We start from the raw sequence: 50,998 nt of genomic DNA on the forward strand, positions 1-50,998 counted from the left end.
GTAGAGGACACAGAGAGGGTGCAAAGAGATTTGGACAGGTTAAGCGAATGGGCGAAGGTTTGGCAGATGGAACACAATGTCGGAAAGTGTGAGGTCATCCACCTTGGGGAAAAAAAAACAGTAAAAGGGAATATTATTTGAATGGGGAGAAATTACAACATGCTGAGATGCAGAGGGACCTGGGGTTCCTTGTGCGTGAATCCTAAAAAGTTAGTTTGCAGGTGCAGCAGGTAATCAGGAAGGCGAATGGAATGTTGGTCTTCATTGCGAGAGGGATGGAGTACAAAAGCAGGGAGGTCCTGCTGCAACTGTACAGGGTATTGGTAAGGCCGCACCTGGAGTACTGCGTGCAGTTTTGGTCACCTTACTTAAGGAAGGATATACTGGCTTTGGAGGGGGTACAGAGACGATTCACTAGGCTGATTCCGGAGATGAGGGGGTTACCTTATGATGATAGATTGAGTAGACTGGGTCTTTACTCGTTGGAGTTCAGAAGGATGAGGGGTGATCTTATAGAAACATTTAAAATAATGAAAGGGATAGACAAGATAGAGGCAGAGAGGTTGTTTCCACTGGTAGGGGAGGCTAGAACTCGGGGGCACAGCCTCAAAATACGGGGGAGCCAATTTAAAACCGAGTTGAGAAGGAATTTCTTCTCCCAGAGGGTTGTGAATCTGTGGAATTCTCTGCCCAAGGAAGCAGTTGAGGTAAGCTCATTGAATGTATTCAAGTCACAGATAGATTTTTAACCAATAAGGGAATTAAGGGTTACGGGGAGCGGGCGGGTAAGTGGAGCTGAGTCCACGGCCAGATCAGCCATGATCTTATTGAATGGCGGAGCAGGCTCGAGGGGTGAGATGGCCTACTCCTGTCCCTAATTCTGATGTTCTTATGACCCAGGAGGTAGTGATGGAGGAGCCTCAGCCCTTGCAATTGTCCAACAGGTACGAGATTCTTGTTCCTTGTTTGGACGAGGGCAGGGGCTGCAGGGAGGATGAGCAAACTGACCACAGTGCCGTGGTACAGGAGGCCATTCAAGTGGGGGGACTAAAAATAAATGTTGTAGTGGTAGGAAAGAGTATAGTTAGGGGGATAGATACTGTTCTCTGCAGCCGAGAGCGTGAGTCCTGAAGGCTGTGTTGCCTGTGTGGCTCAAAGACTGGTGTGGGAGAAATGGGTTTCGGTTCATGGGGCACTGGCACCAGTACTGGGGGTGGAGGGGGGGGTTCAGGTGAGCAGAAATGTAAAAAAGGCAAAGAGCATGGAGAAGGCAATAGAGCAGGGTAGCGGTGGGGGAAATGATAACCAGATTGTGACTGGAAGGGACAGAATGTATAAAATAAGAGTGCATCAGAAAGTAGGGTCAAAGCAGGGAAAAATGGTAAAAAGACAAAATTAAAAGCTCTTTATCTGTATGCACATAATATTCGTAACAAGATAGATGAGTTGACGGCACAAATAGATACAAATGGGTATGATCTGATAGCCATTACAGAAACGTGGTTGCAAGGTGACCAAGGCTGGGAACTGAATATTCAGGGGTATTAAACAATTCAGAAGGATAGACAGAAAGGAAAAGGTGAGGTAGCTCTGTTAATAAAGGATGAGATCAGTGCAGTAGTGAGAAATGATATTGGCTCAGAAGATCAAGATGTAGAATCAGTTTGAGTGGAGATAAGAAATAATAAGGGGAAGAAGTCACTGGTGGGCGTAGTCCATAGGCCCCCTAACAGTAACTACACTGTTGGACGGTGTATAAATCAAGAAATAATGGAGGCTTGTAAGAAAGGTACGGCAATAATCATGAGCGACTTTAATCTTCATGTTGATTAGACAAATCAAATTGGCCAAGGTAGACTTGAGGAAGAGTTTATAAGAGTGTATCCGGGATGGTTTCCTTGAACAGTAAGTTGAAGAAACCAATCAGGGAGCAGGCTATCTTAGATCTGGTACTGTGTAATGAGACAAGATTAATAAATTATCTCATAGTAAAGGATCCTCTCAGAAAAAGTGATCATAACATGGTTGAATTTCAAATTCAGTTGGAGGGCGAGAAAGTCAGACCTCAAACCAGTGCCCTGATTCTAAATAAAGGCGACTACAAAGGTATGAAAGCAGAACTGGGGATGTTCGCTGATGACTGCACAGTATTCAGTTCCATTCGAAACTCCTCAGATAATGGAGCAGTCCATGCCCGCTTGCAGCAAGACCTGGACAACATTCAGACTTGGGCTGATAAGTGGCAAGTAACATTCGTGCCACACGAGTGCCTGACAATGACTATATCCAACAAGTGAGAGTCTAACCACCGTCCCTTAACATTCAATGGCATTACCATCGCCGAATCCCCTACCATCAACATCCTGGGGGTCACCATTGACCAGAAACTTAACTGGACCAGCCACATAAATACTGTGGCAACAAGAGCAGGTCAGAGGCTGGGTATTCTGCGGCAAGTGTGTCATCTCCTGACTCCCCAAAGCCTTTCCACCATCTACAAGACACAAGCCAGGAGTGTGATGGAATACTCTCCACTTGCCTGGATGAGTGCAGCTCCAACACTCAAGAAGCTTGACACAATCCAGGACAAAGCAGCCCACTTGATTGGCACCCCATCCACCACCTTAAACACCCACTCCCTCCACCACTGGCGTACCGTGGCTGCAGTGTGTACCATCTACAAGATGCACTGCAGCAACTCGCCAAGGCTTCTTCGGCAGCACCTCCCAAACCCGCGACCTCTAACATCGAGAAGGACAAGGGCAGCAAGCGCATGGGAACACCATTACCTCCATGTTCCCCTCCAAGTCATACACCATCCTGACTTGAAAGCATATCGCCATTCCTTCATCGTCGAGAGGTCAAATTCCTGGAACTCCCTCCCTAACAGCACTGTGGCACTACCATCACCACACGGACTGCAGCAGTTCAAAAAGGTGGCTTACCACTATCTTCTCAAGGGCAATTAGGGATGGGCAATAAATGCTGGCCTTGCCAGCAACGCCTACACCCTGTGAACATATTAAAAAAAAAGTTGGCTTAAGTCAACTGGGAAAATACACTGTCCCATCAAACACTCACAGGGCAGGCATAGCATAGGATAGATAAGAGCAAGGCTCCTTTTACACACCCTGATCAAACACTCTCAGGGCAGGTATAGCACGGGTCAGATATAGAGTAAAGCCCTGTCTACACTCTCCCACCAGGGCAGGTACAACACGGATTTGATAGAGTAAACCTCCCTCGACACTGTCCCATCAGACACTTCCAGGACAGGTACAGTACTGGTTAGATACAGAGTAAATCTCCTTCTACACAGTTCCATCAAACACTCTCAGGGCAGGTACAGCCTGGATTAGATATAGAGGAAAGCTCCCTTTGCACTGTTCCATCAAACACTCCCAAGTCAGGTATAGAACATAATAAATAGGAGCAGGAGTAAGCCATTTGGCCCCTCGAGCCTGCTCTGCCATTCAATAAGATCATGGCTGATCTGATCCTGGCCTCAACTCCACTTCCCCGCCCGCTCCCCATAACCCTTGACTCCCTAATCATTTAAAAATCTCTCTATCCCCACCTTAAATACATTCAATGATCCAGCCTCCACAGCTCTCGGAGGTAGAGAATCCCAAAGATTCACGTCCCTCAGTTAAGAAGTTCCTCCTCATTTCAGTTTTAAATGAGTGACCCCTTATTCTGAAACTATGCCCCCTAGTTCGAGATTACCCCACGAGGGGAAACATCCTCTCTGTATCTACCCTGTCAAACCCCCTCAGTATCTTATACGTTTCAATAAGATCACCTCTAAGTCTTCTAAACTCCAATGAGTATAGGCCCCACCTGCTTTACCTTTCTTCTTATGACAACCCCTTTATCTCAGTAATCAACCTCGGGAACCTTCTCTGAACTGTTTCCAGTGCAAGTTTACCCTCCTTAAATAAGGAGACCAAAACTATACGCAGTACTCCAGGTGTGGTCTCACCAACGCCCTGTACAATTGCAGAAGGACTTTCTCACTTTTATACTCCATCCCCCTTGCAATAAAGGATAACATTCCATTTGCGTTCCTAATTAATTGCAGTAACTGCATGCTAACTTTTTGTGTTTAATGTACAAGGACCCCCAGATCCCTCTGTACGATCGCATTTTGTAATCTCTCCCCATTTAAATAATAATTTGCTGTTTTATTTTTCCTACCAAAGTGGATAACCACACATTTTCCCACATTATACTCCATCTGCCAAAGTTTTGCCCACTCACTGAGCCTCTCTATATCTCTTTGTAGATTCTTTGCGTCCTCCTCACAACTTGCTAAGTTAGCACAGGTTAGATACAAAGTAAATCTCCGTCTACATTATCCATCAAACACTCGCAGAGCAGGCACAACATGGGTTAGGTACCGATTAAAGCTCCCTCTAACTGTCTCCTCAAACACTGCTCGAGCAGGTACAGCAAAGGTTAGACACAGAGTACAGCTCCGTCTGCACTGTCCCATCCAAAACTCCCAGGGCAGGTATAGCACGGGCCAGATACAAAGTAAAGCTCCCTCTACACTGCCGCATCAAACACTCTCAGGGCACGTACAGCAAAATAAGATACAGAATAAATCTCCCTCCAGACAGAATAAATCAAAAACTCTAAGGGCCAATATAGCACGGGTCAAATACAGAGTTTAGTTCCCTCTGCACTACCCCATCAAACACTCCCAGAGCAGTTACAGCACGGGTCAGAAACAGATTAAAGCTCCGTCTACACTGTCCCATCAAACACTCCCAGGACAGGTACAGCATGGATTAGATACAGGGTAAACCGCCCTCTACACTGTCCCATCAGACACAACTAAGGCAGGTAGAGTATGGGTTAGATATAGAGGAAAGCTTCCCCTACACCAACCCATCAAAGCTCACAGGGCAGGTAGAGCATGGGTTAGATACATAGCAAAGCTCCCTCTGAAGTATCCCATCAATCACTCACAAGACAGGTACAGCACGGGTTATGTGGAGAGTAAAGCTCTCTCTACATTCTGGGAAATAACAACAGGGAAGTCTTGCTACAGCTATACAAGGTTTTGGTAAGGACACACCTGGAATACTGTGTGCAGTTTTGGTTTCTATATTTATGAAAGGATATACTTGCTTTGGAGGCAATTCAGAGAAGGTTCACAAGGTTGATTCCGGGGCTGAGGGGGTTGAGGGGGTTGACTTATGAGGAAAGGTTGAGTAGGTTGGGCCTCTACTCACTGGAATTCAGAAGAATGAGGAGTGATCTTATCGAAACGCATAACATTATGAGGAGGCTCGACAAGGTGAATGCAGAGAGGATGTTTCCACTGATGGGGGAGACTAGAACTAGAGGGCATGATTTTAGAATAAGGGGCCGCCCATTTAAAACAGAGATGAGGAGACATTTCTTCTCTCGCAGGGTTGTAAATCTGTGGAATTCTCTGCCTCTGAGAGCTGTAGAAGCTGGGTCATTGAATAAATTCAAGACAGAAATAGACAGTTTCTTAAACGATAAGGGGATAAGGGGTTATGGGGAGCGGGCGGGAAAGTGGAGCTGAGTCCATGATCTTATTGTGTGGCGGAGCAGGCTCGAGGGGCCGTATGGCCTACTCCTGTTTCTTATGTTCTTCTGTAAACTGTCTAACGAAACACTCTCAGGGCAGGTGCAGCACAGGTTAGATACAGAGTAAACCTCCACCTACACTGTCCTGTCAAAAACTCCTGGGGCAGGTACAGCGCGGGTTAGATACAGGGCAAATCTCCTGCTACACTGTCCCATCAAACACTCCAAGGGCAGGTATGGAACATAAGAAATAGAAGCAGGAGTAGACCATTTGGCTCCTCGAGGCTGCTCCGCCATTCAACAAGATCATGCCTGATCAGATCCAGGCCTCAACTCCAGTTCACTGCCCATTCCCCATAATCACTGACTCCCTTATCGTTCAAACATTTGTCTATCTCCACCTTAAATACATTCAATGACCCAGCCCCCACAACTCTCTGAGGGAGAGAATTCCAGAGATTCACAACCCTCAGAGAAGAAATTCCTCCTCATTTCCGTTTTAAATGGGCGACCCCTTATTCTGAAACTATGCCCTCTAGTTCTAGATTCCCCCATGAAGGGAAACATCCTCTTTGTATCTACCCTGTCAAGCCCCCTCAGAATCTTATACGTTTCAATAAGTCTTCTAAACTCCAATGAGTTCAGGCCCAATCTGCTCAACCTTTCTCATTATGAAAATCCCTTCATCTCAGTAATCAACCTCGGGAACCTTTTCTGAACTGCCTCCAGTGCAAGTATATCCTTCCTGTAATAAGGAGACCAAAACTGTACGCAGTACTCCAGGTGTGGTCTTACCAACAACCTGTACTGTTGCAGCAGGACTTCCCCACTTTTATACTCCATCCCCCCTGCAATAAAGCCAGCATTCCATTGCCTTCCAGATTAATTGCAGTAACTGCATGCTAACTTTTTGTGTTTAATGTACAAGGTCTCCCAGATCCCACTGTACCACCGCATTTTGTAATCTCACAATTTAAATAATAATTTGCTTTATTATTCTCTGACCAAAGTGGATAACCTCACATTTTCCCGCATTATACTCCATCTGCCAAAGTTTTGCCCACTCACTTAGACTCTCTATATCCCTTTGTAGATTCCTTGCGTCTCCCTCACAAGTTGCTAGGTTAGCACAATTTGCTAGGTTAGCACAGGTTAGATACACAGTAAATCTCCATCTACATTATCCCATCAAACACTCCCAGGGCAGGTACAGTACAGGTCAGATACAGAGTAAAGCTTCCTCTGCACTGTCCCATCAGACAGTCCCAGGGCAGGTACAGCAAAATTGGATACAGAGTGAAGCTCCTTCTACACTGCCCATCAAACATTCCCAGAACAGGTACAGCACGGGTCAGAAACAGAGTAAACCTCCCTCTATATTGTCCCATCAGACACTCCCAGGGCAGGTACAGCACGGGTTAGGCAGAGAGTAAAGCTCTCTTTACACTGTCTGATCAAAAGCTCCAAGGGCAGGTATAGAACACAAGAAATAGGAGCAGGAGTAGGCCATTTGGCCCCCCGAGGCTGCTCCGCCATTCAATAAGATCATGGCTGATCGGATCCAGGCCTCAACTCCACTTCCCTGCCGGTTCCCCATTAACCTTGACTCCCTTATCTTTCAAAAATCTGTCCATCCCCACTTTAAATACATTCAATGACCCAGCCCCCACAGCTCTCGGAGGTACAAAATTTCAAATATTCACGTCCCTCCTGGAGAAATTCCTCCTCATTTCCATTTTAAATGAGCGACCCCTTATCCTGAAACTATGCCACCTAGTTCTAGATTCCCCCACGAAGGGAAACATGCTCTGTGCATTTATCCTGTCAAGCCCCCTCAAAATTGTATACGTTTCAATGAGATCACCTCTAAGTCTTCTAAACTCCAAGGAGTATAGGCCCAACCTGCTCAACCTTTCATCTTAGTAATCAACCTCGTGTACCTTCTCTGAACTGCCTCCAGTGCAAGTATATCCTTCCTTAAATAAGCAGACCAAAACTGTACATAGTACTCTAGGTGTGGTCTTACCAATGCTATATACAGTTGCAGCAGGACTTCCCTACTTTTATACTCCATCCCTCTTGCAATAAAGGCCAGCATTCCATTTGCCTTCCTAATTAATTGCAGTAACTGCATGCTAAATTTTTGTGTTTCATGTACAAGGACCCCCAGATCCATCTGTACACAACATTTTGTATTCGCTCCCCATTTAAATAATAATTTGCTTTTTTATTTCTCCTACCAAAGTGGACAAGCTCACATTTTCCCACACTATACTCCATCTGCCAAAGTTTTGCCCACTCACTTAGCCTATCTATATACCTTTGTAGATTATTGGCGTCCTCTTCACAACTTGCTAGGTTAGCACAGATTTGGTACACAGTAAATCTCCGTCTACATTATCCCATCAAACACTCCCAGGGCAGGTACAGTATGGGTTAGATTCAGAGAAAAGCTCCCACCACACTGTCCCATCAAATACTCCCAAGACAGTTACAGTATGGGTTAGATAGAGAGAAAAGCTTCCTCTAAACTGTCCCATCAAACTCTGCCAGATCAGGTACAACATGGGTTAGATACAGCGCAAAGCTCCCTTTACATTATCCCGTTAAAAACTCCCAGGGCAGATACAGCACAGGGTTAGATACAGAGTAAAACCCTCTCTATACTATCCCATCAAACAGTCCCGGGACATGTACAACACGGGTTAGATACAGAGTAAAGCTCCCTCTAAACTGTCCCATCAAACACTCCCAGGGCAGGTACAGCACAGGTTAGATACAGAGTAAACCTCCCTCTACGCTGTCCCATCAAACACTCCCAGGGCAGGTACTGCACGGGTTAGATACAGAGTAAAGCTCCGTATGCACTGTCCCATCAAACACTCCCAGGGCAGGTACAGCACAGGTTAGATACAGAGTAAACCTCCCTCTACGCTGTCCCATCAAACACTCCCAGGGCAGGTACAGCACGGGTTAGATACAGAGTAAAGCACCCTCTACCTTGTCCCAGCAAACAAACCCAGGGCAGGTACAGCACGGGTTAGATACAGGGTAACTCTCCCTTACTACAACAGTGACTACAATCCAAAAGTACCTTATTGGCTGTAAAGCACTTTGAGAGGTCCGGTGGTCATGAAAGGCGCCAAATAAATTCAAGTCTTTCTCCCACTTCACTGTCCCATCAGACACTGCCAGCCCATAATGAGCAGGGCTCAGGGAGGTTGGTTGCTAGGCACTGCAGTGATGTCATAAAGCAAGGCCATTCAGCCCAGTGGGCCCTCTCCATGTCCCTTTAAAGGTGGAGAGCTGGGACATCCTGTCTCAACACACATCCCCCTGTTCATACTGAGAATCCCCGGGGGAGGCCCAAGGCCCAGAGTGTGGAACACAACCAAGGGGGAAAGAGGAGGAGAGCTGGTGCAGTGTGGGAGATGAGGGAGGAATCTGCTCATTCCCAGAGGCAGATCAGACAAAGTGCTTTAAGTGGTGGGTCCAGCAGTGAAACTGAAAACAAACCAAAGGGAATAAATAATGATCCAATCCAAGGGAACAAGCAACAGTCATTGGGCAGACATCACAACTGGCCCATAATTATTCAATGGGCGAGCATCGATTGCTTATTGTGGGGTTCCACACTTCAAACATCCATTGAGTGAAGAAGTGTTTCCTAACATCGCTCCTGAATGGCCTGGCTCGGATTTTAAGGTGATGTCCCCTCGTTCTAGACACCCCAAGCAGCAGAATAAATTTCTCTTGATGTACCCGAGCAATTGCTTTCAAAATGCCACTAAATTCCCACAGACAAGGTGGTGTATGGGTTAGATACAGAGTAAAGTTCCCTCTACTCTGCCGCAGAGCAAACTTCGGTGTCCGTCCCGATCGTGCTGAGCAGCTTATCAATTAAAATTCAGCAGCAGTACGATCTGCCACTGCAATGAAAACTTTCCACCCGCAGCTCCTGATCAGTTTCAGGTTAAACTGTCCCATCATGCACTCTCAGGGCAGGGACAGCACAAATTAGGTACACAGTAAATCTGTGTCAGAGAAAACTGTATCCCAGTGAGAGTCAGTGCCAGAGGAAACTGTACCCCAGTGAGAGTCAGTGCCAGAGGAAACTGTACCCCAGTGAGTCAGTGCCAGAGGAAACTGTACCCCAGTGAGTCAGTGCCAGAGGAAACTGTACCCCAGTGAGTCAGTGCCAGAGGAAACATGCAGCAGAGCCTGGTCTCCAGTCATCTTGAATCCCCTTGCCATTGGACCAAGATTGTGCTCTGCCAAGCCCATGTGGTAGCTAATGTCAAGGGCCACCTCACGTTAAAAGAATTCACGCTATTAGCAATACATAACAAACCTCTTCCTCTGCAGTTATCAATCTATTTCAATTCCCCATGCCTGCAGTCTCATTATATTACAATTCAAAATATCTTCAGTTATCAGCAACAAATTGCATTTATATCACGCCTTAAACGTAGTAAAATGTCCCAAGACACTTCACAGGGCTGTTAGCAAACAAAATTTGACACCCAGTCACGTAAGGAAATATGAGCACAGGTGACTGAAAGCTTGTTCAAAGGGTAGGTATTAAGGAGCATTTTAAAGGTGGAGAGGTTTTGGAAGGAATTCCAGAGCTTATGGACTTGGCAGCTGAAGGTACGGCCACCAATATTGGTGGGATGAAAATTGGGGCTGCTCAAGAGGCCAGAATTGGAGGAATGCAAAGATCTGAGGGTTGTCGCACTGGAGGAGGTTACAGCAATAGGGAGGGGCAAGGTCCTGGACGGATTTCAAAACAAGGATGACAATTTTGAAAGCGAGGCATTGATGGACCAGGAGCCAATGTAGTTCAACGAGCACAGGGGTGATGGATGAACGGAAATTGGTACAAGTTGGGATGAGAGGGCTGAGAAAGATTGAGTAGAATAGGCCTATATTCTCTGGAGTTTAGAAGAACGGAAGGTGATATCATTTAAACATATAAAATTCTTAGAGGAATTGACAAGGGCTGGATAATCATGAGTTAGGGGTCCTAGTATTAGGATAAGAGATCGGTCATTTAAGACTATGAGGAGGAGCTATTTCTTCACTCAGAGTTGTGAATTTTTAAAATCTATCGAAGAAAGATCTTACTGAATGGCGAAGCAGATGGGAGGGGCCGTATGGCCAACTCCTGCTGCTACGTCTTGTGTTCTTGAGTAAGGATACGGGCAGGAGTGTTGAAGAAACATAGAAATTTACAGCGCAGAAGAGGCCATTTCAGACCATCGTGTCCGAGCCGGCCAACAAAGAGCTGCACGGCCCTCGGTCAGCAGCCCTGAAGGTTACATAAAAATATGCATATAGATTGGCCGAACCAAACTGGAAGCAATATGGTGGAGGAGGATTTCCTGGAGTGCATAAGGGATGGTTTTCTCGACCAATACTTCGAGGAACCAAGAGGCCATCTTAGACTGGGTGTTGTGTAATGAGTGAGGATTAATTAGCAATCTCGTTGTGCAAGGCCCCTTGGGGAAGAGTGACCATAATATGGTAGAATTCTACATTAGGAGGGAGAATGAAACAGTTAATTCAGAGACCATGGTCCAGAACTTAAAGAGGGGTAACTTTGAAGGTATGAGGCGTGAATTGGCTAGGATAGATTGGTGAATGATACTTAAGGGGTTGACAGTGGATGGGCAATGGCAGACACTTAGAGACCGCATGGATGAACTACAACAATTGTACATCCCTGTCTGGCGTAAAAATAAAAAAGGGAAGGTGGCTCAACCGTGGCTATCAAGGGAAATCAGGGATAATATTAAAGCCAAGGAAGTGGCATACAAATTGGCCAGAAATAGCAGCGAACCCGGGGACTGGGAGAAATTTAGAACTCAGCAGAGGAGGACAAAGGGTTTGATTAGGGCAGGGAAAATAGAGTACGAGAGGAAGCTTGCAGGGAACATTAAGACGGACTGCAAAAGCTTCTATAGATATGTAAAGAGAAAAAGGTTAGCAAACCAAACGTAGGTCCCCTGCAGTCAGAATCAGGGGAAGTCATAACGGGGAACAAAGAAATGGCAGACCAATTGAACAAGTACTTTGGTTCGGTATTCACTAAGGAGGACACAAACAACCATCCGGATATAAAAGGGGTCAGAGGGTCTAGTAAGAAGGAGGAACTGAGGGACATCCTTCTTAGTCAGGAAATTGTGTTGGGGAAATTGATGGGATTGAAAGCCGATAAATCCCCAGGGCTTGATGGACTGCATCCCAGAGTACTTAAGGAGGTGGCCTTGGAATTAGCGGATGCATTGACAGTCATTTTCCAATATTCCATAGATTCTGGATCAGTTCCTATGGAGCGGCGGGTAGCCAATGTAACCCCACTTTTTAAAAAAGGAGGGAAAGAGAAAACAGGGAATTATAGACCGGTCAGCCTAACACCAGTAGTGGGTAAAATGATGGAATCAATTGTTAAGGATGTCATAGCAGTGCATTTGGAAAGAGGTGACATGATAGGTCCAAGTCAGCATGGATTTGTGAAAGGGAAATCATGCTTGACAAATCTTCTGGAATTTTTTGAGGATGTTTCCAGTCGAGTGGGCAAGGGAGAATCAGTTGATGTGGTGTATTTGGACTTTCAGAAGGCTTTCGACAAGGTCCCACACAAGAGATTAATGTGCAAAGTTAAAGCACATGGGATTGGGAGTAGTGTACTGACGTTGATTGAGAACTGGTTGGCAGACAGGAAGCAAAGAGTAGGAGTAAATGGGTACTTTTCAGAATGGCAGGCAGTGACTAGTGGGGTACCGCAAGGTTCTGTGCTGGGGCCCCAGCTGTTTACATTGTACATTAATGATTTAGACAAGGGGATTAAATGTAGTATCTCCAAATTTGCGGATGACACTAAGTTGGGTGGCAGTGTGAGCTGCGAGGAGGATGCTATGAGGCTGCAGAGTGACTTGGATAGGTTAGGTGAGTGGGCAAATGCGTGGCAGATGAAGTATAATGTGGATAAATGTGAGGTTATCCACTTTGGTGGTAAAAACAGACAGACAGATTATTATCTGAATGGTGACAGATGAGAAAAAGGTGAGGTGCAACGAGACCTGGGTGTCATGGTACATCAGTCATTGAAGGTTGGCATGCAGGTACAGCAGGCGGTGAAGAAAGCAAATGGCATGTTGGCCTTCATAGCGAGGGATTTGAGTACAGGGGCAGGGAGGTGTTACTACAGTTGTACAGGGCCTGGGTGAGGCCACACCTGGTGTATTGTGTACAGTTTTGGTCTCCTAACTGGAGGAAGAACATTCTTGCTATTGAGGGAGTGCAGCGAAGGTTCACTCGACTGATTCCTGGGATGGCGGGACTGACATATCAAGAAAGACTGGATGAACTGGGCTTGTATTCACTGAGTTCAGAAGAATGAGAGGGGATCTCATAGAAACGTATAAAATTCTGACGGGTTTCGACAGGTTAGATGCAGGAAGAATGTTCCCAATGTTGGGGAAGTCCAGAACCAGGGGTCACAGTCTAAGGTTAAGGGGTAAGCCATTTAGGACCGAGATGAGGAGAAACTTCTTCACCCAGAGAGTTGTGAACCTGTGGAATTCTCTACCACAGAAAGTTGTTGAGGCCAAGTCACTAAATATATTCAAAAAGGAGTTAGATGTAGTCCTTACTACTAGGGGGATCAAGGGGTATGGTGAGAACGCAGGAATGGGGTACTGAAGTTGCATGTTCAGCCATGAACTCATTCAATAGCGGTGCAGGCTCGAAGGGCCGAATGGCCTACTCTTGCACCTATTTTCTATGTTTCTATGTAAACCTATGAACAATAGCGGAAAGGTAAATAGCACCCAGCCCAACCAGTCCGCCTCACACAACTGCGACACCCCTTGCACCGAAAAATTCCACACTCCACCCCAACCAGAGCCATGTGAAGTCATGGGAGAGGCAAAAACCCAGGCCAATTTAGGGAAAAAGAAATCTGGGAAAATTTCTCTCCTACCCATCCAGTCGATCGAAACTAGTCCAGATCACCCTCGCCATATTCAATTCCCTGCAGCACTTACCATTATATCTGCGCCGGCCAACAAGAGGTGATCTGGTCTATTCCCAATTACCAGCTCTCGGTCCGTAACCCTGCAGGTTACGGCACATTGTGCCCATCCAACCATCACTTAAAAGTGGTGAGGGTTTCTGTGTCCACCACTCTTCCAGGCAATGAGTTCCAGATGCCCACAACTCTCTGGGTAAAAAAGCCCCCCCCTCAAATCCCCATCAACTACCTTAAAACTAAGCCCCCTCAGTTTAAGCTTAAGTTTACGGAGAGTGTGAGTTGTGAGGACGATCAGAGACATGGATGTGGGTTTGAGCAGATGAGCTGAGGAAGGGGCAAAGACCAGCGATGTTATGGAGGTGGAAGTAAGCGGACTTGGTGACTGCGGGAATATGGGTTCGGAAGCTCATCTCGGGGTCAAGTACGACGCCAATCAATAAATTGCAACTCTCCATATCTGTGTTTCAGTACATTAGAATACTACACATCTCTAGTGATCAATGCTTCAATATTAGTAGTTATCAATATAAGTAGTTATCAATATATTTTCTTATAATTCTAAATGTTCATGAATGAATAATTGATTCTGTGGGGATAGGCCGTGCTGGTCTTTCAGATGGGTCTTGCACCGTGACCAGTGAATTGACGATGTGCTTCCGGTTCAATCTTTCCATTGGCTTTCTCACCAGATGGGAAATATTTGAACATTAAGATCTGATAGTGTCGGTGTGAGTTCAGCCCCACCTAATGTACAGAGACCGGTCCATCTGCTGGGCTGTGCCTCAAACTGGAGTCACCTCTTAGATCAAAGCCCTTTACTCTAAAACACACACAAGATTCACTGTGACTGTGTTTAGAGACAGAAACTGATCTCACTTCACATCCCATTGCACGGCCTCATGCTGGATAATTGTGCTCGGTGGTTAGTCTCTCCCGGTCTCATTTCCTGTCTTACCTTGTAACCTGTGTGTACTGTCTACAGGACCGGTGTGTATCTGAGTAAATGGCACTTTCTCTTACCTTTCTCCCCAGTCGATCTATTGAAGCGCTTTCAATCGGAAGAGCTCACTGGTTGGTACTCTCACAATCCTGTGCTGGTTCACCTGCTGTTGTTCCTCAGTCCACAATCCCTGTTTCCTTCCAGCTGTGGAACTTTCTCAATCACTCCGCCATTCACCGGGATCTAATTATCACAGGGCAGAAAATTAGAAGATTAATGTTGTGAAGTGGAATCTAGTGTAAAGTGTTTTTCCAAAAGTTTGAGAAAAGTATATGTCCAGTATTTCTGTTTGATTTTATCCTCTTCCTCAGATCTCTCCCGCCCGTCTGGACTTAGAGAAAATCACCAGAATTCTCCCCGGGTTACACACTGTCTGATCTCACTGGGTCCCCGGGTTACACACTGTCTGATCTCACTGGGCCCCCGGGTTACACACTGTCTGATCTCACTGGGCCCCGGGTTATACACTGTCTGATCTCACTGGGCCCCCGGGTTACACACTGTCTGATCTCACTGGGTCCCCGGGTTACACACTGTCTGATCTCACTGGGCCCCCGGGTTACACACTGTCTGATCTCACTGGGCCCCGGGTTACACACTGTCTGATCTCACTGGGCCCCCGGGTTACACACTGTCTGATCTCACTGGGCCCCCGGGTTACACACTGTCTGATCTCACTGGGCCCCCAGGTTACACACTGTCTGATCTCACTGGGCCCCCGGGTTACACACTGTCTGATCTCACTGGGCCCCCGGGTTACACACTGTCTGATCTCACTGGGCTGTCGGGTTACACACTGTCTGATCTCACTGGGCCCCCGGGTTACACACTGTCTGATCTCACTGGGCCCCCGGTTACACACTGTCTGATCTCACTGGGCCCCCGGGTTACACACTGTCTGATCTCACTGGGCCCCCGGGTTACACAGTCTGATCTCACTGGGCCCCCGGGTTACACACTGTTTGATCTCACTGGGTCCCCGGGTTACACATTGTCTGATCTCACTGGGCCCCCGGGTTACACACTGTTTGATCTCACTGGGCCCCCGGGTTACACACTGTCTGATCTCACTGGGCCCCCGGGTTACATACTGTCTGATCTCACTGGGCCCACCCCCGGGTTACACACTGTCTGATCTCACTGGGCCGTCGGGTTACACACTGTCTGATCTCACTGGGCCCCCAGTTACACACTGTCTGATCTCACTGGGCCCCCGGGTTACACACTGTCTGATCTCACTGGGCCCTCGGGTTACACACTGTCTGATCTCACTGGGTCCCTGGGACCGTGATGAGGAGCCGAGGGGAGGGGGCGAGGAGGAGGAGGAGGAGGAGGACGACGATTTCAGAGTCCCTCAGCTTTCCCCCCACCCCCACACCTGTCTCCTCCCTCCCCAGTCATTCTGGGGGTGTGCCTGTGTCAGTCTGTGTGCGCGTGTCCTTTCCTTCCCGGGACACTCTCCCTCAGCCCCCTCTCCCCGCCGGGACACTCTCCCTCAGCCCCATCTTCCCCCCGGGACACTCTCTCTCGGCCCCCCTCTGCCCCCTTGTCCGCTCAGCTCCGCTCACTTTCCGCCATCTTGTTTACCTTCACCAACGGCCGACCTCCAGGGATCCTGGACATGCGCAGTGCCGCCTCACAGCGTTGTCCGCCCCTGCAATTGGTTGATTTACCTGATTGACAGGCGGCCCACCAATCGCGGCTCAGTATCTGCCATTTACCCCGCCCACTCCCACAGTCGGAGGCGGGCTCGCTCCTGGTCACGTGTCTGCGATTGGAACCCGCGCCGCCGCTCGCTCTGCGCCAGTGACGTCACCAATCCGGAGCGCGAGCTGTGTGACATCAGTAATCTAGCAAGGGGTGTGTGGCGTCAGAACCCCAGCAACGCAAGCTGTGTGACATCAGTAACCTGGCAACGCAGTCTCTGTGACGTCATGTAGCCTGGTGGGGAGGGCACCGACTCCACAGGATGGCCGAATACCGAGCCTGGCACCAGGGGCGGGGAGAGCACCAGGAAAACCATTGGCCCATTGGTTGTCACGTGTGTGTCCAGCGGGGCGGGAGCTGCGGGTTTTACCATCAGTGACAGGCCCAGATTACCCAGGTGTATCGGCGCTGCATGGCCCATGGGACAAGAAGGAGAGAATGTTTTGAAGTTCTATCCTGTACTTACAGTGATGACTTTTGTAAACTCCTTTTACAGGGTATTAGAAGGAGAAGATTAGCACACGGGAAGCTCAAACCCAAAGATCACATCCCTATCTGCCACAGTTAGTCGATTCATCAAGGGCTGATTATCATCGGCCTTTTACATAAGAACACAAGAAATAGGAGCAGGAGTAGGCCGTACGGCCCCTGGAGCCTGCTCTGCCATTTAATGCAATCATGGCTGATCTGATTATAGACTCAGGTCCACTTTCCTGCACGCTCCCCATAACCCCTTAATCCCTTATCGGTTAAGAAACTGTCTACCGCTGTCTTAAATTTATTCAATGTCCCAGCTTCCACAGTTCTCTGAGGCAGCGAATTCCACAGATTTACAATCCTGCAAGAAGAAAGTTCTCCTCATCTCAGTTTTAAATGGGCGGCCCCTTATTTTAAGATTATGCCCCCAAGTTCTAGTCTCCCCTATCAGTGGAAACATCCTCTCTGCATCGACCTTGTCAAGCCTCCTCATAATCTTATACGTTTTGATAAGATCACCTCTCATTCTTCTGAATTCCAATGAGGATAGGCCCATTCTACTCAACCTTTCCTCGGAAGTCAACAACCCCATCTCCAGAATCAATCTAGTGAACCTTCTCTGAACTGTCTCCAAAGCAATTATATCCTTTTGTAAATATGGAAACCAAGGCAATATCCCAGGTGTGGCCTCACCAATACCCAGTAAAACTGTAGCAAGACTTCCCTGCTTTAAAACTCCATCCCCTTTGCAATAATGACCAAGATACCATTGGCCTTCCTGATCACTTGCTGTACCTGAATACTAACCTTTTGTGTTTCATGCACAACTACCCCCAGGTCCCGCTGTACTGCAGCACTTATTCTTCATTTAAATAATAACTTGTTCTTTGATTTTTTTTTGCCAAAGTGCATGACCTCACACTTTCCAACATTATACTGCATCAGCCAAATTTTTGCCCACTCACTTAGCCTGTCTATGTCGTTTTGCAGGTATTTTGTGTCCTCCTCACATATTGCTTTTTATCCCATCTTTGCATTGTCAGCAAACTTGGCTACGTTACACTCGGTCCTTTCTTCCAAGTTGTTAATATAGATTGTAAATAGTTGGGGTCCCAGCGGCACCCCACTAGTTACTGATTGCCAACCCGAGAATGAACCATTTATCCCGACTCTCTGTTAGCCAATCCTCTATCCATGCTAATATATTACCCCCAACCCCGTGAACTTTTATCTTGCGCAGTAACCTTTTCTCACTTTGTCAAATGCCTTCTGGAAGTCCAAATACACCACAGCCACTGGTTCCCCTTTATCCACCATGTTCGTTACATCCTCAAAGAATTCCAGCAAATTTGTCAAACATGACTTCCCCTTCATAAATCCATGCTGACTCTGCCTGACCAAATTATGCTTTTACAAATGTCCTGCTACTGCTTCTTTAATAATGGACTCCAACATTTTCCCAACCACAGATGTTAGGCTAACTGGTCTAGTTTCCTGCTTTTTGTCTGCCTCCTTTTTTAAATAGTGGTGTTACATTTGCGGTTTTCCAATCTGCTGGGGCCTACCAGAATCCAGGGAATTTTGATAAATTATAACCAATGCATCCACTATCCTTGCTGTTACTTCTCTTAAGACGCTAGGAGGCAAGTCATCAGGTTCAGGGGATCTATCTGCCTTTAGACCCATTACCTTACTTCTTAGTGATTGTGATCAGTTCCTCCCCCCCCCGCCTATAGCCCCTTGACTATCCACTGTTGGAATATTGTTTGTGTCCTCTACCGTAAAGACTGATACAAAATATTTGTTCACAGTTTCTGCCATCTCCATGTACCCCATCACTAATTCCCGTTCTCGTCCTCTGAGGGACCAACATTTACTTTAGCCACTCTTTTCCTTTTTATATACCGAGAGAAACTCTTGCTATCTGTTTTTCTATTTTGTGCTAGTTTACTTTCATAGTCTATCTTCCCTTTCTTAATGATTTTTTTAGTCATTCTTTGCTGGCTTTTAAAAGCTTCCCAATCTTCTGTCCTTCCACTAGTTTGGGCAACTTTGTATGCCTTTGTTTTTAATTGGATACCGTCCTTTATTTCTTTAGTTAGCCATGGATGGCTATCTTTTCTTTTGCACCCTCAATGGAACTGGATTGCAGTGGGACTTTCAGGAGAATATTAAAGTTGGGCACCACAGAAATAATTACAATCTGAGCGTCAACATCAGGGCAACTTATTCCCGGGGCATTCATTCATCGTGGGCCACCCCGACCTGTGAGAGGACACCACCGCAGGTCGGGAGGATAAAAGAGCAGCGTGGGTCCTGGAATATCGTGGGCCACCCCAACCTGTGAGAGGGCACCACCGCAGGTCTGGAGGATAAAAGAGCAGCGTGGGTCCTGGGACATCGTGGCCCACCCTGACCTGTGAGAGGACACCACCGCAGGTCGGGAGGATAAAAGAGCAGCGTGAATCCTGGAATATCGTGGGTCACCCCGACCTGTGAGAGGACATATTCTCATCCGTTCCGTGTACTGCATTCATCTGCATAGTGCTACATGTAACGTGATTCGTGATCGGTATTGAAATGTATCCTGGAATGTAATGTAAACCTGTTATTATCTGCTCCATGTAATACCCTTATTTGCACAGTACTACATGTAACGTGATTTATGGATTATACTAAACTGTACCTTGAAATGAATTGCTGACCGCAAGGTACTGAACTATTTTCCAATGTATTGTGAAAATTTTATATGAATAAAGTATATTTTTGAAGGAAAAAAAGACCACCGCGGGTCGGGAGGATAAAAGAGCATACCACTGCAGCTTCCAGAGTGAGCTGCTACAAGTGTGCGACGGCTTCAAGGTGGGCGACTGGATGACATCATCAAAACCCAGGTCACAGTTTGGAGCGTGGGTAGGAACATCGGCGGGGTCCAGATACAGCGGATGAGCGGTGAGAGATCGTGGCGGAGGAACGGTGAGAGATCGTGGCGGATGTGTGGCGAATGTTTTTGTGGTGGAGGAACGGTGAGAGATCGTGGTGGAGGAACGGTGAGAGATCATGGCGGAGGTACGGTGAGAGATCGTGGCGGAGGAACGGTGAGAGATCGTGGCGGAGGTACGGTGAGAGATCGTGGCGGAGGAACGGTGAGAGATCGTGGCGGAGGTGCGATGAATGAGGGTACGGGGCCCAGAAGAGCCGAGAGCCCAGGGCAGCACGGGCCTGCCCACACTGCGATATGTGTGCGCACTAGGTCTTTGCAGCAGAGCAGGTCTCCAGCCGTCCTGGTTAACTCAGGCCGAGCTCTGTCAATCCCGTGTGGTGGCTGGTGTGAGATGGTCACTACACGTTAAAACAATCCAGGCACAGGCATCTTCCACCCTTCAATTGGAGTTCAGGACTGGAATATCGGCTCCTTCATTGAAACATCTGTGAACCCATGTGGAAGCAAGTCATCCTGGTTCCAGGGAGCGCTGATGATGATGAAGACCATTCTCGGGGAGGTTGCGGGTATTCCTGGGATTCTGTAGATATTGTGGGAGGCAGATTAGTTCGGTGACAATCACAGATCCACCTCGGAATAGATAAAACAATCTGTGACCCTCCTGTGAAGCGCCTGGGGACCTTTTACTGCATTAAAGGCGCTATATAAACACAAGTTGTTGTTGTTGTCCTGGCAATCCCACTTTTTTCATAGGCAGTCCCTCTGAATCGAGGAAGACTTGCTTCCACTCCTAAAATATGAGTTCTTTAGTGGTTGAACAGTCCAATACGAGAGCCACAGACCCTGTCACAGGTGGGACAGATATTCGTCGGAGGAAGGGGTGGGTGGCACTGATTTATCACACGCTCCTTCCGCTGCCTGCGTCTGACCTCTTCACGCTCGTGGCGCTGAGATTCAAAGAGCTCAACAACCTCCCGATCCACTTCCTCCACTTAGGGCGGTCTTTGGCCAGGGACTCCCAGGTGTCAGTGGGGATGTTGCACTTTATCAGGGGAGGTTCCTTGTAACGTTTCCTCTGCCCACCTTTGGCTCGTTTGCCGTGACGGAGCTCTGCGTAGAGCGCTTGCTTTCGGAGTCTCGTGTCTGGCATGCGGACAATATGGCCTGCCCAGCGGAGCTGGTCGAGTGTGGTCAGTGCTTCAATGCTGGGGATGTTGGCCTGGTCGAGGACGCTAACGTTGGTGCGTCTGTCCTCCCAGGGGATTTGCAGGATCTTGCGGAGACATCGTTGGTGGTATTTCTCCAGCGACTTGAGCTGTCTGTTGTACATGGTCCAAGTCTCTGAGCCATACAGGAGGGTGGCTATTACTACAGCCCTGTAGACCATGAGCTCGGTGGTAGGTTTGAGGGCCTGGTCTTCAAACACTCTTTTCCTCAGGCGGCCGAAGGCTGCACTGACGCACTGGAGGCGGTGTTGGATCTGGTGGTCAATGCCTGCCCTTGTTGATAAGAGACTCCCGAGGTTTGGGGAATGGTCCCCGGTGTCCAGGGCCGCGCCGTGGACCTTGCTGACTGGGGGGCAGTGCTGTGCGGCGGGGACAGGCTGCTGGAGGACCTTTGTCTTACGGATGCTTAGTGTAAGGCCCGAGCTCTCGGCCGCCTCAGTAAATACATCACAATGTCCTGGAGTGGAACACAGGGGCAAAGGTCACCGCCCGTTAAACATTCAAATATTTCAACCCAACCGCCAAGCTCTGAGCGCGAGCCTCGCTCAACCCAAATCATGGCCGGAAACCCCGCCTCCCGGCGGCACTGATTGGCCAGGGGCGGCCGGGTGAGGAACTCTCGGGGGAAGGGGATTGGCCGGAGCGCCTGTCACTCAGAGTGAGGGAGGCGGGTCCGGACCCAGGCCTCAGTGGGACTCGGAGCTCGGGCAGTGTGTTTGGGCCGGGCACCAGTGACGCGGCGCTGGGCCCTTGTGTCGGTGAGTTGGAGCCGGTGGGAGCGGCCGCCTGGTTTTATACCCGGCGGGTGAGGGCTGGGATGAGGGGAGGGGGGATTGAGGAGGAGGATGTGTTTGCTCCAGTCTGTACTATATATAATGTGTTGAATGTTGTTGTGGATTGTTACACAGGGGAAACACATTGAAATAGTGTTTGCAATGACAGGGTCTGCTGCCCAGTGAGTGAGCCACAGGCCTGGCTGCTGGGTCCAGGATGTGCTGCAGAGGGCACAGATCAAATGTTTCATCTATTGGAAGGTAATGCACCTAATTCCGGACCTGCCAAGTCTGTTATTTGGAGTGGGCACCATATAGCGGATCATTTTTAAATTCACAAACCGCAGCCGTGCCTTCAGCTGCCTGGGCCCTGAGCTCTGGATTCTCTCCCTAAACCTCTCCGCCTCTCTACCCCTCTCCTTTAAAGCGCTCCTTAAAACCTGCCTCTTTTACCAGCTTTTGGTCACCTGTCTTAATATCTCCTCACGTGGCTCAGTGTTGACACCGATTTAAGAAGCGGGGTGAAATGCAACTTTTTTTTTTATAAACACAGCGAGTTGTTGTGATCTGGAACTACTTTTGAAGTGTACTTGTGGTTGTAATGTAGGAAACGTGGCCGTCAATCTGCACACGGCAAGCTCCCACAAGCAGCAATGTGTTAGCGACCAAATAATATGTTTTTGTTGATGTTGGTTGAGGAATAAATATTGGCCAGGGTATTGTGGATAACTTCCCCTGCTCTTCAAAATAGTGCCGTGAGATCTTTTACATCCACCTGAGGGGGTAGATGGGGGGCTCGGTTTAAGATTTCATCCGAAAGACGGCACCTCCGACAGTGCAGCGCTCCCTCAGCACTGCATTGGTGTGTCAGCCTAGATTTTGTGCTCCAGGTTGTGGAGCAGGACTTAAACCTATAACCTTCTGAATCGTAAAACCAAATTGGTAATACAGAAAAATAGACAGGAGGAGTTGGGGGCAGGTCTTGGTGCAATTATCTCCCTCCTGTCACTATATGAAGGCACAGTTTTAAGAGAATGACTTCTTTACCCAGAGAGTGTTGAGAATGTGAGATTCGCTGCCGCATGGAGTTGTTGAGGCGAATAGCATAGATGGAATTGAGGGGAAACTAGGTTCTTTATTATCATCCTTTATTATCAGGGTTCCCCTCCCCTTTACCATTCGAGCCTGCTCCCCCGTTCAATAAGATCATGGTTAATCTTCGACCTTAACTCTACTTTCCCGCCCAATCCCCATATCCCTTGATTCCCCCAGAGTCCAAAAATCTATCGATCTCAGCCTGAAATATACTCAGAGGCTCAGCATCCATAACCCTTTGGGTTAGAGCATTCCAAAGATTCACATCCCTCTCAGCGAAGAAATTCCTCCTCATCTCGGTCTTAAATGGCCGACCGCTTATCCTGAGACTATGTCCCCTAGTTTTGGACTCTCCAGAAAGGGGAAACAACCTCTCAGCATCTACCCTGTCAGTCCCCCTCAGAATCTTGTGTTTCAATGAGATCACCTCTCTTTCTTCTTAACTCCAGAGAGTATGGGCCCAATGTGCATTGAGGAGGGGGATGGGATGGGAAGGGGGGAGAGTAAGGGGGATGGGATGAGGATGGGGAGAGGAAGGGGGGTGGGATGAGGAGGGGGAATGGTGAGGCAGAGGAAGGATGCAAATAATCCCCATAATAAAATGGTGGGTAATCTTAGTCATGGGTTAAAGACGATCTGTGCATGGGATCTTCTGTTTTTTTGAGGGGGCTGTCCTCTATTGTAAGGTGTGTATGTATGTGCTTAAATTAGACTTGTAGTGTGAAGAATCTGCTCATAGCTGGAGTATGGGTAAGAAATGATTGAATCAGCAACGACAGGAAATGATGCTGTATCAGGACTATCTCAGTCACACACTGTTGCTGACTTTGTCTGACAGTTTCTAGCAGAGGACATGTCATGCTGCAATAACGGCGTGTGTTAATCCCGTAGAAAGAAAGAAAGACTTGCATTTATATAGCGCCTTTCACGAGCTCAGGGCGTCCCAAAGTGCGTTACAGCCAATGAAGTACTTTTGAAGCGTAGTCAGTGTTATAAAGTAGGAAACGCAGCAGCCAATTTGCGCACAGCAAGCTCCCGCAAACAGCAATGTGACAATAACCAGCTTGTCTGTTTTAGTGATGTTGGTTGAAGGATAAATATTGACCCAGGACACTGAGGTGAACTCCCCTGCTCTCCTTCCCAATAGGAAACATGGTGTTGCCTGACTTTGCATCTTATTTAAACTTCAGGATATCTTGTGAGCTGGAGGAGGGCAGGAATCTTACTGTGAATCTAATGCTGTTGAAGTATAGAAAGCTCAGTACTTCTGTGCATAGTTCAGCTGATTCTGCCTGTCTTAACTCAGTATGTCCCGGCTCAGTGTGATTGGGACAGTCATGTCACATACTCTGTGTTGATGCAAAGCAGTTTGAGATTGATGGCGAGGGGAGATGTGCAGAGTAACTCTGAAGACCAATAGTTTCCATTGACCGTGGGCCAGGAGAGAGTTTGACTCCACTTCAGCTTTGCATCAGCTGCAACCATTATGAAGTGAAGTTAAAACAGTTGGTCCAGCTAAGAATTTATTTTAAAATTCACATTTAATCCTAATTGTAGAAGAGCCCTGACTCTGCTGTCAGCACCTAGAATCATAGAAACACACAGCACTGGAGGCCATTCGGCCCATCGTGCCTGTGCTGGCTCTTTGAAAGAGCTGTCCCATTAGTCTCACTCCTCTGCTCTTTCCCCAGAGCCCTGTGAATGTCTCCTAGTCAACTATTTATCCAATTCCCATTTGAAAGTTACTACTGAATCTGCTTCCACCGCCCTTTCAGGCAGTGTACTCCAGATCACCATAACTCGCTGTGTAAAAATGTTTCTCCTCATTTCCTCCCTGGATTTTTTGTCAACTAACTTCAGACCTGAACCCTGCGGCACCACACGAGTCACTGCCTGCCATTCTGAAAAGGACCTGTTTATCCCGACTCTGCTTCCTGTCTGCCAACCAGTTCCCTATCCACGTCAGTACATTACCTCCAAGACCATGTGCTTTAATTTTGCACACCAATCTCTTGTGTGGGACCTTGTAAAAAGCCTTTTGAAAGTCCAAATACACCACATCCACTGGTTCTCCCTTGTCCACTCTACCAGTTACATCCTCAAAAAAATTCTAGAAGATTTGTCAAGCATGATTTCCCTTTCATAAATCCATGTTGACTTGGACCGATCCTGTCAGTGTTTTCCAAATGCGCTGTTATTTCATCTTTAATAATTGATTCCAACATTTTTCCCACTACTGATGTCAGGCTAACCGGTCTATAATTACCTGTTTTCTCTCCCTCCTTTTTTTAAAAGTGGTGTTACATTAGCTACCCTCCAGTCCATAGGAACTGATCCAGAGTCGATAGACTGTTGGAAAATGATCACCAATGCATCCACTATTTCTAGGACCACTTCCTTAAGTACTCTTGGATGCAGACTATCAGGCCCCGGGGATTTATCGGCCTTCAATCCCATCAATTTCCCTCACACAATTTCCCATCTAATAAGGATATCTATCGGTTCCTCCTTCTCACTAGACCGTCGGTCCCCTAGTACTTCCGGAAGGTTATTTGTGTCTTCCTTTGTGAAGACAGAACCAAAATATTTGTTCAACTGGTCTGCCATTTCTTTGTTCCCCATTATAGATTTGCCTGAATCTGACTGCAAGGGACCTACATTTGTCTTCACTAACCTTTTCCTCTTCACAAATCTATGGAAGCTTTTGCAGTCAGTTTTTATGTTCCCGGCAAGCTTCCTCTCATACTCTATTTTCCCCCTCCGAATTAAACCCTTTGTCTTCCTCTGCTGAATTCTAAATTTCTCCCAGTCCTCAGCCTTACTGCTTTTTCTGGCCAATTTATATGCCTCTTCCTTGGATTTAACACTATCCTTAATTTCCCTTGCTGAGCCACCTTCCTCATTTTATTTTTACTCCAGATAGGGATGTACAATTGTTGAAGTTCAGTCATGTGATCTTTAAATGTTTTCCATTGCCTATCCACTGTCAACCCTTTAAGTATCATTTGCCAGTCTATTGTAGCCAATTAACGTCTCATACCATCGAAGTTCCCTATCCTTACGTTCAGGACCCTAGTCTCTGAATTAACTGTGTAACTCTCCATCTTAATAAAGAATTCTACCATATTATGGTCACTCTTCCCCAAGGGGCCTCGCACAACAAGATTGCTAATTAGTCCTTTCTCATTACACATCACCCAGTCTAGGATGGCCAACCCTCTAGTTGGTTCCTCGACATATTGGTCCAGAAAACCATCCCTAATACACTCCAGGAAATCCTCCTCCACTGTATTGCTACCAGTTTGGTTAGCCCAATCTATATGCAGATTAAAGTCGCCCATGATGACTGCTGTACCTTTATTGCATGCATCCCTAATTTCTTGTTTGATGCTGTCCCCACCCTCACTACTACTGTTTGGTGGTCTGTACACAACTCCCACTAGTGTTTTCTGCCCTTTGGTATTCCGCAACTCCACCCATACCGATTCCACATCATCCAAGCTAATGTCCTTCCTTACTATTGCGTTAATTTCCTCTTTAACCAGCAACGCTACCCCACTTCCTTTTCCTTTCTGTTTATCCTTCCTGAATGTTGAATACCCCTGGATGTTGAGTTCCCAGTCTTGGTCACCCTGGAGCCATGTATCTGTGGTGCCAATTATATCATATTCATTAATTGCTGCCTGTGCAGTTAATTCGTCCACCTTATTACGAATACTCCTCGCATTGAGGCGCAGAGCCTTCAGGTTTGTCTTTTTAACACACTTTGCCCTTTTAGAATTTTGCTGCAATGTGGCCCTTTTTGATTTTTACCTTGGGTTTCTCTGCCCTCCACTTTTACTTTTCTTCATTCTATCTTTTGCTTCTGCCCCCATTTTACTCCCCTCTGTCTCCCTGCATAGGTTCCCATCCTCCTGCCATATTAGTTTAACCCTTCCCCAACAGCAGTAGCAAACACTCCCCTAGTACATTGGTTTCGGTCCTGCCCAGGTGCAGACCGTCCGGTTTGTACTGGTCCCACCTCTCCTAAAACCGGTTCCAATGTCCCAGGAATTTGAATCCCTCCCTTCTGCATGACTGCTCAAGCCACATATTCATCTGAGCTATCCTGCGATTCCTACTCTGACTAGCGCATGGCACTGGGAGCAATCCTGAGATTAATACCTTTTGAGGTCCTACTTTTTAATTGAACTCCTAGCTCCCTAAATTCAGCTTGTAGGACCTCATCCCGTTTTTTACCTATATCGTTGGTACCTATATGCACCACGACAGCTGGTGCAAAATGTCCTGCAACTGCTCTGAGACATCCTTGAACCTTGCACCAGGGAGGCAACATACCATCCTGGAGTCTCGATTGCGGCTGCAGAAACGTCTATCTATTGCCCTTACAATAGAATCCCCTATCACTATACCTCTCCCACACTTTTTCCTGCCCTCCTGTGCAGCAGAGCCACCCATGGTGCCATGGACTTGGCTGCTGCTGCCCTGCCCTGATGAGTCATTCCCCCCCCCCCCCCCCCCCCAACAATATCCAAAGCGTTGTATCTGTTTTGGAGGGGGATGACCGCAGGGGACCTCTGCACTACCTTCCTTCCACTGTTCTTCCTGTTGGTCATCCATTCACTATCTGTCTGTGTAAGACCAACTCATTAAACGTGCTATTCACAACATCCTCAGCATCGCGCATGCTCCAGAGTGAATCCACCCGCAGCTCCAGTGATGCAATGCAGTCTATCATGAGCTGCAGCAGGACGCACTTCCCGCACATGTAGTCATCAGGGACACTGGAAGCGTCCCTGAGTTCCCACACAGCACAGGAGGAGCATGACACGTGTCCGAGCTCTCCTGCCATGACTTAACCCTTGGATTATCTTAATTTGGCAACAACAATGATAAAGGTTACCTACTGGGGGTCCTGGTGCATGAAACACAAAAGGTTATTATGCAGGTACAGCAAGTGATCAGGAAGGCCAATGGAATATTGGCCTTTATTGCAAAGGGATGGAGTATAAAAGCAGGGAAGTCTTGCTACAGTTATACAGGGTATTGGTGAGGCCACACCTAGAATACTGCACACAGTTTTGGTTTCCATATTTATGAAAGGATATACTTGCTTTGGAGGCAGTTCAGAGAAGGTTCACTAGGTTGATTCCAGAGATGAGGGGGGTGACTTATGAGGAAAGGTTGAGTAGGTTGGGCCTCTACTCATTGGAATTCAGAAGAATAAGAGGTGATTTTATCAAAACATATGATTATGAGGGGGCTTGACAAAGTGGATGCAGAGAGGCTGCTTCCACTGATGGGGGAGAGTAGAACAAGGGGGCATAATCTTAGAATAAGGGGCCACCCATTTAAAACTGAGCTGAGGAGGAATTTCTTCTGAGGGTTGTAAACCTGTGGCATTCGCTGCCTCAGAGAGCTGTGGAAGCTGGGTCACTGAATAAATTTAAGACAGAGATAGACAGTTTCTTAACCGCTAAGGGAATAAAGGGTTATGGGAGCGGGCAGGGAAGTGGACCCGAGTCCATGATCGGATCAGCCATGATCGTGTTGGGTGGCGGAGCAGGGCTCAATGGGCCTATTTCTGCTCCTATTTCTTATGTTTGTTTGTGCTTATGTTCTACACTCACTCATTAGGCACTTCCAGGGCAGGTACAGCAAGGGTTAGATACAGAGTAAAGCTCCCTTTATACCTTCCCATCAATTACTCCATGGGTCGGTGCAGCAGTTTAGATATAGAGCAAAGCTTGCTCTGCAATTACCATCAAATACAGCATGGTTTAGGTACAGATATGGCATAAAGGTCCCTCTACCCTGGCCCTTCAACTATTCCCAGTGCAGGTACAGCATGGGTTAGGTAAAGAGTAAAGCTCCTTCTACACTGTCCCATGAAACATTTCATGGGCCGGTCCTACATGGATTACATACGGAGTAAAGCTCCCTCTGCTCTGTCCTATCCAACATTCCCAGGCAGATACAGCAAGAGTTAGATACAAAGTAAAGCTCCATCTACTGTCCCATTAAACACTCCCAGGATGGGACAGCTCGCGTTAAATACAAAGCAAAGATCCCTCTACATTGTCCTCGCAAGCATTCCCAGGGCAGGTACAGCACGGGTTAGATACCGAGCAAAGCGCTCTCTACACTGTCCCACCAAACACTCCCAGGGCAGGTACAGCAGAGGATAAATACAGAGCAAAGTTCCCTCTGCACTGTCCGTTCGAACATTCCCATGCAGATACAGCAAGAGCTAGATACAAAGTAAAGCTCCATCTACACTGTCCCATCAAACACTCCCAGGGCAGGTGCAGCACAGGTTAGATACAGAGTGAAGCTCCATCCACACTGTTCCTTCAGGGGAGGAGAGGGAGGGGAACCAGTGAGTGATTGTGATTGTGGTATGTTCCTTCCCCCCCCTATAGCCCCTTGACTATCCACTGTTGGGATCGTTTTAGTCGTCTACCGTAAAGACTGATGCAAAATATTTGTTTATCTCCATGTTCCCCATCACTGATTCCCTGGTTTCATCCTCTAATGGACCAACATTTACTTTAGCCACACTTTTCCTTTTTATATACCTGTAGAAACTCTTGCTATCTGTTTTTCTATTTCGTGTTAGTTTACTTTCATAACATATCTTCCCTTTCTTAATCATTTTTTGTCATTCTTTGCTGGCTTTTAAAAGCTTCCCAATCTTCTGTCCTCCCAGTAGTTTGGGCCACTTTGTATGCCCTTGTTTTTAATTGGATACCATCCTTTATTTCTTTAGTTAGCCACGGATGGCTATCTTTTCTTTTACACCCTTTCCTCCTCACTGGAATATATTTTTCTTGAGAGTTGTGAAATATTTCCTTAAATGTACACCACTGTTCATCAACCGTCTTACACTTTAATCTATTTTCCCAGTCCACTTTAGCCAACTCTGCCCTCATACCTTTGTAATCTCCTTTATTTAAGCTTCGTACACTGGTTTGAGATCCAACTTTCTCGCTCTCCATCTGAATTTGAAATTCAATCATGCTTTGCTCACTCATTCCAAGGGGATCCTTTACTCGGAGATTGTTTATTAATCCTGTCTCATTACACAGGACCAGATTGAAGATAGCCAGTGCTTCAGAGGAGGAGAGAGGGAGAGGAAACCAATGATTGTAGAATTAAACCCAGCAAAAGTCAGCATGATCAGGGGAGGGAGAGGGAGGGGAACCAGTGAGTGTCGAACTGAATCCAGCCAGAGTCAGCACCTTCAGGGGAGAAGAGGGAGGGGAACAAGTGAGTGTAGAACTGAACCCAGCCAGAGTCAGCACCTAAAGGGGAGGAGAGGGAGGGGAACCATTGAGTGCGGACTTGAACTCAGCCAGATCCAGCTTATTCAGGGGAGTAGAGGGAGGGGAACCAGTGAGTGTAGAACTGAATCCAGCCAGAGTCAGCACCTTCAGGGGAGGGGAACCAGTGAGTGTAGAACTGAACCCAGCCAGAGTCAGCACCTTCAGGGGAGGAGAGGGAGGGGAACCAGTCAGTGCAGAACTGAACCCAGCCAGAATTGGTGGTGAAAACTGGGAGGAGAAACAGTCGAGAGACGTCCAATGGGTTTGGATTTCAGCACAGCAGGAGGGACAATGTGTGGGACAGGGATTTACAGCTTTGTAAGAACAAGAGAGGAAAGAATGTTCCATGGAAACTAGGTTTGTGTAGGGGTACAAAGGAGGCTTCTCTCCTTCAATGTGGACTAACTGATATAGTTAATCGACACCTGCCCATCAGTTGGGATAAAAGGAGGCTTCTCTTCCTCGGGGTGGATTAACTGATATAGTTAATCGACACCTCGCCCAGCTCCCACTGTATATAAACCACGGAAGTAAACAAACGAAACCTCAGGTTTACCGGTTTTATTACGAGCAATGCACGGGAAGGTTCAGCCTAAAACCTGCGAAATACAAGAGGTTTCAAGTACAATTTATACAGGTTTTGGAGAGGAGCGCCTTGATAGGTCTAATTCTATCAGCGAAGTTACATTGATTTGTCGACTCTTCTCAAACTGTCTGAGTGGTATATGCAATTCCCATCTTCTATGGTGTTGTTCCATGACTTGCACTTTGCCACAGTATAATAAACGCCTAAACTGGCTTCCTTATCTCTTCCTTAGAGACTTCTGATCAACAACTGCTGATTTTGCTGTTTAAGTATTAGAGGTTACGGATTCAGTTTAATGCGTTATACATTTGTGCTATACCTACATAAGCAAGTGTTACATACATAAGCAATTATACAGACCCTCCTAATACAGATAAGTTCACTACCTTCAGCATAATTCTGACCACTTATTTGCAATTCTTACAATTTATCCCTTACAATTCCCCCCCTAATGGCCCTTGGCTATATGCCTAAGATAGGCCATTTCCCAATTAATACCTCACGGGTGAGCTTTCAGGGTTGTCCATTCGCTTGGGTAGCGCTACTTCCCGAGCTGCAGGATGTACCTGTTGGTTTTCCCATCAAGGTTATACTAAGTAAGTCCTTTCTGCCGGACTGTTTGATTTCCTTTTATTCATTATTTTAACTATAGTACGGGCTAGGGCCTGCCTCTTACGTCGGTTACACCTTTTTACAGGATGATACTAGCAAGATGAGTTCCCTTGCACTACAACCAGTACATTTAGTCCAGCATAGTTCGTGTATAAGTCCTTTTTACCCAACATTATCTCAGTGTTCGAATTATGCCCCGCCTGGGGTATCCTCTGTTTCTTCTATCTTTCCTCCACTTGGGATCTTCTCTATTCTGCCGAATTTCTGCCCCGCCTGGGTATCCTCTATGTTGTTGAATGGTGTCCAATTCAATCGAGTTTGTTCCTTTTTCAGTTCGAGTATCGGTTTTCCTTGTGGCCCGATGGCCTTCACATAAACTGCTCAGTAATGTCCATCATCGTCCCATTGATCTTTCCTCCTTTAGTTCAGGGGTTATAATAAACCCGTTTATATTTAGTAATCCTGTGTTAGGGGGGTGATTTTTATAACAATCATCTATGCTGAGACTTTTAGTCCTGTTCTCTTCAGTTACATTTCTGGGTTTGTCATGGTACCGCACGCAAGTTTGATTTCTTATTTCTCCTACATTGTTTGGTATAGAGGACCTCCCTTTGTCACATCATACTGTGGTATAGATAATACAAAACCTATTATATTTAAATGTCCAATTACAACCTGGCCTTTGGGACCCAAGCATGACTGTTTCTACGCACCTCGCAGGCATGAGTCATGTTTTTGTCCAAGGTCCAGTTGGTAAATACATCAAGTGTTATCCAATCCGGCACCTTTCCATTCTGAAGCTGCTCTAGGTTGTGTTGTATTCCATACGCTGTACATACTAGTTCTGTCTGTATGGTTTTACTTAAGTTCCGTTCTGCTCTATTCATCGAATTTATAGTTCTGGCGTGGTCTCACAATGTGTGGGCCACTTGTAATAATTCCCTTTCTGCGCCATTACCCAGTTGTGCCTGTATCTTTTCATTATCCTCATCCCTTTCCAGCAATCCCTGTAAGGTGTGTGTTGGAGCGTTAACTCGATTATCTATCGTGTGTAGGTCTGTAGTGTTTACCGTTGTAACTCCCGCCACGTATCCCAAAGTGTATCTTAGCCTTGGTCTGCCTTATCAATCCCCCTTTTGCTCCAGCGTTCATAGTTGGACACGTTTGTGGCACTGGGGGTGTGATAGTCGGGGCCCTGGTAGTGCTCACTGTTGCTAAAGTAGTGGGTGGGGCCGTGTTGGTGGGTCTATCTCGGGAGATATCCCTCCACCACCATTCATAGATGTTGAGTAAAATCTGCAACCCCTTCCCCCGGGTGCAGTATCTCTGTCCCTCCTGATAAAACACACCCTGGTCTTATTCCCACGAATTATTGGTCCCGTATTACTGGCCCATCCCCAATGTTGTCTCGTTTCCTTGTTACGTTGTTTTATGCCCGTTATTTAAGTCTGCTGTTGCTCCATGCGTCACCATCAGTGTTTTTGATTCTTTTTAAACTAATGTCACCCAAGTCCCTGTAATACAGGCCTTGCCGTCCCTCAGCCTGTTGTCCTTGATATGAGGCAGCGTTACCCCACGTTGTTTCCATGAGCACTAGAGTCCAACAAAAAAACAATATTTCCTGGTCGTCACCGGTTAGTTAGTGACCATGCTTTTTTAACTGGGTCCAGTGTTTCCATTTGACGATACCCCTTCTAACTACCATAACTTACCATTATTACCTGATAGGGTGCGGTCCATTTGGGTGCCAGCCTGGACCCCTCTGGGGTAATCACCTGACTGCCTATTTGGGGTGCTGGACTTTCGGGTCCTTCATGTCGTTCTCTAAGTCCTTGATTTGCTAATCTCTAGCCTGTGTCTTTAAATCATGTAACTGTTTAGAGAGTTCCATTACAAATTTCCGTATCCTGTCTCTATTAGTTCAAAGGGTGTCAGTCCTGCGTCCAACTAGGGGTTGCCTTGAGCTTCATCGGGTATCCTGTCTACTCAGCCCTTTCCAGTCTCTTTGATATGGGATATTTGTGCCTGATCCCTAGTAAAGCGCAATCCTGTTTCATTATCTTCCATGTGAAGTGTCTACCTTAATTTAAGTCTACATTATTTCTTCTGCTAGGATGCTGGCCACGATTTCTGATGAACAATTTCTCGTGGTGAAAGCCTCTACCCACTTCGTAAACTGGTCTATTACTTCTAGGCAGTATGTCTTCCCTTTGTTGCTGGGTAACGGTCCAGTTAAATCTATCTGCAAGTTTTCCCAGGGTCCTTTCGATCGGGGCTGATGTCCCATTCTGACCTTTACTTTCCCCCCGGGTTGTATTTTAGAAACATAGAAACATAGAAAATAGGTGCAGGAGTAGGCCATTCGGCCCTTCGAGCCTGCACCACCATTCAATGAGTTCATGACTGAACATGCAACTTCAGTATCCCATTCCTGCTTTCTCGCCATACCCCTTGATCCCCCGAGTAGTAAGGACTACATCTAACTCCTTTTTGAATATATTTAGTGAACTTTCTGTGGTAGAGAATTCCACAGGTTCACCACTCTCTGGGTGAAGAAGTTTCTCCTCATCTCGGTCCTAAATGGCTTACCCCTTCTCCTTAGACTGTGACCCCTGGTTCTGGACTTCCCCAACATTGGGAACATTCTTCCTGCATCTAACCTGTTTAAACCCGTCAGAATTTTAAACGTTTCTATGAGATCCCCTCTCATTCTTCTGAACTCCAGTAAATACAAGCCCAGTTGATCCAGTCTTTCTTGATCTGTCAGTCCCGCCATCCCGGGAATCAGTCTGATGAACCATCGCTGCACTCCCTCAATAGCAAGAATGTCCTTCCTCAAGTTAGGAGACCAAAACTGTACACGATACTCCAGGTGTGGCCTCACCAAGGCCCTGTACAACTGTAGTAATATCTCCCTGCCCCTGTACTCAAATCCCCTCGCTATGAAGGCCAACATGCCATTTGCTTTCTTAACTGCCTGCTGTACCTGCATGCCAACCTTCAATGACTGATGTACCATGACACCCAGGTCTCGTTGCACCTCCCCTTTTCCTAATCTGTCACCATTCAGATAATAGTCTGTCTTTCTGTTTTTACCACCAAAGTGGATAACCTCACATTTATCCACATTATACTTCATCTGCCATGCATTTGCCCACTCACCTAACCTATCCAAGTCACTCTGCAGCCTCATAGCATCCTCCTCGCAGCTCACACTGCCACCCAACTTAGTGTCATCCACAAATTTGGAGATACTACATTTAATCCCCTCGTCTAAATCATTAATGTACAATGTAAACAGCTGGGGCCCCAGCACAGAACCTTGCGGTACCCCACTAGTCACTGCCTGCCATTCTGAAAAGTACCCATTTACTCCTACTCTTTGCTTCCTGTCTGCCAACCAGTTCTCAATCCACGTCAGCACACTACCCCCAATCCCATGTGCTTTAACTTTGCACATTAATCTCTTGTGTGGGACCTTGTCGAAAGCCTTCTGAAAGTCCAAATATACCACATCAACTGGTTCCCACTTGTCCACTCTACTGGGAACATCCTCAAAAAATTCCAGAAGATTTGTTAAGCATGATTTCCCTTTCACAAATCCATGCTGACTTGGACCTATCATGTCGCCTCTTTCCAAATGCACTGCTATGACATCCTTAATAATTGATTCCATCATTTTACCCACTACCGATATCTGGCTGACAGGTCTATGCATATCACGCACCTTCTACTGTGGTCCTCTATCTCTCTACCCATTTCCTTCCACCACCGGCATCTGGACATCGAGCTTATCATGTTGGTTCTACCTATATGGACTTACCCGTGGTATAAATTTAATAGTCTCCCCTGGATGCATTCCGGGGCCACCACATTCCCATTATTTCTTCCATATCCTGTCGGTCTCTTGTTGGGGCCCCTCTGCTTCCACCCCTCCGTTTCCTGTGGAGTGGCTTCTCCCTGTGCCTTAAGCATGTTTACTTCCTCAGGCCTGATTGTACATGCTCCGACTTGGGCTTCCCCGGCCAGTGTACCTGTCTCTGCCACTCACTTGGCTGCTTCATCTGCCCATTCATTCCCCTGTTGATGTTGATCGCACACTCTTTGGATAGGAGGGAGGCGTCCACTAAGTGTTTAACAATCGGCCCTCCTCCTGAGATCATGTATCCCCGTCTGCTCCAGGCTATCATATAATCATGCACTACTCCAAAAGCATATCGAGTGTCTGTATAGATGTTTACTCCGTTTCCCCGAGCCAGCCTCAGAGCTTCAGTGAGAGCCACTAATTCAGCCACTTGAGCTGATTGACCCCCTTCAAACCGTCCTTCACTTTTGACCTGTTTGCTGCTATCTACCACGGCCCATCCGTGGAGTCCCACATAGTGCCGAGACCCATCTACATATAGATCCATGTCTGCCTCCTCAAGCCTGACTACTTCCCTCGTCTTCTCCTGTCGGGCTACACTGCTGCTCCTTCCCCTGCGTAATGATCCATCCTGCAGGGTTGTTACAGTTGTCTTTTATTGTTACCGTCCCGTTGGGAGGGTAAAAGCATGCTTCCCACCTTGTCCTTCGTGCGTCGGATACCAGTTTTAGCCTTCCTGTGTTAAGCAATTCTACTAAGGTATGCTGGGTATGTGTCCCGACATTACTATGCCACTGGCCTATGCCTGTCCCCATGTAATGATCCTTACTGTGGTGGGTATAGATGTGGAAGGGCCTATTCTGGTCGGATAATCCCAGGCTGGAGCACTTGTGAGAGCTTGTTTTAAACTTACAACCACAATTTCCTGATCTTTCTGCAGTAGTTGAATAGCCCTAGTACCTGCCTGACCACTTTCGCGGTTCCTGACGTGGGCATTGATTGAATTGCTTCCTTTCTGTCCTTGGGCATCTGTCTCTTCCCTTGTGATATTATGTATCCTAGATATGTTACTTCACTCCTTCCCACCTGCACCTTCCTAGGATTTATTTTTAATCCTGCACTCTCTACAGCTCCTAGCATTGTAGTTGCAGCTAATACGTGTTGTTCTGTGCTGGAGGCAATAAGGATATCATCCACATACTGCAAAAGGGTGCTCCCTTCTTTGCCTAGAGTGGGCCTCGCCTTCCTGCGCCTCTTCCCTTATTGCAGCTAGCGAGCTGCGCGGGGGTGTCTCCTCCCCCTTCATCTCTGCTGCTACCTTCTCCCTTTGTTTTGACTTTAACTCTTCTTCATGTTCTGCCTATTCCAAAGTTTCATCGTAATCATCTCCTATCTTAAATCCTAACAATTATCTTTTGATGTGCCTCTCCTAGTCCATCTTTAAACATTTTCAAGAATGCTGCATCATTTTTGTTGGGGTCATCAAGCCCCAGAGTGGTTTTTGTATTCAATTCACTTTTGTTCCCTGTCCTCCCCTACCCTTTCACCTGCCTTTTGAGTCACTGTATTCTACTCTAATCTTTTGTCAGAATTCTGTATTTCTACTATTTTGCTTTCGGGGTTGGTAACTTATTCAATAGAATTTGTGTCTCCAGTGGGTTGAGGGGTACCACCTGTATGGTAATGTGAGCTGCTCTATGTCCGTTGGTGGGAATGGTGGTAGTGCGTATCGGTGCCACTGATAAATAGCCATTATCATGTGCCGGGGGCCACTTTACTCCGGTCTGCTTTACTGTTAGGTTATGTTTGTGGACTACACTTATCCACCGTGGGGTACATTGGCTCTATTACCATAGGTGATGGTGCAATGGCTGTGCACTGCACTATCCATCTGGTCCTGTCTTTATCTCTTCCAGCTTATTGATCTTAGCTTCTAACTCTTGAATTTGTTTTGTTTCAGTATCTATCTGTCCTCTGTAGCAGGGGAGTATTATTACATAGGCTTTCTTCATTTTATTTTTATTCTGACTATCCCACCATTTCCTCTGTCTGTCAGATGAGTTTTTCTTTTATTAAGAAATCCAAATTAATAATATCCAGTATAAAACAGCTGTCAATGGAAAGGGTTAACTCCTTTACAGGTTTGTAAGAAGCCCTGACGTCATTACGTGATTTTGCATAATCATCCAAAAAATTTTCCCCAAGTCTTTGCGCTTTCAGGAATCCGTTAAAACAGCAGAAATCATTCGTAAAGTTGTCATAATAAAACCATCTCATCGGGAAAGACAGCATTTTAGAGTAAACTCCAATTTCTCCAAACTTCCAATTCAAATACCTATCAAAGATTTTTTCATTGATTTAAAATGAGATTAGACATTTTTAATAGCTATTTTGTTTACTGAAATCCAATTTTCACACAAGCTATATACATTCCAGCATTTCACTGAGCAAATCTTGTGTTTTATTTCTCTCGGCACAAAATCTAAACTTCCGTGCTGGTTCCATCTTTTTTAAGAATTCTTTCATTCCCAGTTTTTTTCCTTCCTTTGCTGAATTTGCATAACTTAGATTTTTTTTTTCCTTTTGAATCTGAACGTAATTTTTTGATGACCTTCCTCTAGTCCATAGTTAAACATCTTTGTTTCTCTTTCTTGGCATAAAACTTCTGTGTCGGGTTTAACTCGTAAGTTTTTGTATTTAAACCAATATCTTTTTCACAGCCAATTTAAATCTCCTTTCTTCAAATTAGGTTTTGTATTTTGATGATCTTCCTCCAGTCCATTTTCCTAAACATCTTTCTTTCGCTTTCCAGCAGCTGCAGCTTTCAAGGTCATATTTTTATCTTTTGATAAAAAGACGCTGTCCTTTGTAAATTCAATGTGTTTTTTCTTTTCTTTTATTAATTTTCCATTTTACTCAGTTAGCATTTTATCCCAGTGGCCAGTTTTCCTAGGATCCTGGGGTCCCACCCCACTTTTTAGGTTGTATTCCTTCTTTGTTTGCACGATCAATACCGGCTTCTCCGTGTTATTACCATGTCACGCTTCGGGACATTCACCTTATTTTTCCTCTAACGATCGCTGGGGTCCTCTCCCCCTTAGGTTGTATTCCTTCTTTTTCAGGCAATACACCTATTCCCGACCTTGGTTTTTGTCCTTCTGTGGTTCGCTATAACTTGTTCTACAGATTGCGCCTTCGAATTCTTTATACAGATTACCTCCTTCCCCGTCAATGCTACAGCTGCAGGTGATACACAATCATACTCACTGCCATTCAGCTGTCACATCATCCAGGTCAGAGGGTCTATATCCTGCCGACTACGCCAAATGTAGGGGTACAAAGGAGGCTTCTCTCCTTCTAAGGTGGACTAACTGATATAGTTAATCGACACCTGCCCGTCAGTTGGGGTAAAAGGAGGCTTCTTTCCCTCAAGGTGGATTAACTGATATAGTTAATCGACACCTCGCCGAGCTCCCACTGTATATAAACCACGGAAGTAAACAAACGAAACCTCAGGTTTACCGGTTTTATTACAAGCAATGCACGGGAAGGTTCAGCCTAAAACCTGCGAAATACAAGAGGTTTCAAGTACAATTTATACAGGTTTTGGAGAGGAGCACCCTCCTACAAAATCCTCGATAGGTCTAATTCTGTCAGCAAAGTTACATTGATTTGTCGACTCTTATCAAACTGTCTCTGAGTAGTATATGCAATTCCCATCTTCTATGGTGTTGTTCCATGACTTGCACTTTGCCACAGTATAATAGACGCCTAAACTGGCTTCCTTATCTCTTCCTCAGAGACTTCTGATCAACAACTGCTGAGTTTGCTGTTTAAGTATTAGAGGTTACGGATTCAGTTTAATGCGTTATACATTTGTGCTATACCTACATAAGCAAGTGTTACATACATAGGCAATCCTAATACAGACAAGTTCACTACCTTCAGCATAATTCTGACCACCTATTTGCAACTCTTGCAATTTATCCCTTACAGTTTGTCGATTCTGAATTTCTGTCTTGTGCTTACAGTGATGAGTTTTGTTGGTTCCTTTTACAGTGTATTAGAAGGGGAGATTTTCAGACAGGAAACACAAACCAAACATCACGTCAAGATCTGACGGAGTCAATCGTTTCATCAGGACCTGAATATCATCGGCCTTTGAAAGTGGAAGGAGAAATATTTATTTGTTCTGCCTGTGGGAAAAGATTTCAAACGTCACTGTAACTGGAAAAGCACCGAGACACACACACACCCGAGTGAGAGTGTTCCAGTGCACTGCCTGTGGAAAGAGCTTTAATCAGTTACACAGCCTGAAAAAACATCGCACAAAAACGTGTTGTGTGTGTGGACGAGGCTTCAACTGATCGTCCCACCATGGAGAGTCACACGGATAACCCCACCCATTTACAAACCGTGGGAATGTGGTGACTGTAGGAAGGTACTCAGATCACCGTCTGCGCTGGAAATTCATCGACACAATCACACTGGGGAGAGGCCGTTCACCTGCTCAGAGTGTGGGAGGGGATTCACTTGGTCTTCTTCCGGCTGAGACACCAACGAGTTCACAAGTGACTGCAGGGGTTGGAATCTGCTGTTATTGCTGCTGTTAATCACATCCCGACTGAATCATGTTCATTCTGACAGTTGGGGTTTGTTTCTGATGATGATAACCCTATAACTGGGCTGGACTTTAATATTCTGGATATATTGCTGATTGTGTTCTTGGGGTTGCAATGTCCATTTAAGAAACGCTGTGTGTTATCTTTCCCCTTAATTCAGCGACTCTCAACAGAAATTTAGTTTGCAATAAAATTATGAACTTTTACTACAATGCTAAATTGATCTTTGTTCAAAATCTACAATAGTGTCAAAGTTGCTACTGAATGAGCTTGCTGGCAATTCTTACTGACTTGCACATTACAAACAGTGGCCCCTCCATTATCCACCAGAAAGAATGGGAATGGGAATTGGTGGGGAATCAATGTCCCCAAATGTTGCCCTTCCTGTCTGGTGTAGCAATTCCCTCAGCACGGGAATGGAGACAAGGCCGGACCAAAACTGTGCACAGTACTCCAGGTGTGGTCTTGCCTACTTTTATACTCCATCCCCCTTGCAATAAAGGTCAGCATTCCATTTGCCTTCCTGATTACTTGCTGTACCTGCATGCCAACGTTTTGAGTTTCATGCACCAAGATCCCCCAGATCCCTCTACTGCCGCATTTTGTAATTGTCCCATTTAAATAATAATTTCCTTTTTTTTTCCAACCAAAAGGGGTAACCTGACATTTTACCACATTACAGTCCATCTGCCAGATTTTTGCCCACTCACTGAGCCTATCTATATCCCTTTGTAGATTCTTTGCATCCTCCACACAACTTGCTTTCCCACCTACCTTTGTATCATCAGCAAATTTGGCTGCATTACACTCGGTCCCTTCATCCAAGTCATTAATATAAAATGAAATAGTTGAGGCCCCAGCACTGATCCCTTCAGCACCCCACTAGTTACAGTTTGCCAATCTGAAAATGATCCATTGATCCCGACTCTCTATTTTCTGTTAGTTAGCCAATCCCCTCTATCCATGCTGATATATTACCTCCAACCCCATGAACTTTTATCTTGTATAGTAACCTTTTATGTGGCATTTTATCGAATGCTTTCTGGAAATCCAAATATATGACATCAACTGGTTCTCCTTTATTCACTCTGCTTGTTACATCCTCAAACAACTCCTGCAAATTTGTCAAACATGATTTCCCTTTTATAAAACCATGCTGACTCTGCTTGACTGAAATATGATTTTCTAAATGTCCTGCTACGACTACAACATAATGATGGACTCCAGTATTTTCCCAATGACAGATGACTGGTCTATAGTTTCCTGCCTTCTGACTCCTTCCTTTCTTGAATAGGGGTGTTACATTTGCAGTTTTCCAGTCCGTTGGGACCTGTCCAGAATTCGGGGAATTTTGCTAGATTACAACCAATGCTGTCACTATCTCTGCAGCCATTTCTTTTAAGACCTAGGATGCATGCCATCAGGTCCAGGGGACCTGTCCACCTTTTGTCCCATTAGTTTGCTTCGTACCTTATCTCTAGTGATAGTGATCTGTTTTAAGTCTACTTCCCCCACCCCTCCTCCCAAATAGCCCCTTGATTATCAACTGTTGGGATGTTTTTAGTGTCCTCTACCGTAAAGACTGATACAAAATATTTGTTCAAAATCTCTGCCATTTCCATGTTTCCCATTAATTCTCCAATCTCCCCCTCTAAGGGACCAACGTTTACTTTAGCTACTCGTTTCCTTTTTATATACCTGTAGAAGCTCTTACTGTCTTTATATTTCATATGCTATCTTCTCTGTCTTTATCATTTTTTTTAAGTCGTCCTTTGCTGGTTTATAGAAATTTCCCAATCCACTGTCCTTCACAACATTGTATGCCTTTTTTTTCAATTTGATACCATTCTTTACTTCCTTAGTTAGCCAGGGATGGTTCATCCTTCTCTTAGCATCTTTATCTCTCCCTTGAATAAATCTTTGCTGTGATTATGAAATATCTCGTTAAATATTTGCCACTGCATTTCTACAGTCTTACCCTTTAACATATTTTCCCAGTCCATAAAACTGCCCTGTTTGGTCCCATCGGTTTTTGTGCCAGTGCTTTCATCTTTAAAACAGTTGCTGCAATATCGCTCATAACAGACCCTTATTTGACCCTTAATTTATCATGAACTCTCTTACCCGCAGGAAACAGAACTTGTATTTTAAAAGAGAACTGAACTCGTGTATCCTTATGTCTGAGATTGAGAGGGGCTGTCTGGGTAGATGCTGAGGCTGTTTTTTCCCTGGTTGGAGAGTTTAGAACTAGGAGTCAGAGAGTCAGAAATTAGCCAGCCTAATGCATGTTTTAATGCGATTTCTTTCCACGTTTTCATCTACGCAGCGTGGAGGCCCCGAACTGCGGGAGACCATCAGCGGCAGGTCGGGGCCATAAAAGGAGCGGTGAGTGACGGCCCAGGGAGCAGTATGGAGGCATGCCACTACAAGGTACAGCACGAGCTGGTACAGGAGGACAACAGCAGTGAAGAGTGACGTCAGCAAGGTCCAGGATGGTGATTGGCGCGTGGGCAGGTGCAGCAAGAGCGACGAGATCGGGGCGAAGGAGCGGCGAGAGACTGGAGGGATGTGATCGGAGCCCAGGGGAGGCATGAGTTTGGGGCCAGGGGCCCAGGGACAGCACGGGCCAGCCCACACTGCGATATGGGTACGGACTGGGTCCGTGCAGCAGAGCAGGTCTCCGCTTGTCTTGAGTAATCCTTGCCACTGGACCAAGACCTAGCTCTGTCAAGCCCATGTGGTGGTTGGTGTGCAACGGCCACCACACGTTAAAAAAATCCACGCACAGGACTCTTCCACCCTTGAGGATGTAGTTCGGGTTCTTCTTTCGAAACACCTGTGAACTGCTTTTTTTTGGGGCGTGGAAGCAAGTCATCCTCGTTTTGAGGGACCACTTATGAGTTAACGTCTAGTAACTTACCATCAGTCGAATCAGTGAGTGTCAGCAGATTTCCACTGTGGTGGGCATCACAGCCTCAAACCCTGCCCTCAAATGATATCCAGACACTTCCCAGTTGAGGTCACTGGATCGGTACGAAGAGCAGGGGCACTGGCTGATTTTTACTTGTATTTAGCCCAGTGATACTGAGGACAATTATAACCGCTGAACTGCTGCCTTGGCTGAGATTAGCTCACGGCCCAGATCAAGGATCAAACTTGGGACCTTCCCAGTCAGTACTGCAGTGTTCTAAAATTTGGGGCGTTGGGGGAGGGTTAGAACAGAATATTTTGAGACAAGTTTTACTCCACCTTTAAACGAAACCTTCATGACACTGCACAATTCTGAAGTCTTTCCAAATTATACAAGCATGTTAAATGGACCATCAAACAGAGTGAGACATTTTAGAAAGGCTCAAGTCACTGAAATAGACAGCTTTACAATCACTGCACAATACAGAATATAAGAACATAAGAATTAGAAACAGGAGTAGGCCATCTAGCCCCTCGAGCCTGCTCCGCCATTCAACAAGATCATGGCTGATCTGGCCGTGGACTCAGCTCCACTTACCCGCCCGCTTCCCAGAACCCTTAATTCCCTTATTGGTTAAAAATCTATCACTGACTTGAATAGATTCAATGAGCTAGCCTCAACTGCTTCCTTGGGCAGAGAATTCCACAGATTCACAACCCTCTGGGAGAAGAAACTCCTTCTCAACTCAGTTGTAAATTGGCTCCCCCGTATTTTGAGGCTGTGCCCCCTAGTTCTAGTCTCCCCGACCAGTGGAAACAACCTCTCTGCCTCTATCCTGTCGATCCCTTTCATTATTCTAAATGTTTCTATAAGATCACCCCTCATCCTTCTGAACTCCAACGAGTAAAGACCCAGTCTACTCAATCTATCATCATAAGGTAACCCCCTCATCTCCGGAATCAGCCTAGTGAATCATCTCTGTACCCCCTCCAAAGCTAGTATATACTTCCTTAAGTAAGGTGACCAAAACTGCACGCAGTACTCCAGGTGCGGCCTCACCCAACACCCTGTACAGCTGCAGAAGGATCTCCCTGCTTTTGTACTCCATCCCTCTCGCAATGAAGGCCAACATTCCATTCGCCTTCCTGATTACCTGTTGCACCTACAAACTAACTTTTTGGGATTCATGCACAAGGACCCCCAGGTCCCTCTGCACCGCAGCATGTTGTAATTTCTCCCCATTCAAATAATATTCCCTTTTACTGTTTTTTTTTCCCCAAGGTGGATGACCTCACACTTTCTGACATTGTATTCCATCTGCCAAACCTCAGCCCATTCGCTTAACCTATCTAAATCTCTTTGCAGCCTCTCTGTGTCCTCTACACAACCCGCTTTCCCACTAATCTTTGTGTCATCTGCAAATTTTGTTACATTACACTCTGTCCCCTCTTCCAGGTCATCTATGCATATTGTAAACAGTTGTGGTCCCAGCACCAATCCCTGTGGCACACCACTAACCTCCGATTTCCAACCCGAAAAGGACCCATTTATCCCGACTCTCTGCTTTCTGTTAGCCAGCCAATTCTCTATCCATGCTAATACATTTTCACTGACTCCGCGTACCTTTATCTTCTGCAGTAACCTTTTGTGTAGCACCTTATCGAATGCCTTTTGAAAATTGAAATACACCACATCCATCGGTACACCTCTATCCACCATGCTCGTTATATCCTCAAAGAATTCCAGTAAATTAGTTAAACATGATTTTCCCCTTCATGAATCCATGCTGCGTCTACTTGATTGCACTATTCCTATCTAGATGTCCCGCTATTTCTTCCTTAATAGTTTCAAGCATTTTCCCCACTAAACTAACCGGCCTATAGTTATCTACCTTTTGTCTGCCCCCTTTTTTAAACAGAGGCATTACATTAGCTGCTTTCCAATCCGCTGGTACCTCCCCAGAGTCCAGAAAATTTTGGTAGATTATAACGAATGCATCTGCTATAACTTCCGCCATCTCTTTTAATACCCTGGGATGCATTTCATCAGGACCAGGGGACTTTTCTACCTTGAGTCCCATTAGCCTGTCCAGCACTACCCCACTAGTGACAATGATTATCTCAAGGTCCTCCCTTCCCACATTCCAAGACTGGGAATTAAACATACAGGGGTATCTGACAATTCGGAAAGAAAGACAAGAAGGGGAAAGGAGGTGGGGTAGCTCTGTTAATAAAGGATGATATCAGGGCAGTTGTGAGAGACGATATTGGCTCTAATGAACAAAATGTTGAATCATTGTGGGAGGAGATTAGAGATAGTAAGGGGAAAAAGTCACTGGTGGGCATAGTTTATTGGCCCCCCAAATAATAACTTCACGGTGGGGTGGGCAATAATCAAGGGAATAATGGAGGCATGTGAAAAAGGAACGGCAGTAGTCATGGGGGATTTTACATATCGATTGGTCAAATCAAATCGCACGGGGTAGCCTGGAGGAGGAATTCATAGAATGCATACAGGATTGTTTCTTAGAACAATATGTTACAGAACCTACAAGGGAGCAAGCTATCTTAGACCTGGTCCTGTGTAATGAGACAGAAATAATAAACGATCTCCGAGTAAAATCCTCTCGGAATGAGTGATCACAGTATGGTTGAATTTGTAATATAGATTGAGGGTGAGGAAGTAGTGTCTCAAACAAGCGTACTATGCTTAAACAAAGGGGACTACAGTGGGATGAGGGCAGAGTTGGCTAAAGTAGACTGGAAACACGGACTAAACGGTGGCACAATTGAGGAACAGTGGAGGACTTTTAAGGAGCTCTTTCATAGTGCGCAACAAAAATATATTCCAGTGAAAAAGAAGGGCAGTAAGAGAAGGGATAACCAGCCGTGGATAACCAAGGAAATAAAGGAGAGTATCAAATTAAAAACCAATGCGTATAAGGTGGCCAAGGTTAGTGGGAAACTAGAAGATTGGGAAAATTTTAAACGACAGCAAAGAATGACTAAGAAAGCAATAAAGAAAGGGAAGATAGATTACGAAGGTAAACTTGCGCAAAACATAAAAACGGATAGTAAAAGCTTTTACCGATAGATAAAACGGAAAAGAGTGACTAAAGTAAATGTTGGTTCCTTCGAAGATGAGAAGGGGGATTTAATAATGGGAAATGGGAAAATGGCTGAGACCTTAAACAATTATTTTGCTTCGGTCTTCACAGTGGAAGATACAGAAACCATGCCAGAAATTGCTGGTCACAGGAATGTGGGAAGGGAGGACCTTGAGACAATCACTATCACTAGGGGAGTAGTGCTGGACAGGCTAATGGGACTCAAGGTAGACAAGTCCCCTGGTCCTGATGAAATGCATCCCAGGGTATTAAAAGAGATGGCGGAAGTTATAGCAGATGCATTCGTTATAATCTACCAAAATTCTCTGGACTCTGGGGAGGTACCAGCGGATTGGAAAGCAGCTAATGTAACGCCTCTGTTTAAAAAAGGGGGCAGACAAAAGGCAGGTAACTGTAGGCCAGTTAGTTTAACATGTGTAGTGGGGAAAATGCTTGAAACTATCATTAAGGAAGAAATAGCGGGACATCTAGATAGGAATAGTGCAATCAAGTAGACGCAGCATGGATTCATGAAGGGGAAATCATGTTTAACTAATTTACTGGAATTCTTTGAGGATATAACGAGCATGGTGGATAGAGGTGTACCAATGGATGTGGTGTATTTCAATTTTCAAAAGGCATTCGATAAGGTGCTACACAAAAGGTTACTGCAGAAGATAAAGGTACGCGGAGTCAGTGAAAATGTATTAGCATGGATAGAGAATTGGCTGGCTAACAGAAAGCAGAGAGTCGGGATAAATGGGTCCTTTTCGGGTTGGAAATCGGTGGTTAGTGGTGTGCCACAGGGATCGGTGTTGGGACCACAACTGTTTACAATATGCATAGATGACCTGGAAGAGGGGACAGAGTGTAGTGTAACAAAATTTGCAGATGACACAAAGATTAGTGGGAAAGCGGGTTGTGTAGAGGACACAGAGAGGCTGCAACGCGATTGAGATAGGTTAAGCGAATGGGCTAAGGTCTGGCAGATGGAATACAATGTCGGAAAATGTGAGCTCCTCCACCTTGGGGGGAAAAAAAACAGTAAAAGGGAATATTATTTGAATGGGGAGAAATTACAACATGCTGAGTGCAAAGGGACCTGAGGGTCCTTGTGCATGAATCCCAAAAAGTTAGTTTGTAGGTGCAACAGGTAATCAGGAAGACGAATGGAATGTTGGCCTTCATTGCGAGAGGGATGGAGTACAAAAGCAACCGTACAGGGTGTTGGTGAGGCCGCACCTGGAGCACTGCGTGCAGTTTTGGTCACCTTACTTAAGGAAGGACACACTAGCTTTGGAGGGGGTACAGAGACGATTCACTGGGCTGATGAGGGGGTTACCTTATGATGATAGATTGAGTAGACTGGGTCTTTACTCGTTGGAGTTCAGAGGGATGAGGGGTGATCTTATAGGAACATTTAGAATAATGAAAGGGATAGACAAGATAGAGGCAGAGAGGTTGTTTCCACTGGTTGGGGAGACTAGAACTAGGGGGCACAGCCTCAAAATACGGGGGAGCCAGTTTAAAACCGAGTTGAGAAGGAATTTCTTCTCCCAGAGGGTTGTGAATCTGTGGAATTCTCTGCCCAAGGAAGCAGTTGAGGCTAGCTCATTGAATCTATTCAAGTCAGTGATAGATTTTTAACCAATAAGGGAATTAAGGGTTTTGGGGAGCGGGCGGGTAAGTGGAGCTGAGTCCACGGCCAGATCAGCCATGATCTTGTTGAATGGCGGAGCGGGCTCGATGGTCTACTCCTGTTCCTAATTCTTATGTTCTTATGAATTGGAGAGTAGGAGTGAAGGAGGTGTATGTAGAGAGGGAGTTGGAGAGGAGGGGTGAAGGAGGTGTATGTAGAGAGGAAGTTGGAGAGTAGGGGTGAAGGTGTATGTAGAGGGAGTTGGTGAGTAGGGGTGAAGGATGTATTGAGTGATGGGGACTTACTGCCCATTAATCACCTTTGTTGAGCTGTGATGGGGTTTATTTTCCCTTTAAAATGTTTAGAATTGTTTCAATGAAGTTAGATGCGGGGCTACAGTTACTTACGGGCACTGGGCTGTTACTGGTGAATTAATGTGGGGTGTGTTAATTGGGAATAGATTTGAGTGGGCTCATTCTGTACTGACTGCATTGCTGAGCTGCGCATTTGCCCTCAATCCCAGTGATGAGGTGCTTTTGACACCAAATCCAGGGACCACTTACATTGTGACACCAAATCCAGGGACCACTTACATTGTGACACCAAATCCAGGGACCACTTACATTGTGACACCAAATCCAGGGACCACTTATACTGTGACAGTAAATCATTGGACCACTTACATGGAAGCACCAAATCCACTGAAACTACAAATTTACATAGGATATATGGCACGGAATCGGGCCATTTGAAATAACCAGTCCATGCCAGCATCTATGCTCTACTCAGGAATTAGAGAGCCTCAGTGTGGGTAATGCTCATGGTGGTGAAACCAGCTCGAGTGAGGGCAAAAATTGAGTAATGGATGAAGATATGGCAGTGGAATCACATGGCGACTGATGGGGCCTGGTACAAGAACATAATAAATAGGAGCAGGAATCGGCCACCTGGCCCCTCGAGCCTACTCTGCTATTCAATAAGATCATGGCTGATCTGATCATGGACTCAGCTCCACTTCCCTGCCCGCTCTCCATAACCCTTTATTCCCTTCACTCAAAAATCTGTCTATCTCCACCTTAAATATATTCAATGACCTAGGCTCCACAGCTCTCTGGGCAGAGAATACCACAGATTTACAACCCTCTGATAGAAGAAATTCCTCCTCATCTCAGTTTTAAATGGGCGGCCCCTTATTCTGAGACTATGCCCCCTAGTTTTAGTTTCCCCGATGAGTGGAAATATCCTCTCTCTATCCATATTGTCGAACCCCCTCATTATCCTCTATGTCTCAATAAGATCACCTCTCATTCTTCTGAACTCCAATGAGTATCGGCTCAACCTACTCAACCTATCTTCATAAGTCAACCCCCTCATCTCTGGAATCAACCTAGTGAACTTTGTCTGAACTGCCTCCAATGCAAGTGTATTCCCTCCTTAAATACAAGACCAAAACTGTACACAGTACTCTAGGTTTGGCCTCACCAATACCCTGTACATTTGTAACAGGACTTCTCTGCGTTTATATTCTAACCCCCTTGCAATAAAGGCCAACATTCCATTTGCCTTCCTGATCACTTGCTGTATCTGCATACTAACGTTTTGTGTTTCATGCACAAGGACCCCCAGATTCCTCTGTACTGCAGCACTTTGCAATTTTTCTCCATTTAAATTATAATTTGCTTTTCTATTTTTTCTGCCAATTTGGTGAGAAGTTATTGTCAGAAGCACTTTTCAGACAGGCTGATAATCAGCTGTAACCAGCACAACAAATGTATCCATCTGTTCTTGTTCCAAAATCCCAAAATCTAATGTCCCTAATTAAATGTTCGGTGAGATTTGTCGAGATGCGTAAGAAGGGAGGAAATGAGGCTTGCAGGAATGAAGGTTCCTTGAATGAACAGTTTATGAGGCTGTTTTATGACTCGTCTGCATGAGGTTAAAAGCATGAAATGGAAAATGGCACGTCCACTGACACTTATATTGTCAATAATGCTTTCTAAGTTAATCACTATCTCCTAAGCCTCCATCATCTCATCATATACAATCCCTTGAAATCGAGGAAGACTTACTTACACTCTAAAAGTGAGTTCTCAGGTGACTGTACAGTCTGATCTGGCAATTGCAGTTGCTGTCACAGGTGAGACAGACAGTCGTTGAAGGAAAGGGTGGGTGGGATGGTTTGCCACATGCTCCTTCCATTGCCTGTGCTTGTTTTCTGCATGCTCGGCGACAAGACTCAAGGTGTTCAGCGCCCTCCTCGATGCTCTTCCTCCACTTATGGTGATCTTGGGCCAGGGATGCCCAGCTGCCTAATATCCTATTGACTATCCCAACCACTAAGCCCATTTCTAACAAATAACTGCAACCACTAACACTAACGCCAGCCCCTAACCAAGGATTGTTGACAGGGATCAGTGGAGGATCTAAAGACCTGATAATGGAAGTATTTAAACAATTATCTTGATGCAAGAAATACTGCAAGGTATGTTAGTAACAAGTAATTATATCAACAAAACTATCAAAATCAGCAAAGACAATTACAAAGTTCAGACATTTCAAAGACTATTACATGCAGTAATCACATTCAAAAAGCGTTAAACAATATACAAAATAATAGATTTTCGGTCTTAAGCAAGATAGTTCTTTCAATGGTTGGTTGAAAGGAATGTCAGATGAGTGTAAAGTGAGACACACCATGTTCAGTCTATGACACCCACAAGAACACTCAAACAGAAAAACCTTGGGATTTGAAGTGTTAAATGATGAACTGAGTGAGAAGTGAAGTAATCTAGAGTAAGAAAAGGCCCAAATTGGAACAGTCAGTAACAGAACATTAATTGGTCTCCTCTTATTATGGAGAAATCAAATGTTTGAAGCAAGCTGATTTATTCAATATTTATACACAACATCAATCTCCAGCTCGTGTATAGGGATTATTAAGATCATCATAAACAAACAATAACTGCCAGAATGAACATGGTTCACTGCCCAATGCAATGCCAGGAAATACTGTACTATTCACTCATGCCCTTCAATGGCAGGGTATTTACCCAGCATGCCAGACGGGAGAGAATGTGCCGCACCCAGACTAGAGGAGTTCAGTGCGCAGGCGCGCATCCTGGTTGGGTTTGGAGCATGCGTGGTGCGTGTAATGGCGGAGGTCGTGCGTGTAATGGCGGAAGTCACACGCACGAAATATGAATTCCGCAAAAGGGTTCATTTTCAGCGGAGCGGAGGGCAGTAATGGACCAGCGGGTAGCCGGGGATGCTTCATAAACAACTGCTGCCCGCCGCAAGCCCCGAATGATAACCGGAATATCGGCGGTTACAACTTCGAGGCTTTCCCCCGGTCACAGGCCCAGGCTAGCAGCGGCCATCTTGATGCAGGAAGGCACATTCAGCGCTCCGCCATCTTGATTCGGTGGGTAGCACAGCGCATGCGTGGCCATCTTGGTGCAGGAACAAAGTGAGCGATGTCAGTCTCTGTTTCCAACCGGGTCTTCATGG

General features: G+C 46.0%; 1 long non-coding RNA gene across 1 annotated transcript; it reads left to right on the forward strand.

Annotated features, from left to right (window-relative positions):
* The first annotated feature begins 21,624 nt into the window (after positions 1-21,624).
* Positions 21,625-40,041, forward strand: LOC139254798 (uncharacterized). The gene is made up of 2 exons (XR_011592036.1): positions 21,625-21,715; positions 39,273-40,041. It is a non-coding gene; the product is annotated as an uncharacterized lncRNA (long non-coding RNA).
* Positions 40,042-50,998: the final 10,957 nt, after the last annotated feature.

The sequence above is a fragment of the Pristiophorus japonicus genome, unplaced genomic scaffold, assembly GCF_044704955.1.
Source record: "Pristiophorus japonicus isolate sPriJap1 unplaced genomic scaffold, sPriJap1.hap1 HAP1_SCAFFOLD_579, whole genome shotgun sequence".
Classification (NCBI taxonomy): Eukaryota; Metazoa; Chordata; class Chondrichthyes; family Pristiophoridae; genus Pristiophorus; species Pristiophorus japonicus.